The sequence below is a fragment of the Epinephelus fuscoguttatus genome, linkage group LG4 (genome assembly GCF_011397635.1).
Source record: "Epinephelus fuscoguttatus linkage group LG4, E.fuscoguttatus.final_Chr_v1".
Taxonomy (NCBI): Eukaryota; Metazoa; Chordata; class Actinopteri; order Perciformes; family Serranidae; genus Epinephelus; species Epinephelus fuscoguttatus.
The window spans coordinates 12,026,754-12,098,842 of NC_064755.1; the positions used below are offsets into that span (position 1 = coordinate 12,026,754).

General features: G+C 40.8%; 2 protein-coding genes across 2 annotated transcripts; both read right to left on the reverse strand.

Annotated features, from left to right (window-relative positions):
* Positions 1-468: 468 nt before the first annotated feature.
* On the reverse strand, positions 469-9,010 carry map1lc3b (microtubule-associated protein 1 light chain 3 beta). Its single transcript, XM_049575011.1, has 4 exons — positions 8,735-9,010; positions 4,878-4,933; positions 2,866-2,972; positions 469-2,338 (listed from the first exon to the last, which is right to left on the reverse strand). Exons 1-4 carry the CDS (start codon positions 8,772-8,774, stop codon positions 2,161-2,163), a joined length of 381 nt encoding a protein of 126 aa, XP_049430968.1. The 5' UTR covers positions 8,775-9,010; the 3' UTR covers positions 469-2,160.
* An 8,775-nt stretch (positions 9,011-17,785) lies between these two features.
* det1 (DET1 partner of COP1 E3 ubiquitin ligase) lies at positions 17,786-28,007 on the reverse strand. Its single transcript, XM_049575001.1, has 9 exons — positions 27,697-28,007; positions 26,307-26,662; positions 25,788-26,054; positions 25,442-25,654; positions 24,228-24,451; positions 22,588-22,717; positions 21,936-22,126; positions 20,152-20,343; positions 17,786-18,637 (listed from the first exon to the last, which is right to left on the reverse strand). The coding sequence occupies exons 2-9, from the start codon at positions 26,553-26,555 to the stop codon at positions 18,448-18,450; spliced, it is 1,656 nt and encodes a 551-aa protein (XP_049430958.1). The 5' UTR covers positions 26,556-26,662; positions 27,697-28,007; the 3' UTR covers positions 17,786-18,447.
* Positions 28,008-72,089: the final 44,082 nt, after the last annotated feature.

A 72,089-nucleotide genomic window follows, 5' to 3' on the forward strand; every position in this document is an offset into this window, starting at 1 on the left:
CTCTATGCCTACGTATAGTGCATACCTTTTATTTTTGTAAAAGTAATGCAAAATAAACAGTGAAAAAACAAGCATCTCAAGACAACATTCATTTAAACCAGGAGCCAAATTAGAAACGAAAAAAAAAACCCCACAAACCTCACTAGCAACAACACTGTCTATCAGGTCACAGCGTTTTTCATATTTGTCCTCATAACACACAAACATCTCTGCTGTGCTGACAAAACACACACAGGCAGTATATGTTCAACATGCCTTCTCTTCTGCATGAGAGGCCTCTGATATCTGTCTGCTCCATGTTCAGCGACTCAGTTTTCACCCTCTGGGGTGTAAATGTGTGTGTAAGAAGTGATAGCTGAGGAGGTGCCTCTGTAGACTACATTTGACAACATGTGATAAGGTTGTGCATTATGATGCCAGATTATTGTAACATTTTGAGTATTTAGGCAAAACACAGGAACCCCATAGTTGAGCTTTTTTTTCTTCTTTTATTGTTTACAAAATACCAACATAAATACATAAGAGGAGGCTGTGTGATATTGCTGTGTGTGGATACGTGTGTGTGAAACAGAGGGGCAGGCAGAGAAGACCACTAAAACAAACGCTCCACCCCTCTGTAACAAACACACAGTGGCTTTCACAAGTCAGAATATAAGTCACCTTTGTACTTCACATACTGTAGACAGCGAAGAGTAAAGACATGTCGTACAATGAAATAAAAGTCACGTAAAATAAAAAGAACCAAAATGATAAAATACTGCGATATAAAAGCAGCTAAACCTCGATCTGTTAAGAAGATGGTGAGGAGGAGGAGGAGCACAGCACAGACAGGATATTCAAAATGTTTTCTCTTCTTTTTGAGTGCAGCCCTTAGAAACCCACTGGACAGGTGTGTGTTCCCCACAGTGAAAGTGCTTGTTGAATTTCAGTGAACTGAAACTGAACAATAGTGACAGCTCTGGGAAATCAGCCCTGCAGGTCAAAGGCAGAGCACAGATGGACAGTCAGACATGATGCTCATCAACCTGCCTGTGTTTCACCCTCTTTCCTGACTTCCCTTCACTCCTTCATCACCTTTATAAATACAAGTGATAAAGGAGATAAAAAAGGAAAACGGACACCCCCTCCCCTCATCAGCATCTACAGACACACCATCCTCCATTCACACATGCAATCAGACCATGCTCCTTGTAGTGTGTCCAAAGTCAACTTGGTTACACTCTCATTGGAACCCCTTTTCATATTCAAAGCTGTAGAGTCAATATTATCTGTACACCAAGGCGCTTTTTTTTTTTTTTGCAAACTACAATCATCCATTTCAAGAGCAAAAGCAGTTCCCCAACATATCCTCGTTACAGTGAAGATGCTTTAGGCTACAAGGCAGGGAAGGGATCAAAACACCAAAGAAGGACCACTGAGGGAATGTGATGAGACACACAGCAGAGATGCATTCATTAACAAGGATCTTCTCTACTTCACTTTGCATTTTTATCTGCCAAAAGTATCGAGATAACAAATCCCCAAGTTTCACCTTTAAACTGCAATTTAAAAAAAAAATCCCCATTAAAAACAACCCAGAAACCCCTTAACTCTCTACAGTGCCTGCCTCTAAAATAAACCTTAAAATTAAGGTTGGCTTTGTTCATTGGCTAATGTATATATAGAGGAGTGGTGCAGCCTCACCACTTGTATGTATTATCACTACCTGAAATGTATATATACATTAACATACATACAGCCGAGGAGACACCACAACACTGAAAATAACTGCCATCAACAGGCAGTACGTTGCCATGATAGCGGACATGACTCACCAGAGAGGACAATAACGAGGCAGAGACACACACTAAAAGACTCCATTAGCCTGAGTCATAGTCAGATTTTGGGGATTTCTCTACTTAAACTCTGCTTTTCTGGACAACCCCTGTGGCTTTATGCTACTGGGTGAGTGTGGTGGGACACAAACAGTCTACGCTCTCATTGCACTCAGAATATAGAGATCAACACCTGGGAATTTATCGTACGCTGTGTTTAGATTTAGCAGTTTGTGTTTTAGTTCTTACAGTCGAGACTAAAGGTGTGTGTGGCGAGAAACATGGAGGGGGCTAGAAACTACAACTGTCCAATCGCCTGCCAGGTGGAATAGGGAGGGAAGTCTGTTCACTGAGCTGTCGTGGCGGCGCCAAAGGTCTCCTGGGAGGCGTACACCATGTAGAGGAAGCCATCTTGGTCCCGCTCCCGTTCATAGACCTCGGAGATGGCAGCCGACACGGAGACCATGCTGTGGCCGTTGACCAGCAGGAAGAAAGCCTGGTTGGAGTTTAGCTGGAGGCGCCTCCTGGTGGAGAGACAGAGACATGGCAAAATGAGGAGGAGAGAAGAGGAAAGATAGAAAGAGAGTACAAGAAAAGAAAGAAGGGGATGGGAAAGGAGAGGAAAGGAAAAGAAAATAGGATACAGGAAATGACAAGAAATTACAAAGATGACAAGGAAGGAAGACAAAAAGGAGAGGAAGAGAACAGAGGGGATAGGAAAGAAAAGGAAATGACAAGAGGGGAATAGGAAGGAAAGAAAAGGAAATGAAAGGAAAGGAAACAAGGGAATGGGAAAGGAGAGGAAATGAAAGAAGAAAAGACAAGAGCAGAGGAAATGAGAGGAAAATAAAATAAAGTAGGGGATAGGAAAGGCAGAGGCAAAAGTGGAAAAGGAATGGAAAGGAGAGTGAAAGAACAGAGAGAAGAGGACAAGAGAGGAAATTAGAGGACAGGCAGGAAAAGGAAGGATGGGAAAGGAGAGGCAATGACAAGAGAGGAAAAGGAAGAAAAGGAGAGGAGAGGAGAGGAGAGGAGAGGAGAGGAGGTGTACCTGATAATCTTGATGAGTTCACTCATGTTGACGTGGTCTGGCACCAGGAACTTGGTCTTGTCCAGGATGGGGAGCTGTTTTTCTCCTTTATACCTCTCAATGATCACCTACAGGAGACACACACACACACACATAATCAATCAATGACGTCTCTCCTTCTATTCTCATGCAGTTCTACAGTATGTGGGCAATATTTCTTGTGCTGTTTTTAGACCTGATACGCTGACAGTTTAAACCGGTCTGGGACCAGAGTCACTGATAGTCCAGCAGGGAGATATAAGAGGGGGATGAAGTCACACATATCAGATGATATCATTAAGAAAAAGAAAAAGAACACAGCCCTCTGCCTCACTGGATTATAACTGTGAAGCTTAAGTCCATGTTCACTGAACCCAGACTGATTATTTTAGCTATGAGACATTTAATCACGTTAAGATGTCTTATAACCAAAGCCTTTAAAAACAGCACTGTCAGACCACTTCATCACTGACAGTGTAAATTACTTGAATCAGCTGTAACAGTAATCTGCTGAGGCTGGCTGCCACAGAGCATCCTCTGCCTGCCCCGGAGTTAATACAATTAAAAACACTCTCAATAACTTATCTGAGCCATCCAATATCTTAACAATCAATGTGTTTGTTCATGTCACCTTAAATATGTACATCAATAGAGGAGGATGGCTTGTGGAGATTACTGTCGGAACTTTGAGCGTCAACTTGAAGAAAATTAGCAAAATAAATATGTTGTGAATGAGTCCCTCTTTATTCTATGGAGCTAGATCACTCATATAAGCTAAAAAAAAAAAAAAAAGTCATGTCATTCTAACATTGCCTTTAGCATGCTCTCAGGCAAGTTAGTGCTGCACTTCCAGAAATTAGTGAACTTGCGAGAGGCAGAAACACAATAGTCAAAATTGTAGCAGCAGAGTCAGAAAGACCTGAATTTAAGCCCCTAGCATGGGTCAAACTCCAGAAACACTGGATCCTACATTTCCCATAATACAACTAAATAGCACATTTTCCTAAACACCCGGTGCCTGGTAAATGCCCACATCTATCAACTCTACACCTCATGTTTGTAACACAGGTTTTGTGTTATACATTTGTCTTTCTTTAGCCCAAACTGAATTTCCTTTTTAAAAATAACATTAAGAATATAAAATAAATTAAATGGCTGATCTGAACTGAGCAAGAATTTAGAGGTGCATTGACCTCTAGCTTGAAAGCAGGTATATTGTTCAGTGAGGCAGGGCCTGCTCTGAAAGCTATAATCAATCTGTCATACTGTCTTCTGCTCCCCCACCCCCCGCAGGCTCCACTGTGGCCGTCTGGATGGAGTTGCATTACAGTGACACAGCGCATCTGCCTCTGGTGTCAACACTTACCATGACACGGCAGTTTATAACCCCAGGAGAGTATACAGGAAACACACTCACACACACACTGGGGTGCTTTTAAGATGAAAAGAGGCCTTACATGGAGCAGCAGATGGAAAGCTGTGGTGATACTCTATCTCAAATTGATAAGACACGCAGGTGAAACAAGAGGTGTGTGTTTGTTTATAGGTGGTTGCTAGGAGTCACTGGGCAACTGACATATTAGTCAGCCACACTCACTTCTCATTGGAAAAACTAGAAACAACCGCTGTGGTCACTGTAAGTTGAAAAAAGCCTGATCACAAAAATTAGACATTTAAAAAGTTTAGAATAGTGACCAGAAGTGCAGCAATAAAATCTCCAACCAGAGGCCAACAAGCAGAAAGCCAATATACAGAAATGTGTCTGATGCCAACAAATGACATTAAAAACCCTTTCACATGCATTTCAGAGTAACCAGGAAACATGTGGTAACGCTTTCCGGTGCAGTGCATTTGTTTCATTTTTACTTGTGTCTTCCTGCGTGCTGCTATGCACATCATGCTCATATATTTCTGCCCTTCAAGAGCTGTGAGAACAATGTTGCCTCAGTGGGTTTCACTGCTTTGGTGCTTAGCGCAGGTGCATATGAACTTACTGGTATCTTGTTGGGGTGCTGCTCTCGGATCAGTCTGACATCTTCTACTCTTTGCTCTGCAGGACAGAAAAACAGACTCAGGTTAATGGAAATGTACAACCAGACAAAGAGATCAGCAGGTCGGGAGAATACTGATAAAACACAAACGAGGTCAGAGGCTAAGCAGACACAGATACTAACTCATGAACAGAGAGAAAAAAAGATCTAAAAACACACACACACACACACACACACACACACACACACACACAAGCAGATTTTACCAGTACTTTACAGCCACCCCACCCATGCACACAGTCTTTAACATCCCCCTCTGGATATTAATGTATCTAATGATCACGTGAGGAGCAGCAGTATGTTATTATAACGGCTTCTTCAACCGCTTTGGATGTGTTATGAATCATAATATCATTCTACTGAGATCTTAAATAAAGAATATCAGCTGTAACTGGTCTCATGCTATGTCTTATCAGATATACTTTGAAACATTCTCATAAAAAAATCATAATATGATTACATTCTCCAAGCTTAATATCAAGCATAGAAACATCTGGGTACATTTATTTAACAGACAGCTTAGTGGACTAAGACGCTCTAGTGAAAACATAATGGGCTTTCCTAAAATCCACTCATGTTGTAACCACATTGTTCCACAGTGATTTGCAGATTATTATACAAAAAATATGATTCCATTTCCTATTTTAATACTCCAGTGAGTGTTCACAAGTGTGTATAATTTGCATCCCTTACAAAGAGACAGGCGTGTTGAGAATGATGTTAGAATGTGACATTTACAAAATGGAGATTTGGTTTATTTATATCAAGGGTGTTCCTTGAGCTCCTGATACAATGTTAACATTACATATTTACTAACTGCTCTCAGTATAGGCTGCAGAATTTAAAATCATGTTCAAGTGTGCCTGGATGTTTTCTTTGTCTTAGTTTCTAACAGAGGTGTGGACTCAAGTCACAAGACAAGGACTCAAGTCAGACTTGAGTCACAAATTTGATGACTTTAGACTCACTCGACTCAACAAAAATCAAAAATAATGTGCAATTTGACTTGGACTTTAACACCAGAGGCTCACTTCACTTTGACTTCAGCTGTTTGACTTGAAAATACTTAATGTCCTCCCCCAGGCCCAAAGATTAAACTGTGTTATTTAAAAAGCGTGTCCCGAATCAATTTATTTCCCTTCAATTCCTGAATTAACTAACACTGATGCTATTAATTTCCAGCAGGTCAACGCCTAGTTCCACAGATCCACTTTCTTTGAACCATCTGATTGTTCAATTATAATTAAAACCTACTTGATGGTCAACAAAAAAGGAGCTGCAGTGTGCATAACTTACAGATGTAGACACATAAACTTACATCAAACTTCAAATTTAAAAAGCATTTGTGATTTTTGAACTCAAAGTTTAGGACTTGGTACTCGACTTGCTTTGTCTTTGGTAACTTAGGACTTGAGTGCAAAGACTTGTGACTTGCTAAACAATGAACTGGTCCCACATTTGGTCAATAAGAATCTCAGCTGAAGATGCACCTTCTCAACACTAAGTGGTACGTCCACAAGGATAACTCAAAAGATCAGGTGACTAACACAGCTGCTGATTGGATGGATCATGTAGTCATTGATGATCTGTGGCAGAGCAGGCTCCTCCTTTCTGAGGTTTAACCCCATTTTAAGTGATTTGTAACTGGGCCAAAATAAAGGCCACAGATAACACCTTGGGCCTACTGCACTTTGTACTGACAACATTAACAACAGTGTGATGATGATCAAAACGGAATGATACCTCAACATCTTGTGATCAACTCCATCAGTGTCTGGACTTTGAACTACCTCTGATAGAAATGGCAAAAATGAAACTAGGCACTGATTTTCTAGTGCCAAGCTGTCAAAGGCAGCACACTGGGCCCTGGCAGCCGCCAGAGTCAGTTGATGCTTTGAGTTGCTGATATCCAGTCTTGTGACATGTCACAATAAATGTTTGCCCAGAAGACAATTTGTACGCCCACTGTTAAGATATCTAATTCAATCAACCGACCAGTGCTGATGTCCCTCTGAGGCTGCGACTTTCATGGTAAACTTGAGGAAATGTAGGACATTGTTCCATGATTACATTTCAATCAGGATGAGCTCACTGCCCAGGAACAGGGAAGCTCTGTATGTGCTTGTGTGTGTGTGTGTGTGTGTGTGTGTGTGTGTGTGTGTGTGTGTCACTGGTCTCTCTTGGCCTGACCACACCACAAACAGCCTTTGACTCATGAGTTTCCAATCAAATAAAAGAGGAAAAAACAAAACAAAATGGGAAGCAGACGGTCTAAAAGCCTGTTGGGTTTTTTTCATGTATTTCTGTTCTGTCATAATATGGGAGTTAGTCAGTGTGGCCCTGCCCGACTAGAAGATTCCCTGCTGATTCCTGAGTCATCTTATGACCTATTATACAAATATGCAACTTGAACTGTTTCGTGCTCTGAAATGGAGTGTCAGCGTTGTCTGTAGTAACAATGTGACACATTAAAAGTATATTTACTCAAACGTACGTGGGCCCAGATAAAACACAAGGCAGTGACTCAAGGTTGAAATAAAAACGTGAACACTAATTATTAATAGCCCACACACATGTCTGCTCCTACATAAATATACATATATATATAGTCATGTAGCAGCCATGACCAACGATTAGCTGTGTAAGTTTGTCGCAGTATTACAGTAAAAGAAGAAAATTAATTTAAAGCAGCACGTTCTCAGAGTTCAACGCACGTGACACATGTTTCTCTTTGCTGCCTGGCCCTCACGTGCTCTGGTTGTGCAAATTTGGACCAATAACGTGACGTCGGACAGGAAGTCGGTTACTTTTAGTCACGCTGGGAATTATATTTCCAGGGCTGAGGGCCACAGTTCCCATCTTTGTTCTTTAAAGATATGTAACACCTAGGAAAACCCAACCGTGGCCAACTCCACACCCAAGTTATTAAGTTTCATAGAATTACACTGAAGTGAGCTACTTTTTTATACCCTCTCACGTAAATTACTAAAAAGCCCCACAAAGTGTATAATGTCAGAGAAGGGCTGTTGGATAAACTCAGTTACAATGTGTCTGTAAAACCACTGCAGGCCTTGCCTTCAGCTCTGACGGCTGCGGAAGCATAACAGAAACTAAAATCCGCATCGAGGCTGTGGCCTACCCTTCACACAACAAGAAACCAAATGTAACTCCGCACTTTTAGGTCCCATTTGATTCTGTTCCCCCTTTAAAACTCCTCTCCTCCTCTCCACAGTGTCCCATCCCCCAATCCTGCAGCTCTCTTTCTCTGCCCTGCGTTTCGACACCACTTTGTTTTTCTCCTACAGCTCTGATGCAAACAAACACACACACACACACACACACACACACACACACACACACATAGGGGTGAGACAGGCCTGCAGCAAATAGCCCTATTCTCTGCTATATTTACACCTGTATGCACACATGTGAGAACATTAGCCTATTATTATCACTGTCTGGATATGTCTGCTGTGTTATTTTAGATAAGTTGACACGGCCACAGACATCCGTGTCTGGTTAGCTTTTCTAATTAGCTGTAGACTGAAGTCTAGTGTCTCCCCTGTGAGTTGAACATACATTTAAACTGTACGCTGAACTAGCTAGACAAGATGAACGCTAATACTCCACCGGGATAATAACTACCAACTACCTGGCCTGTCTCCATTACCGATGTAATTCACTCTGACACAGTCCAGAGAAACATTAGGACAACAGCTACAAACATGCAACTTTAGTTAAAAGACATAACGCAGGAGAGTTGTGTGTTAAATGTTAAAGCAGGCTGTGGTTAGACCTACCGAATGTCCTTCTTTGTTTGAAGGTTTTTTCTGAAGGCATATTGCGTCAAAGTCAACCAGTTGGCAGTGGATAAAAACGGAGGTAGCGGCTGTGTCGGAGCAAAAATAGAAAAGCTATAAACGATGTATAAAACTATCCGTGGTGTCGGTGCTGGTAGCTTATTGGTAAAATACAAAATAAGGAGCACTCGTTTAGAGATGGTTTGATGTCGCTGCTTCCTTCCTCTGGCTGTGTTTTTATCAGGACGAGCTCGAGCAAGCAAAACAAACCTGTCAGCTGACCTCTGACGTCATGCGCCTCCCTCTCATCTGCCCCCCTCCCTCTCTCTCTCTCTCTCTCTCTCTCTCTCTCTCTCTCTCTCTCTCTCTCATATTTAATTTAAGATAATAAAGCTAAGAATTAAATGATAGGAACATGACGTTTCCCTTGACAAAAAGGACACACTCTGCACCACAGTTTAAAGAATAAAAGTAAGAAAAGAGGTGATAATTGCATTTGATAGATAGATAGATAGATAGATAGATAGATAGATAGCAGGGGCGTAAATATATACAATATAGTGCAAGCAGTGCAGGTGCACTAAGGTTCATGGGGTGGGGGGCATGTAGAGAGAGGGGTTGGAGGGCCCGCTCTCTCTAGGGCAGAGAACGAGCCCTTGAGTGATCCAAAATTGCCACTTCAAAAATATGATTTTTCAAAAAGGAACACACATTAATATACAAATGCTGTTACCTGCTATAAATGCCCTTGAGAAGGCAAACCCATCTCTGTCAGTGTTTCTTTATTTCCTTGTGAAATAGTCAGTAGAAATCTGTAGCAAAGTTATATGTTCATTTTACATAAACTATTTTAAAATCCATTTAATGAATACATTCTTTGTGTGTGTGTGTGTGTGTGTGTGTGTGTGTTTGTCATATACAGATTTGCAGTGATGCTGTCCAACATCAAGTCTGTATTTGATCAAGTGACAACACTATAAAATATACGGTAGCTGTTTGTATGCAAAAATCATCCAAGCTACTGTATGCAACTGGTAGATGGATAGATAGATAGATAGATAGATAGATAGATAGATAGATAGATAGATAGATAGATCGCTCATTAATTTATTCATTTATTATATCATTTATGTAACATGTGGCTATTCATTGGAAATGACTATCCAACTTTTCTGCCATGTTTTCCCTGTTCTTTTGCTGCCTGTTTCCTTGGTTCCATATGTGAGCGTGCTTGTATGTGTATAACAATGACAGTTAATTCTGTATTATTGTAGCTGAAATGGACTCACTTCATCATTCTGAATACTTTTTAAAAGACAAAAATATTGTGAAAGTACACTTCCTGCCCATCTACCTGGTTGTACACCCACCTCATTAACTACCGCTACAGCATTGCTGCTAGCCCAAAAACATGCTGGTAAAAAGATCCCATTTTATCTGAATGCATTAACTACTCACTCAAAACCCTTTTCCATAAAATGTTGTGTATTGGGAAAATATTTGGATTTAAGTCAAACATTTATTAAAATGATAGAGCAAGCAAAACAAACCTGTCAGCTGACCTCTGACGTCATGCGCCTCACTCTCATCTGCCCCCTCCCTCTCTCTCTCTCTCTCTCTCTCTCTCTCTCTCTCTCTCTCTCTCTCTCTCATATTTAATTTAAGATAATAAAGCTAAGAATTAAATGATAGGAACATGACGTTTCCCTTGACAAAAAGGACACACTCTGCACCACAGTTTAAAGAATAAAAGTAAGAAAAGAGGTGATTATTGCATTTGATAGATAGATAGATAGATAGATAGATAGATAGATAGATAGATAGATAGATAGATAGACTTTTTTCAAGTTTCTCATGGTTCTATTTCAGTGAAAGTCAAAAAAATTTAGAAAATAAATGTCCTGGAGAAAATGATCTGAATGGCTTTATTAACCTGCACCATTCATTATTACTCCAAACCATTCAGCATCATTCTCAATGTCTAGCTCCAAGACCCATCTACAATCAGATCACCCTGTGTCAAGGTCTCAGAATTTGAAACACAAAAACGATGGGTAGCTATGAATTTAATAGCCTCATCCCAAGTGTAACCCTGAACAACAACAGTGACCTTTGATGAATAACTCAAATTGACTGAGAACACTCAGGCACAAAAATTATATATATATATATATATATATATATATATATATATATTCTGGTACAGAAAGGCCTGCATGTGGTGGAATAAAACATTCAGTATTTTACAGAGAGTAGCATCTGAGATGTGGTGGAGCAGAAGTAGCATAAAATATGTATTCAAAGAAAAGGATCTTTAAATTAAACCCAGAGGTTGGGTAAATATATCAAACATGATTACTTTTATTTTTGCTAATGGACACACAGGGCTGATGGTAGTTGTAGTTCAAAGAAAGTAGGCTAAGAAGAAGATGCAGTTTTATTTTTTGTCCAGCAGGTGGAGAACTCTGATCACCTGTTGCTGCTAATCTGTACTGTCAAAGGAAATGGAGCTGGTCTCAGGGACCAGAGCAGTGAGGGGAAAAGCCTTATGCGCTCCTCAGGGTGTACCTGATTGCTAATTGATAATCATAGGTGCGTGCAGAAATTGTAGAACTGGTTTAAAATCAGTTTGAGACTCACCCCAGTTTCTCTTTGACTGCAGCCTCTGCTGCAAGAGACACAGGCATGCTGACAATGCAAGTCAGACCTCTGTTAGTTTTCCAAATGTCAAGTGATAACATAGTCATGTCCTTGACTGACATGAACACACACGTAAGAGGTCTTTGCTATGGTCACTTCTTCACTGAACATATGACAGTGATAATATTTTCTGTGCAGCACTAATGCTTGTCTCCATACCTCTCTTCTCTCGTTCTTTCTGCAGGAGTAGCTAATGTAACAGTGTTTATTCACAAAGGGCATCTCAGTGTGTTATATTTTTAGGTCAGCCATGCTGTGAAGCCTTCCCTGTGGTTTTCCACCTGAAACCCCCCAAGTGATGCTCAGTCAGGTGTGTGTGTGTGTGTGTGTGTGTGTGTGTGTTTTATTGTGTGTTAAAGGGTTGCATAGAGATTAGTGTTTGTGCGTGTGCACGTGCTGGCTTCCAACTGGGTGTGTCTACGACAGATATGAAGTCAGTTAGAAAAAAATCACACACACACACACACACACACACACACACACACACACACACACACACACACAGAGTATGATCTACCACTGTGTATTTGTCTCAGCATGGTTCAGGTCCTGAGGACTGCATGTGTACAGTAGGTGCATACATGAAGCATCCACCACCCCCCTCTCTCCTCTTTTCAAGTCAAAGACAGCTGTAGACGCTGATAACACGAGAAATTGTTGGTTGGGGTTATGGAGTGTGTGTGCATTCTGTGTCTGAGCACACACACCTATGAGTTCGGGGACACCCCTACCCTTCGATCAAATATTTGCTGTCAATATTTAGACCTTCTCCTTCCCTCCTCAGTGGGATCCCGCCTGCTCCCTCTACTCATTAGGTGGTGGTGTTGTGATTTGACGGTTCTCACCAGGAGGCTCCACAAGTGCTGAACTGGTCTCAATCAGCTGTATAGATGGCTGAAGTGCTAATCCGCGTGATATGAAATGTTGACACTGTTACAATGTTAGATGTAACAGGGAGGAACAATACTAGTGTGATCGATAACAATAACACTTGACGGATATGAAGGGGGTAGAGGTGGAGGTTTGGTCTTGTGTGTGTGTGTGTATGTGTGTATCACACCTGTGTGTATTATTCTGATGTGTGAAATAGTTCCCACTGTGTATGCATCAATGCATGTAGGAGGAGCTCACCAATTTTAAACACATACTCTCTTCCACTAAGCCTCACTGATTTACTTTATTAAAGCAAAGAAGGAAACAGATATCTAGAAGCAGTTCATTTAGGGAACATGTGTAGGTTCACTTAAACCAGGCTTATGTTCTATTTGTAGTGCTCTCAGCACTGAAAATCTATGTTTTATAAAAAGGTGAAGACTAGGTGCTGTTGAGTTTGATTTTTTTCTGAGCTTTAAGGAGCACAAACATTATTTAATTTACCTTGGACCATTGGGGTCATTAAAAAATAGATGTTTTGTAATTTAATGAGTTTTTCTTTCTATGGGAATGTCTCTCATGTACAGGTTTCTTCTGTATATATATGTCAAACATTCACACCCATTTCTGATTGTGATTAAATAAAAGCTAGAAGGCTAATCTAGTCTTCATTTCATGGTTTGAAATCAACAACTCTATTTCTTCAAACTATTGTGTCTATGACTCAGTGGAATGTGTAATAATCATAGAGTGCAGCCATCCACCAAAAGAGGCAGGAGTTACTGTCCAACTGAAACAAAGAGGAGCAAAGACAAAGACAGCAAACCCAGAGAGAAGAAATATGGCAGCCATCTTCAGAGTAATAAAACAGTGGACCTTCAGTCATCAGTGGATATTCTGTCTGGCTGCTTTTTATATGTCAGGGGGATAATGAAATCCCACCCTGGTAAATCTTTTCTGACCTTTTTGCAGCCACTACCTTGTATCCATATGATTATCTGTTCTACCCTCACCATCTCGCCAGTATTTTTGAGTCGTAAACTTGAACCACGTGGCCCCCCCACCCCTACTGCTCAATGCTCTCTAGTGAAGGTCTTGCAAGCATTAGAGTTGAGTGGACTGTTGGTGATCCAGTGACTGCAGTCAAACAGTAGTCCTGTTGGAGGGAAACTTTTTGGAAACATTTTTGCTTGAAGTAAGGGCAGGACTGGTGAGTATCTGAGAGAAGAGTTTGTGTTATTACTGCCTCATTGTTTCTGTCTTGGTGTGATTGGGGTTTCTGCTGTAGATGTTGGGCCTCTAAGAGATCATGCACACACTGTGACAAAACTAAACTTAGCTGATGTGTCTACTTTCATCCCTGTCTCACATCATACAATCATGTCATATTCCGCATGTTGGACAGGGACTGCATTAAAGGAACTGGGATGGGGAGAGGGGCCGGATTTCTTATATTTCACTGGCAATATTAATATTTTTCTTTGGACCCTCCCTTTCATGTAAGAAAATCTGCAACATGCAACAGGAATGAATTGGTTCAACTTGTTTAATCAAGTACCCAAATTTAAATATTCTAGTACAACAGTAGTATACAGTAATCACCAAAGCACACATGCAATATTAAAGACATGTTCTTGTCACTCTACTTTTGAACAAAGAGCTACTGGTAAATAACTGGTAGCCTAACTGTTTTTTAGCATTCTTTTTTTAAATTGTTATCCATTACTTTTAGCAAACTATTTGAATTATTATTTTTAGCAAACTATTTCTTTAACTGTTATCTAATAGACTACTTTATAGCAAACTATTTGAGCTATTGTCCTTTTTTTTAGCAAACTATTTTAACTATTATTTTAGCAAACTTTTTTTTTACTGTTATGCAATACACTACTTTTAGCAAACTATTTGAACTGTTATCCATTACTTTTAGCAAACTATTTTAACTATTAGCAATTACTTTTATCAAACTTTAAAAAACAAAACAAAAAACAAACTGTTATCCTTTATTTTTTTGCAAAGTATTTGAACTATTATCTCTTACTTTTGTCAAACTTAACTGTTATCCTTTACTTTACTCAAACTGTTATCTATTACTTTTAGCTAACTGTTTGAACATTTATTAGGCTACTTTTCACACACTCTTTTTTAAAAACTGTTGTCCATTACTTTTAGCAGTGTATTTGAACTATCATTTTAGCAAACAATTTTTTTAACTGTTATCCAGTGAGCAACTTACTAGCAAAGTATTTAAACTATTATCCATTACTTTTAGCAAACCATATTAATTATTATCGGTTACTTTTTTCACACTTTTTAAAACTGTTATAATTTATTTTTTGCAAAGTATTTGAACTATTATTTTAGCAAACTTTTCAGAAATTATTATACAATAGACTACTTTTATTTAACTATTTGAACAATTATCCTTTTTTTTAGCAAACTATTTGAACTATTATTTTAGCAAACTTTTCTTTTTCTCTCTCAATACAATAGGGTACTTTTAGCACACTATTTGAAGCATTATCTATCACTTTTAGCAAACTATTTTAACTATTGGCGATTACTTTTATCAAACTTTTAAAAAAAAATCTGTTATCCTTTATTTTTTGCAAAGTATTTAAACTATTATCTATTACTTTTATCAGATGTGTTTAAAGTGTTATCCATTGCTTTTTGCCAACTATTTGAAGTTTAACCATTACTTTTATCAAACTTTTAAAAACTGATATCTGTCACTTTTAGTTGACTATTTGTATATTTATTTGGCTACTTTTAGCAAACTTTTTTATTAACTGTTATCCATTAGTAAAGTATTTGAACTATCATCCATTACTTTTAGCAAGTTTTTTGAAATTGTTATCCATTACATTTTGCTAACTATGTATTATTATATGTTTCTTTTAGCAAACTTTTTTTGAAAATAATATAGTTATATGGTATGGTATGGTATAATATAGTGTATCTGTTACTTTTAGCTATTTGAGCTGTTCACTTGTTTACTAGTTTTCACTCACTGATAACCTGTATTGTTCAGGTGTCACAATTTACTCAATATGTGGATATATATATTGAATCATTCCTGATTCCTTTTTACTCTACAATCCTCTCTTGGTAACTGCAGTAAGTGTACCTGTGGTTGGGAATAATTACACTCTGCTAAAAGACAATAAAACTGGAACTAATGTTAAAATAGAAGTTAGTCTTATTTTGTGATATTTTACGACAGAGTAGAAATCTCAATGTGTGTACAGTCATGCTTCTTCAATATGTGCGTGTTTTTAAGCGCTCTTTAAATCGCCTTCACAATGAGCTAACTAACAAACCCCCAGAATAGATAATCAAATCTTCCTTTTGAGACCACTGACAATCACGTTCATTATGTCACATACTAAAAAAAATTCAATGTACTTGTAAAAATAAAATAAAAGCGTTTTACTTTAGAGATCCATGAGCGTTGTTACTATGTGTGTGCATATCAGTGTCCACCCTGCCATCTGTGTCCCCTAAAAACAAAGCTGCAAAGCCAAAACCTCCCAGTGAGCCATAGTTGTTAGATTTTTGGTTGTGTCTGTTGTCTTTATGATTAAATGTGTCTGTGTGTATTCAGAGGCTGCTCTGAGAAGGCGAGTACTGCAACAGGAAACACTTAGGATTGTGGCCTTTTCTGGATTACATTGGTTGCACTGTTGCCAAGACAACAGCAATTAGAAAAGACTTGGTTACCAAGCAGAGAGTGGTTATGTTTCCGTAGCAACCAAGGTCAGGGAGAAGGCTCTGGGTTTACCTGATTCTTAAGAATAAGACAGATACAACATATTTGTTATTGTACCAAGTACTAGGAAGCATTGGGTTCATGTGGCTATATATTATCTGTTTTTGCACTGAAGACTCCAGCTGAAACTTCAGTGTCCTTCTTCCTTATTGGCTTTAAATCATCTGTGGTGAAACTGTAGGATAAAGCCATAGCTTACATTCACTGCAGGAAACATAAAGATATCAACCCTCGTAGCATTTGATTGGGTAAACTCAGATGTGTCTTGAAACAAATACAGAGCCATGGAAATATGAGAGGAAGAAATGTTAACTCACCTCCTCACCAGCACTCAAACGTATACAATCCTGCACATTTTCTATAGGCAGTGTGTTAGCTGAAAGGAGGACAACAGACACTGTGTCTTGCTGTGTACACTTCCTGTAATTAGTTTATTATCACAGCATGTTGTCACACACCAGCTTACACAAACACACTATAATGACCATGACATAACATGGCCTCCTTAAGCCTTGGTATACAAGGTAGAATTTAGTGTGCTTATGCAAAACTTAGCAGCCACATAATACAGTCACCGCACTCGCACCACATCGATCCTCACATCTCTACCTCCCTTCATCTTGTTTTGTCAAACCCCCCCTCCATCTCTCACCAATTCTCCAATTGTTTCATCTCCCCATCATCCCTTCTTCTCTCCACCTTAAACCCCTGTTAGTCTGTCTCTCAGACACACACGCACACACCTCCCAGGTCCACTTTAGTGTGTAACCAGAGGCTACGAGAACACTTAATCCCTCAGCACCTGCTTTCCGTGACCTCTTGCAGCTGCTTGGGTGTGTGTGTGTGTTTTGCCTTTATGCCTGTTTATTAGAGATGTGTGCCAGTTCATATATTGCCAACTTTGCATTCATGTTAGGAGTGGGGGTGTTAGCTCATTTGCATATTTGTTTATATTTGTGTGTTTGCTTGTTTTTAATAACACATTTGAGCTTAACAGATGTCCTGCGTTTTAGTCTGCAACACAGATGGACCTGATATAACATGGCAACGTTAGGATCCTCTACAGTGCAGGAGAATAGACTGCAGGGATCAGTGTTCAAATTAAATATGATGACACTGACACTGTGTCTTGTCTGCCCTCTGTATGTGTTACAGCTTTGTGCCAACATCATTTCAGGTTCATTGTAAGGCTCCATTAGGATATGTAGTGAGAGGTTTGTGAGAACTACTGCCTGCACAGCTAGTTAAGAAAGTGATTATTAGATAGGGTTACAGGCAAGGTATCATGGGAGAAGCGCTCAATCTGCTGCACGACAAAACGCCATTTCACCCAGATGAAACAATGCTTGCAATTGTTTTTCTGCTCCACTGCTTTCCCACTCACAGGTGCGTAAAAAAAACCCCCCAAAAAACACCCATGCCTGCTCATGCATAAGCTCACACACACAGTATATGAAGAGAGAAAATACACAGGTCAGTATTTATAAATGGGAAGCAGAAACAATATCAATTCTGCTGCAGGTTTCTTTCTACACTGAGCTTTTCCTTGGCTGATATTAAAGTACTTTTGTATATGGATAAGAGCTTTAAATAATATTGAACCACAACTACTGTATACAACTACTTAAAATAAAATGCAAAATAGCTTCCTGTCCCTTTGCAACCCTCTACTTTTTTGTAAAGCTTAGAAAAAAATCAACAAAGAGCAAAATTTAGACAATTTTATTGACAGAAAATATGTACAAACGGTAATATGTAAAAATGTGTAAAAACAATATCATATAAAATTACCTCTTTTCCCGTTCTTGTGAGAAAAAAAGAAAGTTTGTTGGACAGCTGGATAACAATTCTGATATGAATGTGCACCTCTCAGTGCATGGTAGGAAAAAGAAAACACCTTTGGTTCCTTCTAAGAGGTCCGGCTACCTACAGCTCCCACCTCTGTTGCACATCAATCACTCCCTCTACATCTCCATTTACACTTATTCCAGCCTCTCCTCCCTACAGGTCCCCCTTTGTTCTGTGGAGGAAGGGGGAAAGAGGAGGCAAAGCGGTGCAGACGAAAGGAAAAAGCAGAATTGCTGCCTTCTCGCGAAGGGGGAGGAGTGGAGGAAGTGGAGTGACCACTGTGTGATGGAGGGGGAAAAGAGGCGAGGAACAGCGGTTTCCATCAGGGGGAGAATGCAGGAAGGGGACTGCTGATTTCTCTGGAGGAGGGAAGGGGCGACTAACAGAACAAGCTGTTTTGTGCCTCCTGACAGCGGATGTGTTTGTTGTGTTGTCACCAGGAGCTGCTAACAAAAGCCCAACGATCCTGCAATCTGATTCCGAGTGTGGGTTGAGTTTGATGCACGCGTGCACAAGCTCCTCACGCACAGACATGCCTCATGTGGAAGTTGACCACGTACTCTGCGTTGGTGCGTTGGACAGAGATGGCAAAGGGCTCGAAGGGGTGGAAAGTGAAGGCAACCAGGCGTCGCACGGCGTGATTCACCGGCCGTCCCAGCAGGCCTGCCTGGATTTTAAACTTGAGCAGGCCGGAGTCTCGTGCATAAAACCTGGTGGGTGAGAGAGGCAGACATAGACACAACGTGGTACCATTAAATCATTACTTTAGTCCAGTCCTTTGGCTTCTGACAGCCTCTGCTCCAATATGATATAGACCCATGTTGCTACATAATCCTTCCAGAAACAGGAGAGGAAAATGTTCCCACAAAACTGTGCATGTTGGAACTGTCTGCTGTTACATGAATGAAATAATAAGCCGACACATAATACTGTGTCAAACACTGTATGTCAGACACAAATTTAAAAAATCAGACATAAAATGCTCTCAGATTTGTCTGGGTCCAGACCTTTGAATCCGCCCACTCCAACAAGTGGACTGATTCATTTGGCAATGTGACATGAAACAGTAGTTTATGGTTTAAGGAAAAATAAATAAATAAATAAAAAAATCCAATGAGCAACTGGCCAATCAGGGCCACGAGCAGGACTAATGCCGATGTCAAGCCGTAACGTAAATCAACAAGTTTTCTCAGTATCACCTGACACTGTAGTTGGTTTTTTGTCTTTATTCTAAAAATGTGTGTCATCTCTGTCATATCAAACAGACTGGGATGCCTGGCAGACATTTTCACGAAAAGCTTGACACAAAGATCATGATAAAAAGGACAGAAGAATATAAAATGCATTTCACTCCGACCATCGTCCAAATCACACAGGTGACACTGTCTGTCCTCTGGGACTGAATGGAGTATCCAGTTCCCACAGCCAGTGGCAGGATGCCAGATCTCAACTGAGCACAAACAGACCTCTGAGCTCTGATCACGTTAAGTGTGACATATTGCAATTAGGGCTGCAACAAATTATTGCATACATAACAGATTACTGTGTAAAGTACTTTGGATTATTCACGTATTCAGTTATACAAAAACTGTAAAAAAAACAATTTTCCCAGGCTCCTCAAATTGATTTTTTTTTTGTCAGACTAAAAGTCCAAATCCAAAAGATATTCTACCAAAATTACAATAAACACATAGTAAAAAAGCAAATGACCGAGTGAATGGCTGCCATTTTTGCTTGAGAAATGACACAGTTGATTATCAGAATTACTGTTCACTGATTTTCAGTCAATTGTTTATTTGATTAGCAAACTAATCATTTCAGGCTATGAATCTTTTTCAGGATGTGCGTATTGTTAGTGACATTACTCATAGAGTTTTTTTCCTGATGGTTAAGGGTGTAAGAAAATATTGATAGACTTGAGCATTAAAATATTATGTTTTGTGATACTGTATCAACTCTCTAAAACCCTGTAACAATTTTCAGTTAATAGTTTACATACAGAGATTCGTGGTAGTGGTTCATTTTGTTGTGTTTAAACCCCCAGCTGCTACATAGCAATGTTGTTATGTGTCTTCAGCCATTTGACTCCCTGTGTTCTTTACACAATAAAAGTTTACCTAAAATTAGATATATAAAATCGCAATATATCTACTTGCTTAATAAATTGCAATACATTGCACCATAACCCCTGAATTGTGATACGTATCGTATCACCAGTCTGTACCTGATGGGGTGATCTCCGCAGGTCTTGGGCCTCTCCATTACCGACACCCACTTGTCATCATAACTGAAGAGGGAGAGGTCGAGGTAAGGACTGCTGCTGTAGGACTGAGCGCTGATAGGGAGCTGGCCCAGCAGCCGACGTACCGCCTCAGTGTGCCCGCCGTATTTGGCGTTTACTATGGTGTCCTTGAACCTGAGGCACAGACAAACAAGGATATTAGCATGATAACATTAAACAGCGACAAGAATCTTCAATAGCAGGTTCTTTTGGCACTGTAGCCTTAAAGTCAAACTCAACGACTTCCCAAAAAAGGTGCTTCAATGATCCTTGTGCCTGGTTCACAATACACAATATCAGCCCAATTCTAGCACAGCACGACGACGTGTGGTGTTAGCATGGATCGTGAACGACAATGAGCGTTGTACGCAATAATCCATCGTTTCATCTTGTGTAGTGTGTCAGTGTGTTCAAACTCAACACTTCCTGTATCTGTTTGAAATTAAAAGCCCATTATAACTTCGGTTGAGAGAAACCCTTTATTTTCTAAACAGGGTTTTATTGTGAAACATTTGCAGGAAGTTCTTGTGGAGGACTCAGTGACTGTCATAGTTTGCGTACGGTACTTCAAATGTAGCTCCTGCCATCTGGTGGCACTTTTTATGTTACTACAACAGCATTTCGGTTGGCACATGAACAGATACAGTGACTGAAATAATAGTAAAAGTAATTAATATAGGACAAGAATAACCCGATGACATCACACACATCATGAAATATGACCAGGGATGATTGGTGTGTACCATCGTCTAGTGTGTCATGTCTGTCGGCCAAGTCACGGCACGATTTTATGACTCCACAGTCGTGTAATGTGACATAGTGACTGTCTGATGGACAGATATGTCATGTAGTGTGAACCAGGCATTAAGTGTTAGTCCTCTTACTTACGTTTCAACTTCACAGAGGAGTGAACAGTCTAGTTTCCACTACAATTGTTTTGCTTTGGCGAGAACATTTCTGTTTTTGCTAAGAATCTTTCAAACATACCTGGCAAAATTATAGTCCCATGTCTCACTCCACACTACTACCACTCAGCAGTGACTCTGTGGTGTCACTTTTAATCCTTGATCCAAATGCTCAGCCTTTCCTCTCACCTCGTTTTGTGCTCCATTCTTGCAGGTGTCTATATTTGGTTTGTGACCATCTAAAACCCTGTGAACTGGGCTTATGCTATCCAGTTGTGAGTCGTACAAATCGGGTTTGCTGAATGTGCTCGCCAGCTTTCAATTTCTCCTCTCTTTCTCCCTGACATCAATTTTCACCACTCTAAAATCCAATTCTAAGCCCTTTGCCTCGCTCAAACTATCTTTTATCTTCTCCTCCTTCCGCAAACCCCCCCTCCATCCGGTCCTCCCTCTTGGCCTTCCACAGAGGATTTTGTCACCTACACTGGCGAGTCAAACCGCCAAATTCAATCACAGCTCCTCCAGCCAGTCGTAATGTCTATCTTCTATATCCAGATTAAGTCCTAAAACTCCCTCCTCCTCTAGGCGATTGCTGCTGATCTGCTTCTCTTCCACCTTCTTCATAATCCTCCCTGACATTTGGCTGCACACCATCAGGTATAGTTTTTTTTTTCTTTCATTCAGAAAAGACCCTGGACACTGCTGTTTGCCAGCACAATTATGTTCAAATTGAAATACATTCAATTTTAGCAGAAATATATTCGGCATTTAAATTCAATAATTTAGTTTTCTGCAGCACACAGGACATTGTCTCCTGAATACCTTCTCTGGACCTGACGGGCGTAGTTGTTGGACGAAGCGGAGCAGGGGAACTGGACGGCCTGGCTGTGCAGCGTGGCGTTTCTGAACAGGTCACAGAAATTCTCAAACAGCTCCAGCAGCTGGTCGGAAGTGTTCTCGAAGACAGCCAGCACCTCCGTAGACACCATGTTGTACACAACGAAAAACGACGGCTGCCAGAGAAAGGGATGGGGTGACGATCAGGAGAAAAGAAACGCAGGCTAAAGATTTTGTAGCATTTTTTTCTTGTATAGTAGGTATGTGTTTTCAAACCACAACACAATCAACTGGTCTTCAGGAGTGAAACGACAGTCAGGAATGATGAGATATTTTAACGAGGCATTTCAAGCTCTGCCTTCTACGTACGTTCATAATGAATATGAAATCATTTATATTTTCTTCATGAGACTATATACCTACAGAACAAGGAGGTCTGAGAGCTAAGATTTCATGTAAACAAAACATATATTAATTAGATCTACAGGACTGCAGAGAATCTGCAAGAGAAACGTGTCCTTGGAGACCCGAGAAAGGAATCCCTGTTATGCAGCACAAACAACAAAAGACATGAGAGAAGCAGGGGAGAGTAACAAAGAGAGCACAGACAGGAATTCAGATATGTGTGTGTTTCTACCTGTGAGGGGTCAGTGACTCTGAGTGTGACCACGTCTTCGCTGGTGTATTTAATGAAGAGGTGATGCTCATCCAACAGCTGCATCTTCCACATCCTCAACCTCCTCAGCTGATCAAAAAACTGGAAGAATCTGACGAGAAAAACAAGAGCTGGGTGAACTGAACAGATCGCTAAATGAGTATCTGACACAAATGTATTCAGCACAATATGGAAATGGTACAGCAGTGTGCCAAGCTATAAACACCTTTATATCATTGTAAACTGAATATTTTTTGAATTTGGGACTGCTGGCCAGACACACGCAGTAGATCATTATTTTTTTTTCTTTAGACAGAGAAGCAATTAACCAGAAATAAATACGCATTACAAACATACTGTCTGTCATAGTGCCACTTCAGTTGTAACAACCAACTTCTGTCACTTACAATGATACAACTGTTTTAGGTGCCGAGCCGTCACAACAAACTCACTCTGACAGAAAAAAAAAGCTTGACTCAGTTGTTAAACCTGTAAATATCCATTGAGTAATGTCAGCCATGTGACGCTAACAGTTAGCCCTGTCACTGTGTGTGTGTGTGTGAGTGTGCTTGTGCAGGCAGACTCTCACAAACACAAACTGCAGGTTGATCGAACACAGACAGAGCTCCAACTACATTTTTGGAACTCTAGTACTAGATCAGCATTAGGGGTCTGACATTTCTTAATATTTATTTGCACGAAAAATAAAAGTAAGGATTTGTTGCTGGATTCCTGACATGTATGAAAAAGATGGAGACAAAAAGAAAAAGACAAGTTGACAGAGACGGTTGATGAGAGAGGAAGCCGTGGTCTAGATAGTTAGGGAGTGAATAAATGAGGGAGAAGGAATGAGACAGCAGCGGGAGTGAATTTAATTTACTTTTTTCATGGCATTTAGTGTTCTAATGCAGAAACAAATAACCATCAAACAGAGTTTTGAGTCTCTTTGTCCTGCTCTGCATTTATCCTTTTTATTTATTTATTTATTTACCGTATTGCATCAGTCTCTGTGATAAAACATCTGTCACACAACAACAACGACAAACAACAACCCAATGACTCTGTGCTATTGTTTACTTCTGTGTGAAAATTAAATTTCAATTTTTGTCATAATTTTTAAATTCATTATTAGACTACACAGACTGATCTTCATGGTTCTTGAGACACAACAGAAACACAAAATGCAATGCACAACAGGGACTTTTAGTTTCTAGTTTAAGGTTTAATTCCTTTGGTTCAACAGTTCCTGGAACTTTTTCGTTGAAAAGGGTTAAACCGAGCACAGATTAAAAAAAAAGACTTTCTAGCCTTTTCCCTGGTTTAACTGAATAGTGGATAAATAAATACAGTAATTTAAAAAGTAGCTTAAGTAAAAGGTTGCTTTGCATGGCTGCTGCAGCTCTGCTCTTGTGTTCAGACATACAGACACTAGGATTACTAAATGAAATCTCAATAATACAGCCATGGCCTCCACTGTGGTGTAATGTGGAACACTGAACAAGATCAACAACAAAGACACACGACATGATTTGGGCCTTGGTAGGTGGCAGACAAATTAACTGATTAAAGTAAGTGACGGATTAAAAAATAATCTACTGAGAGATGAGAGAAATGTTGTGTACCTCCTCTTGGCAGTGGCGCTGCCGTCCTGCTCGGCCCTCCTCCAGAGGTAGACCAGCAGCCTGTGCTTGAGGGAGTTGATGGTTTTGTCAGTGTAAAGGCGAGGGAAGCCCGGCTGACTCTCAGCCTGAGCTTCAGTGTAAACTGCTGAAAGAGTCAGGAGGTCGTCCTCATAACAGAACCGCCCAATAGTCCTTACATCTAGAAATGTTCCCTCCGGAGTGACCTGGGAGGGGGAGAGAAAAACAGAGATGAAGGAAGATAAAAAACAAAGATGATACTTGGGGGGTTTATTTGTTCTTTCAGCAGCAGTAGGTCCCTAATCAACACAGAATTTAATAGAAAATTAAGTAAATTGTTTGAAAACTATTCTGTGCATTTATCAAAATCAGAACAATTTTTAAACCATTTACATCTGATCATGAATCTGCTTCTTAAAAAGTAAAACTAAACTGACTTTACAGGGCAGGAAAACTGCTACTTCATTATCAAAGGGTTAACAGCTTTAAGTATGTTAATGTCTGTCCATGTACAAATCATTAATGTCTCTGGATGACGGGAATACCCCTCTGATAACTTCACTCACTGGCGTGTCACAAAGAGCATGCTTTAAAGTCACTCAAAGTGAATTGCATATTAAATGATAAATCTGTAGCCTGACATCACCAGACCAAATCACAAATGTGTGGTCTGGAACTTCTCGGTTCATTTTTAATTTCCAACGGGGATTGTCCACGGGTTATCAACATGTGATGTAGTGCTGAGCGACCACTGACCAGGTCTGCCTCAAATGCCTGATCTCGATGGCCCATCATGACATATTAGCAGAGATGAGCTGGTATTTTATGAGGAGGTACATTGAACTTTTGTCAAATCCTTTTGAAAGCACGACAAACACATCTTTCTTCTCAAGAAAGCTTTAAATGCAGCTGATCGTTCTTATTCTAGCGAAAATATACCATCCCGTTCATTCAATACTTACAAGATGCCGGCTTCTGCAAAAAGTTGCACATCAGCTACATTCATCTCGGGGTTTTTCAAAAATGCCTGAGGAGTGCTTTTCAATCTTCATCTCAAACACATTATGATTGGCCTGGCACATCTCAGGCTTCAGTATATCTTGCTCCCAAGCAGAAGAGATCAGACACATCTGCCAGAGCAAATATAACATGACCTTTCAGATTTCTGTGGTTCCCAGGCAAGTACATCTACCAACCTGAAATACATGTATGGTCTGCTGCTGAACTGACAGCACAGCCAGGATGTTCCTGTAGAGGTAGAGGCCCTGGTTGTGGGACAGGATGATCTTGTCACACTTAAAGGACCTGGTGTCACACAGCCTGCCGGTGTGGAGGTCGATAATGTGGAGGGAGTAGTCCTCCAGAGGAGACCGAGGGTTGGGAGTCACAGATTCGTTGTTCCGATAAACCTGACGGGAGATGACATATTGATGAAATGGGCATTCTGAGCCAAACTACGGAAGTAAATCTGTATTCAATTTGTAATTTAAATTATCTATGAGATTCCTTGCACATTTGTTCTAAGTGTGATGATGATGTTACCTCAAAGAAGTAAGGTGGTGGCTCCTCTGGGACGTACACAGCCGACCCAACAATGACGTACCGGCAGTCGTCTGTGAAAAGGCTGCACTCCCGGTTGAGGTGTTCTCCGTTTGAGGCCACGTTAGTGACATGGAGCAAGGAGAAAAAGCGCTCAAAGAGACGGCCTCGGATGTTGAGAGAACGCTGGTCATTGGCCGTTAGAAGAGTCTCACCCTCTTGGCCTCTCAGCAGGTCCTGGGCTGCCTGGCAGCCTTGATATTCATATATCTGTAGGAAGAACATTAGGATTATTATTTATTCCTTCACATATTTGTCTTGGGTAAACTGTGTAGTTAGTCAGAACAAATCTGTCCCGGTCTGGACTAGTTGCTTTTGAGGAAAAAAACAAAAAAAAACAAACAAACAAAAAAAAAAAATCAGACAATATGTGATATTTAAGGAGTCTAGCTCTAATGTTTAGATGATGGAAATATGGGGGGGAAAAGACCCTACGTTAACGTTAGGTTTCTCTCTTCTTACCTCCAGAGAAGTCTGGTCAGAAGAGAAGGCGATGAAACAGCGTCCATCTGGTGAGAACTTCCTGAGGAAGCAGGGAGGCTTCTCCACATTGACCACAGTAAAGTTGGGGAAAAGGTTCTGGTGGAAGCACCGTACTCTGTACCAGTGAGCTCCGGGGCGGCCTGAACAGATCCTGCGCCTCTCAAGACGATGGACCACATTTTGATTCTGGATCCGTCTGGGCTTCAGGGTTGGGGTGTCCTCATCCATCGCTGTGACTGGAGAGTGATCTCAAACCCCTCCTCAGAAGGTAGTTGGACAAGCGGCCAGCCAGTGAAATTACTACATCACAAGTGCAGTTCTGTTACCTGTGTTTTCTACAGAAAGTGAGACAGATGAAAAATAACAGACACATTTTCAAATTAAACAGGTTTTAGTGCTAAAATTATCAGTTGATAAATCAGCTGTGTTTTAACTAGGTTATTGCATTTTAATGATCAAAAGCAACTGATCAAGGTACAAATTCCCAAATATTAAGAGATGCCTGTTTTTTTCATGTCAGTGAAAACGTGTGAGTTTCTTGGCTGCTGGTCAGACAAAGTTTAAAGACAGATGTCTGGCCTAAAATTAATTACCATGTGGGCAATGATTTAATTTAACGATTTAAACAGGAAAGCGCCTTATTCCATAAGCACTAAGGCCACTTTGTCCTGGTCCCAAAAGATGTCCAGCTGGTCTGGTCTGTCCCCTCCTCCTAATATCCTTTTTTTCTGAATGTATGACTTTAATGATATTTGTGTGTGTTCATTGTGACTTTGTGATAAAATGCCTTTATGATTATACTGCTATCTATCTATCTATCTATCTATCTATCTATCTAGCATTACACCTCCATAGCGGTGGGGACTTGTAAGAGATGAAGGATCATCAAAACTGAAGCACTAGAGAGTAACAAATCCTGACTTTTGGTACCTGGCGTGGGCCAAGCTCCAACATTCGACCCTACATTTCCCATAATGCAACATAATATCACTCCTCATCCCCAGCTTACAACTGCAGACTGGCACAACCTTGATAACATATCAGGGTTATTTCTAGTAATAGTCCACATGAAGAGCAAACTGATTTTCATCTATAAAGCATTAGGAGTACCATTTTAAGGAGCTAACTTACGTGTTGATATAAAGGGACACAGACACAAAATAGGTATGTAAATCGTCACAGCAGAGCAGGAGCATGAGGACTGTCTTCTTCTCTGAAATATCTGAGTGTGGTTTTGGTCTTAGCTTACTGTTGGGCTCAAACCCTGGTCTATGAAGTGTTGCCACTATACCTCAGCCAACTCCACAGTAACGAGCAGCTACCGTTAATTTCAGCTACAAGACATTTCACACAGTGCACAGTTACTCACACGTTGCTTTTAAAACCCAGTCAGCACCTCCAGTCAGATCCTCCAAGTTCAGCTGGTTGTGTTAGCATGAGCAGTTAAGTTTGGCTCACGAGCTCGACAAGTTACAGTTAGCTACCGGCCGCTAATTCCTTACGTCACCTCGCGTTATGGGGAAATGTTAAGCTTCATTTATTTCCACATACTGCAAAACTAACTGTGACCTATCGGGTTTCTCCAAATATCCGACTGTCTGAAGCGTTTATGTATTTGAGAGCCGCTATGTTTGTTGTGAGTAAGCCGTAAAGGAAACGCAGAAGAAGAAGATGATGATGGCAGTGCTGGACTGAGGTGGATTTCAGAGCTGTTTTAAACAGCGCCACCACATCCTCCTCAGGTGAAAAATGGTATTGCAGTCTGTATCAAATCAAAGGGGGACCAGGCCACTGGCAGCTGAGAAGCAGGGTCAAAAAATAAACTAAAAACTGGGTGTTTCTGGGTGTGATTTTTTTTTTGTGAACTAAAAAGAAAATATACCAAAAAACAAACAAACAAAAAACTAACTGAAACAATATTGTGTACTTACAAAACTACTAAAATAAAAAATATACAGCAAATGTCTCTAGTTTTAGTCTTTGCTACTTTGATCAAAATTTGTCAAACCGACAAGCATGAGGAGGCATTGGTGCATATGTTCATTGAGACTAGAATATCTACATGACTGTGAGTCAACTGCCTTTGTTTTTGTTGTAATATTCTGAACTTCTTAAATCTTGCCCCTGACAAATCCCCCCCACATTATACTAAATAAAAACTAAACTTAATACTGAAATTACTACAAACTGAACTAAAACCAAACATTTTTTAACAAAAATAAAAATAAAAAGGCTACCAAAATTACATAATGTGTGATGATAGTCATGATTGAGCCGACATATCATAAAAGTAACACAGTACAGTTATACATGGTTACTGTAGTATAACACATCATTAATCTTAGATGGATATAGAGGTAAAATTAAATATTATATTTACATTGTTGAGGATGATACTGAAATAAACCTATTTATAATACCGTTCTATAAATTGTTTTCTAACCACAGTTCTCTATCATACATAGTAACCCAAATGTAACTGAAACTAATAGGCTATAAATATATTTCTGAGCATCCCGGTGTAACATTTTACTGAGTATAATTTTAACTGTGGTGAACTGCATTTGGCAAGGACCTTACAGTAGCGCCATGAGTCAGACACACACCTGCTGATTTTACTCAAGTGCCAATTTACTGATCAGTAGGTGGGTGTGCAGGTGAGGAGCACAAGTGTTTCAGCAAACTTTGAACATGACTGTCATTGCTTCAGATAAATTGGCAGAGAAAAACAACAGACCTTAAGCCACCGTACCTACAGTGTATATAACTCTCTTGTTTGTTGAGCTTATTTTATTTAATTTATTTGTTTATAACAGCATGTAGCATAGGTTAACCCAAGGCGACCTGCGTTTTGCTTCTCGCACTGATGAATAATTAAATTATGATTACCCTCTTTCTTATGAAGCATGTTCTTACGGATTGAGCGTAGCATTATGAAAAGAAAAAGAGAAATGCTCACACTGCATCGGTCTTGGAAGACTGCTAATGGTTCTTTGTGCAATTATCCCTGACCAAAGAGTTTCATTTGAATGTTGCAATTTTCCATAAAAGCACATGAAGTGGGCATAAAAGGCCAGTCTGAAAAGAAAAATGAAGAAATGAATGGAGGGAAGGATGTAAAATTATCCACTTTAAAATCTAATGGCATTTTCCTTTTCAACTATATCTGATTAAACCTGCGCTTCAAGGTGTGTGTGTGTGTGTGTGTGTGTGTGTGTGTGTGTGCGTGCATATGCATATGTGTGTGCATGCATGCCTATGTCTGCCTTTGTGTAATGCTTGTGTGCATGAGTGCACACTTTGAGGGGTGCCTGCATTCGTGTGTTGAGCCTGTGCCTCAGAATCTTGTGTGCAAAAATGTGTGTGCATATACAGGTGTTTGTTTGCTATGACAATAATCCACACAGGAGTAATTCAGAACAGAAACTTTGTACTATCTTCTGGTTGTTCTTCTGTTATTTTCTAAGAAATGGCTAATAATGCGCTCCCTGCACAGGAGCCTCGTCTCAGCTTTTAGCATCAGCCCATGGAGTAGAGAGGGAATGGAGAGTCTACATCTACTTGTTTTTATACACTTTTTTAAGCCTATCTAACAGAGGACACAGTGCTTATTAAAGATCATTTTTTTCATCCGTCTGTGCTTTTTACAGCCCAAAGTGGACAGTGCCTATTCTTCCCACTCTTGTTTACATCTCTTTCTACAGGTGAAGTGGCACAGAAATTTTGCTCTTAACTGCATGCTTTTGGCACTATCACTCTACGCCAGAGTGGAGTTATTTGAAAACTTCAAATTGTTCCCCTTTCAGCAGGCAGTAAAGAGATACCACATGTGCAAGCAGGGACTTTCTATGACAACGGGTCTTACGTGCAAAATTTAAAACATGTATGAAATAAAAGACAGGGAAAGAAAAGACTGTGTAATTCCCTGTTTTGGAAGAGTAAATAATGGAGCTGAACAGAGTGCAAAGTCTACAATTGGTGTTATTAACATCATTATAACCAACAGAAATATCTAAAAGAGCATTTGCATTAAAGGACATGTGGATGAAAAGTATAGAGCGAATTCACTGACTTGATCAAACTTCTAAAGGCATTTTAAAAAGGTTATTCAAAGCACTGGGAGCAAGTAGAAACACATTGTTTCACCGTTTCCTCCATCTTTTTCTACCCAGACAGTTGTCTTTGGCATTTAACAAAAGCTTTTAACTTTTCGATCCAGCCTAATTTCAGAGCACAATAGGACATTTTAGCACTGTAACTTTCCAATCCGTATGCAGCTGAACTTTTCGTGTCTTCACTGACAGTGAATGATTTCTGCCTCTTTTTTTTCTGAGAAATTACAGTGATCACAAATGCATTATGGCAGGCCAGTTTGCTGCAGTCTTCTCAGCTCAACAAAGTGTGAGCAGCCCGACTGTGAGAGAGGTGAGCGGGGAGAGAGACGGGTGAGAGTAAGAAGCAGCTACAGGCTGCACTTTTCTCTGCCTCCTGCATGGATGGATTAATGACCTGGCCTGTGGAGTACAAGTCACCGGGCCCGGAACCAGACCCTCTGATGCCAGTATTTCTCAAAGGTGTTAGTAGTTGTGCGGACAAAATAAAAAATCCTTTTAAGTCCTTCTTACGAGTCTCTCTGAAGTGTTAAAATATTGAAGTATTTGATACATTCTACACAGAAGTATTCATATTCTTTACTTAAGTAAAAGTAACACTACTGCAGTATAGAGATACCCAATCACAGTGATACACTGAAAATACAGTTAAAGTAAAATATTAGCAAAGTGTACTTGCATTTTTTTTTTCGATTGCTAACATATATTGGTCAAAATTAAAGTCACATTGTCAAAACTCATAACAGTCAATAAAATGGAAGTCCTCATGAACCGAACTATGAATCATTTTTCATTGCTTTCACACACAATGCATTCAGTGAGCACTTTCCCCCAAATCCATAAACTCTTTTTCCATTCATATTTCACCACCTGCAAACCTGCAAACCACTATATATTTGCATTTTCAAATGCTAACACTCTGTTTTCAAAACTGTCAAAACAGAATGATGGCTAATGTTGTGAATTTCTGCAGTAGCCATAAAACTAAATATGGTTCAGGTCGGTAGACGTATGTCGCAATGATTTTTTAATTGTACAGCGCTTGAACAGTTGTTTGGATTGGACTGGACATAAAATTCCTTACATGGCAAATACATATTGTGAGTTGGACCCACTCCTCAGTAAAGGGGAAACCAAGTCAAACCAAATGGTATCAAATCAAATAGAATCCCATCCATTGTCACGTATCACTTTACATGAGTGTAGGTGTGACTGAAAGACAATTGGATGTACAGTCCTTCAATAGTGCAGCATTACTGTAAAATAAAAAAAAACCAGATTCACGTTAAAATACATGCAGTATATAAAATTAAGTCAGACATAAAACCTACAGCACATAGAAAACTGAATACACACACTGTCCCTTTACACCTATGAAAAGACTTCGTCCCAGAATCCTCCAATTGGCTCTCCACCAAAGGTGCATGCGTGTTTATGAAAACATATTTAAGTGAATTTGATAACAGAAACATTAACTGACATCTCACAGTAAATCTAAACCAGCAGCATTTAAAATGTATGTGTTTCCTGCCCAGACCTTTGATACCACTCTGAATATATTTACCCTCACACAGTGTGTGAAGTGGGGAGGCAGGGGCCAAGTGTGACAAGAGCACGCATAAGAGACAACTGCTGTTATTTGGATATTTTATGGAAATTTGTTTTTTTTTTTCTTTTCAGTGAGCCCACCCACACAAAACACATTTCATTTAGACATGCACAAGAAAGGTTCATAGGTTAATATATACACAGGACACCAAACACGCACTGACACACTGGGCTGTTTTTCTCCATCCTTTCAACATGAATCATTTGGTCAAGAAATCAAGCCTTAAAAGTCACAAGAAAATGCTAAATTCTACTGCCCACTGGATAAATAAAACAGCCAAAAGTGCCTGCTTAATTTTTTTCCCATAAAGCCTTATTAATTTTCACATTAAAAAAACCCAGACTCACAATTAATCATATGCATTTTCTCCAACCTCCTGTTATTTGTTTTAGCAGACAATAACTCCTCAGCCTCGGGAAGCTGCATTCTGGTTCTTGTGTAATGTGTAATTGGTTATAAGGGAACCCTCCTGCTAAATGTTCCACATTTTCAATTTCAATTTTCTTCAAGTGAGGCATAATTTTAGATGCGAGTTACCAGGAGGAAAGGAAGGGTAGTGAAAATGCAACATCCAATACACTGAGGGGGGTTAATGTGTGTTTGTGTGCATGTGTTTCTGCATGTGTGTGCAGTTATGTAATGCAAAACATTTCAATTATCCATTCCTTTCTTTTGATCATTGCAAACGACAGAAAATTGCTATTTCACAATTACAGTATGACTTAGTATTTTCCTCAAACACACAAACATCCCAGTTTTTTTTGCTCTGTTTTTTTTCTGCCATTGACTTCCTCTTGTACTTCCCATTCACCAGGCTTTAACATAATGAAAATAAGCAGTGGCTGTAGTGTTTCTGAGTGGATTTGTGTGTATGTGTGTGTGTGTGTGTGTGTGTGTGTGTGTGTGTGTGTGTGCAACAGTTATTGGGTGCAGAACAGAGAACAAGCATCAGACATTAGGAGAGTATTGATCATGAACAGGACATGGACAATTCTTTCCATAGGGTCAAACTTTCTCCTCACTCAGGTTGCCAGCACAAGCTGAGAAGTCAGGGACACAATTATTTTGCCATTTTCCCCAAAGAAAAAGAGACCATGCTCAAAGGAAGAGCTTAAAAAGAGGTCACCTGAACTCACCTTGCGACCCTCTCGCGTTCCCAATTCAGTCGGAGGAGAATGGCCTTGGTGGGGGACTGAGCGGCTGTACACATTACAGCCGAGTCTCAACAGCTCGAGCTGAAGCAGGCCTGTAATTTCTGCCATTTGAGAGTGTGAGCTGAAAAGCAGAGTGATGGCCACTTTTCTGTTATTATTCCTTTGGCAGAGTGCTGGCTGAAGGAAACAGCTGTGCTTTAAGAACATGTCCATCAGTCGCTGGCAGTATTTGGAGATGGTATTTGTAAAAGTAACTCTGACATGTTGTATCGTTAACTTTGCACATGTTACAGTATATAACATGTCACCCTGCACCTGTCCTCCTTGCCCCCAGCATTATATGGCAGGAGCTTCTGTAGCCTAGCCCGCTGCTTAAAGGCTTCACAGCAGAACTTCAATACTTAGATCTGTGACTGGCAAACAGCAGGTTGCTAAAACTTTCCATGTGGCTGAAAAGCACAATGTCCTAGCACCAGTGTTCAATAAGGTACATATTTGCACATAATTAAAACCTTTAAAGAGAAAATTCTGCATATTTGCCTTGAGGGGAAAACTGTTCATGCCTGCTTCCTATTCATAGTCAGAGTCGTGATATCAGGAGTTTCAGACAGCTATGCAACTCGATGACTCACAAAAACTATTTTCCTTAGTGTAACACCTGAAATCTAATGTCTAAATCTAATGAAAATCACCTGAAACTAAGAATCACTGTGTTCTCATTACCTTAGAATGAGCTATTATCTATACATTAGGAGGAGGTCCTCTCCAACGGATTCCACCTTGGTGTTTCTACAGTAGCCCAGAAGAGACAAACCAACAGATTGGGCCATTCACGTTTTTGCACCGGCCACTATTTCAATTGGTTGTAATCTGCAACCTCATTGCAAGATACCACTAAATCCTAAACACCCTTAGTAGATAGTTTAATTTCCCTCTAATTTAATTCACCATTCATTCATTTTCTGTAACTGCTTATCCTCTTGAGGGTCACGGGTATGCTGCAGCCTATCCCAGCTGACACTGGGCGAAAGGCGGGATACAACCTGGACAGGTCGCGAGACTATCGCAGGGCTGACACATAGAGACAGACAACCATTCACACCTACTGACAAGCTAGAGTCACCAATTAACCTGCATGTCTTTGGACTGTGCGTATTACTGTAAACAAACAGTACTCAAACAGCCAACAGGGGCGGAGTGGTGTATTTTAAGCTTTGAATTAATATAGATCCAGTGCATCAGTGAGTATGAACAGGAGCAGAGCAATGCTTGTCGGATTCATGTAAACTACAGTGCCCACGTTCAAGGGGAAGGAACATGTCACCCAGTGCAACAGTGTGGCTCACTGAGGACAGAGGTATAAGATATATGAAATAGGATGAATAATTGTTCACTTAAGTCTTTTAATGATTTGTTGACAATAAGGAAAATATAGAATATAACAATATTTATCTGATAATCAAAAATCAAGTGGCTCCCTTTACAGATGTTTGTTTTGTGTTGTCTCATTAAGCTGTTTATATGAATTGCGTAATTTAAAAGTCTCTAGCTTTATTACCTTTTATTCCTGGTTCCTACACAAAACCACAGGTGGAAATTTCTGGCCGCCAATTTGTGAAATTACTGTCACATCAGCAGAACCGCTCCTTTTAAGTTGACTTGCCAAGTTTCTGGTGTTATCATCCATGCTTATGAATAAAGAAATACAATACAAGCTGATGTTTGTGTCGAGAGGAATAGCCTCTGCTTGTCATTATTATAATGGCGCTCGCTGTCGTGGCGTGAAATTGTTTACAGACTGAGACGACAAAATATGAAAGGGAGGTGTGATTGTACAAGAGTTTGTTCAATAAAGCCGTTAAGTGATAGACAACATAATTTGACTAAACCATTAGCGTAAAAATGTAAATCCAGCATTTGCACTTTTTACTTGTAAGTTTTGGACCTCCTGTTGAGCTGCAGCTGCATGTCGTCTCCCCCCTCCTTTTTCGACATCATCTCCGTTTCCCTCTATCTCTCTCGTCTGTTGTCAGACCTGCCTTCATGTTAGCAGGTAAATGAGTTCTTAGTGAGTATTAACTAAGATCAGTGGTGGTTATCTGATCGCAGCAGGTCACATGGAACAAAGACCTCTCCTTTTCCTCCAGCCACCTGCACTGCCCACTACAAATGAGCTTGAAAGCCCCGTGTGTGTGTGTGCGTACCTGCATTTGTGCATGTGACCGAATGCTCATGTAAGTATGTTTATCCATGCATCTATGCATAACTGCGTGTGTTTGTATGTGTGCGTCTCCAGGACCAAGAGGTCGACAGATGCTCCTTCTCAGTGAACACAATGAATTACTTATAGGCCGTTAAGCCAAACACGGCCGCGCTGGCCGCTGGTTTACCCAACACTGATAGGGCCATCTGCCGAGGTGACTCTGCCTTCCTCACTGCTCTTTACAGACACGTAACCAGATGCTTATCTGCCAGGGTGGGGCCCCACTGCTGATTAAAAACATCAGGACTTGAACGATTGTCTACGTGGATTTGGTACCTGTGTGTACACGTGCGTCTGCGTATGCAGTCGTGAGCCTCCATGATTGTAAAAAACAATAAGAGGGGTTAATGCGTGGGCTGAGGCATGAATTAGAGCTAAGTTTAGGTCTGGCTAAGGAGTAAGGTTAAACGAGGTTGACTCAAAACACAATTTGACTTGCATTGTGTGCCTGCACAGGTTTGACTGTTCTCAGATTATCCACTTTAGAGGAGAAAAAGGAGGAACCTCCACCCACACAGACCCAGAGTCAATGGAGAATAGAAAAAAGAGAAGGTACATTTAAGAGCATAGGAGGGTACAACATATAATATTATTCATTGTGTCATATACATGTAAGAGCCATTATTTCTGGTCAATAAATGTCAGGTTTCCATAGAACAACATACATCTTTGACTGCAATACCAGAGGGTATCTACATTAATGACTTGGCTAAACCCCTCCCCCACATTTTCACCACTCCTGCACCAAGCAAAGAAGCTAAAGTATCTTGGGGTCAGTAGTGTAGTGGTAGTTGATAAGGTGGGTGTACTATAGGTAGAGGGGTAGGTGACTGAGGAGTAAGTGGGTATACTCTCATATGTTTCAATGGCTTTTTGGCTAATAGGTGAGTTTACTGTCAGAAAAAGAGGTGGGTGCCTGCATATACCCTCTAATCCTCTACTACTTGTTCATGAGCGAGGGTAAAATGGAGTATAACATTGACAGGCAGATTGGTGTGGTATCAACAGCACTGTGGGTGTTACATTGACTGGTTGTGTTGAAGACGGAGCTGAGCCACAAGGCAAAGCTCTCAGTTTACTAGTCCTTCTATGTTACAGCCCTCATCTATGGTCACTAGTGACCAAAAAGAATTCGTAGTGACCAAAAGAATGAAATCAAGGATACAAGCTGCCAAAATAAGTTACCTCTGAAGGACAGGTGGGCTTGGCGACATGCTGTTTTCACATTAGAGAGACACAACAAGAGGCTCATTTTCAATGGAAGCCAGTGACATGAGGCAGGAAACAGATGCCCGATGGGCATGACACACTACAAATCAAAGCTGAGCTGGCCTCAACTTTTTCAGCTCTCCAGTGAAGTGGTGAAGCAACAAACAATCATATGATTTTGTTTCTAGTCGTGGTGCTGTGTTATTTTGCTTAGTTAGCTGTTGCTATGCTAGATGACATTACTACATTAACAAGCATTTGAACAAACCTTCACAGTGACTTGGCCATAATGAGGCTGGTCTTGCTGTTGTGTTGTTGATTGTAGTGTGAGCACAGCATTATGCTACACTCAGACTGTAGGCAAAAAGTGGCTAAGCTCTGATTTTTTGTTTTTTTCCATAAAAGTGTCAACAGCACAAATCACAGGGCTTCTGAGCTTTTTGATTGTGGCCACTTTCACATGTGGTCCTAAATCAGATAACAGGTCTGTTTTTTCACAGTACAACCTCGTTCTGAACAGTCATGTTGGAAGTCATATGACTTTTGTGTCGAGCACAATTCTGTGCTGGTGGGAGTCACTTGGTGAATACAAACATGGAGGACAGCTGCGATGAAGATAGTCGGTGGAGGGACAGTGATGTGTTAGACAAGTGAAGCCGTTTACGTCATGATCCCACCACTCCTAACTCCGACTCTACGTACACACACACCTCCGTACAGAAGAAGCAGACATTGCCTCACAAAAAGTCATAATTAAAAATCTGGCTCTCTTTCCCTCATCCTCATCCTCGTTATCTATTCCTAAATTCATTAGCTTCCACTGCATTTGAACTCATTAATAAAATCATAAATGCCTTCAGCGGCCTGTTGTTTACTTCTGCATGACAACATGCTCTGTGTGTGATGTCTTTGTTGTTGTTTTGCACATGTGGGTCAGTTCAGGACCGTGAACAGTTCACATTGGAATCTGATACTGGCCACATTTGAAAAATAATGTGAACAGCCAAGAAAAAAGAAGATCAGAGCAATAAATCCAATATCAAATAAGACTGGGAGTGTTGACGCAGCCTTTGAGATAAGTTGAGGAATTCAAACACGCAGAGGGAAGCACTGAGTAGAGCCACTGCTCCTTCGTATCTAAAAGATCCAATAGAGGTTGTTTGGGTATCTAATCAGGACGCCTTCTGGGTTGTCCGCATAAATCTAACAGGATAACAAAAACATTTTTTTTTTTACTATTTTCAGGTGTTTTTCAATGTTGTAGGCTAGAGGTGACATTTTAGCTGAAGTCTACAACAGGTGTTTATTGTCTAGGTTTTACATAAATAAAATAGATATCTGTTACACTGAGTCATAAACTGATAAAACCAAGAAGTTACCTGCAAAGGGATAATTAACATCCCATTCTAAAGTTTACACTTCCTGAAGGATTTTATAATGTTGAGTTTTGTATGTGTGCAGGTGTTTATGTCTGGGAGCGTAGGAGTATGATACGTACCTGATGGTGTCTGTGTGTGTGTGTGTGTGTGTGTGTGTGTGTGTGTGTGTGTGTGTGTGATATTTAGAGTGGTTGCCATGCTTACAGGACCTTCTGTGGAAACAGAATTATAGATTTGGAAGGTCCCTCTCTGTAATAATGTTTGGACATACTTCAGTCAAACTGTACTATAAGTGCAGTCCCTGTCATATTCAACTCTATGAATATATAGCAGTCTATCAAACATGATTAAAGTGTGTGTATTCAATATGCCAGTGTCTGCAGTTGAGACATTTCAAGATGTTTCTCATGTGTTGTGATTTTACATTCCGTGTGCTATTCATGGTTTTACAGATGTTGGACTGACAGACTCCAAAACACATTTGCCTTAAAGATGAAAAAATGCATTATGTTCAATTGTTCAGAAGCACACCTACTTATAAAGGGGAGATCAGGGTTGGTTGGCCACAGGGGTTTGTTGGCACACAGATATTTTCTGGTCCTTAGAAGGTCTCATATAAAAATAAATGTAAGATCAAAATGTTTGCTTTCTTCACCTGCCCTCATCTACTGTGTTAAAACATCTGAAAGTCATTAACTTTCTTGGTGATGGTGACATTTCATTTTTATAGTATCAAATATAACTAGAATTATCGCCTTGCGGTTGTATGCCTCCATGTACCACTCAAGTTTCTCTTACAGTTTACATCCATGTCTATGAAAACATGGTTGCTTCACACACATCTTCCCCACAGCAGCACAGAAGATCTATATAATCAGCACAGTTTCAAGGTGGATACCCAAAATTAGTGTCATCAATTCAGTATCTGACCAAATGTCTCCCCTTCTGTTCCTGAAATATAATGTCGAGTAATGGCCAGAAAAGTATTTTATGCAGAATATTATGATGTCAGAGTGAAGCTGACCTTTTGGGTATAAAATGTCATCACTTCATCATTATATCCTATTAGACATTTGTGTGAAGTTTTGTCATAAGTAGTTATTACTAATTCTTAGTGATAGCCAAGTTATAGCCAAACACATGTTTTGTGAGGTCACTGTGACCTTAACCTTTGACCCTCAACCACCAAATTCAACTTAGTTTATTCTTAAGTCCAAGTGGACGTTTGTTGCCTAATTTGAAGAAATTTCCTTAAGGTGTTTTAGAGAGAGACAACAAGGGAAAGACCATGTGACCGCTTGGAAAGACAGCTGACAGGAGGGAAAAGACCCCAATGGTGCTGGCATGGGTTAGCAACCCATGGTAGCAGTGGTGAGGCCTAGCAGCCTTACTACAACCAAAAATTAGCTACAGCCAACATAGGAAAAATACCCCAAGAGTCAGCGAGAGCAGGGGTGGAAGATGACTCACAGGTGGATTACACGGTAACAGACATTGGAACGGACACGACTATGACTTGGATCTGTGACTCAGTGAAGGATAGGGGCACGGACCTATCCACCAGTGCTAGAATTAGCAGCACTCAGGGCAAGGTGAGCGCATCTGTAGAGGATAAAAGTAGCACAGTTGAGAACAAGATGCTTCAGGTTTGTCCTTGCGGCTGGCAGAAAGTAACATCAGTGAAAGGCCTCAGAACTCATCAGGGAAAGAAAAAGTGTGTGGCAAAGAAAGGGCAGAGTAGCCGCATTGATCAGTACTTCCTAAGAAGTCAGTCGAGTCAGTCGGATGAAGTCCAGCGGCAGGTAGAAAACCACAGTTCGCAGGATATCAGTAACGCTGCCACTGAGGAGGAGGGGGTAGTAAGAGAGGATGCAGGTGACACTGAGGCCAGTATGCTAGCCAGAGAGAGAACCATGGAGCACAAGGTTAGAGTTAGATGGCCTAGAGCAAATGACAGTAAAGAATGGGAGATAGTTAATAGAGATTTGTCAGTAATCTTGAGTGGGCTTAGAGGAAATGCAATAGAAAGGTTAGAAAAGATGGGAGATATAATGTATTCATATGGTGTAGAGAGGTTTGGGGTGCATGAGAGAAAGAGGAGTGAGAGGGTACAGTCAGGTAAGTCTAGGCGGTAGAGAGAAATAGAGAAGTTAGTCAAGGAAAGGAGACAGTTAAGAAAGCAGTGGAAAAAGGCTACAGAAGAAGAAAGGGAGGGAATTAAGGTGTTGCAAGAGGAGTTGAGAAGCAGGCTAGCAGTTCTTAGAAGGGCAGAGCATCTCAGGAAAAGAGGAGGAAGAAGGAATATGCTAGGACAGGTTTTTTCAGGGACCCTTTTAAGTTTGTTAAAGGATTGTTCAGCCAGGAAAAGGGCAGCTTAAAGCAGAAAGGTTAGAGGTTGAAGAATATTTGAGAAACACATATTCAGATTTGAAGAAGAATAGGATAGTAGGTTTCCCACTTGATATCCCTCCATTAGGAGGGATAGAGCATGAGATGGATGTCAGACCACCCAGGTGGAAGGAAGTTCAGGAGGTGGTCAGGCGTGCAAAGGCTTCTTCGGCCCCAGGGCCTAATGGAGTCCCCTACCGGGTTTATAAAAGTGCGCCTGATACCCTTAAATTTTTGTGGAAACAGCTAAGAATAGTTTGGGAAAAACAAATTATACCAAGAGCATGGCGTAGGGCAGGGTGTCCTCATTCCTAAGGAGAAGGAGTCTGTGGACCTTAGCCAGTTCCGGATGATTTCTCTCTTGAATGTGGAGGAAGATTTTCTTTAGTGTAGTAGCGCAGAGACTAGCTAGTTACTTAGAAAGGAATAGCTTAATAGATACCATGGTGCAGAAGGCAGGGATACCAGGTTTTTCAGGGTGTTTAGAGCATACTAGCATGATCTGGCACCAGATTCAGGCAGCGAAGATTAACAAAAGGGACCTACATGTAGTATTTTTAGATCTTGCAAATGCGTTTGGTTCAGTTCCGCACAGCCTCATTTGGAGTGCGTTTGACTACTTCAGAGTGCCACAGGTAGTTGTTAACTTAGTGAAAGCATATTTTCAGGATATTAGGTTGTGTCTAAGTACAGCAGATTTCACAACAGGTTGGCAGAGGCTAGAAATAGGCATCATGGCAGGGTGTACAATTTCTCCGTTAGCATTTACTATGGCAATGGAAGTAATCATCAGGGCTTCTAAGTGGGTGGTAGGTGGGGAGAGACGGCAGAATGGGTTGCATCTTCCACCAGTTAGGGCTTACATGGATGACATGACACTGGTGACCACAACAATGCCACGTACAAAGAGGCTTCTAGAGAAGGTAAATAAGAACCTCAAGTGGGCCAGCATGAAAATCAAGCCTAGTAAATCTAGAAGCATCTCGATATGTAGAGAAATTAAGTGATAGGAAGTTTGTCATAGATGATGAGGACATCCCAACAATTAGGGAAAAGTCAGTAAAGAGCTTAGGTAGGTTGTACAATGTAGAGTTGAATGATAAGGAACAGGTGGTGAAATTTAGAAAGATGTGACTGAGGGATTGGATAGAATAGATAAATCAGAACTTCCAGGAAAGTTGAAGTTGTGGTGTTTGCAATTTGGGCTATATCCTAGGTTAATGTGGCCACTGTCAATTTATGAAATTCCAATATCTGTTGTGGAGAGAATTGAAAGGTCGGTTAGCTCCTACATTAGGAAGTGGTTGGGTGCTCCTAGGTGCCTAAGTAGTGTTGCATTGTATGGAAAAGGGATACTTCAGCTGCCAGTATCTAGTTTAACAGAGGAATTTAAATGTACCAAGGTCAGGACAGAGCTCTTGTTATCTGGGAGTAAGGATGTGGTAGTTAGGAGTGTGGTTCCAAATCCAACCAAGGGAGGAAGTGGAACCCAAGATCGGCAGTTCAGGAGGCAGAGGCAGCTCTTAGACATGCAGAGATTGTAGGTAATGTTCAGTTTGGCCGGGGAGGCCTGGGGCCTGGCTCAGGTAAACCGGTATGGAATACAGCAGGCCTCAAAGATAAAAGAAAGCTGGTTGTAGAACAGATACGCGGACAGGAAGAGATAGTAAGGGGTGCAAAGGTAGTGGCCCAGGCTAAACAGGGACAGTGGTTGAATTGGGAAAGTGTAGAGAAGAGGAAGCTTAGTTGGAGGGACCTGTGGAGTATGGAGGAGAATCGTATTAGATTCCTGATAGGGGCTACATACGATGTCTTACCAACCCCCCAGAACCTAAAACTGTGGGCAAATGAGGACCCGTCATGCCCATTGTGTTCACATACTGCAACTTTAAAGCATATTTTGTCAGGCTGCAAAGTTAGCTTGTCACAAGGTCGATATACATGGCGACATAATCAGGTGTTGAAATGTTTAGCTGCAGGCATCGAAGGGAAACGAAGACAGGTGAATTCAGAAGGTGTTAAGGATAGGAGTTTAGCAATTCAGTTTGTCCGTGAGGGAGAGAAATACAGAAGGGATAAGTTAGTGAGGAGGCAAGGGTGTGGCCGCCTAGAAGGTGCTTGTGATTGGGAAATGCAAGTAGATTTAGGGGGAAAGCTTGTTGTTCCTCAGGAAATAGTCTGTACCAGGCAGAGGCCTGACTTAGTGTTGTGGTCAGTGAGTCAACAGACAGTTTATTTCATTGAGCTGACAGTTCCTTGGGAAGACTCAGTGGAAGAAGCATATGAAAGAAAAAAGCTTAGATATGCAGACTTAGGAGCAGAAGCTGAGCAGCGAGGATGGAAGACTAGGATTTGTCCAGTGGAAGTGGGGTGTAGGGGATTCATAGCAAGATCAACTGTCTCACTCCTGGGGGAACTCAGAGTGCAGGGACAGAGTTTGAGGAAGACAGTGAGGGAAATGTCAGATGAAGCAATTAAATGCAGCCAGTTTATCTATTACAGAAGAAATAATGTCAGCTGGGGGCCAGCAGGGGGAACTACTAAGCAGGGCACATAACTCCTTGAGATCAGGTGGAGAGATCCACTTCCTGTCAGGAGAAATCCAGGAAGAGGAAGTATTTAAGTGTGGGAGTGGCCTATTGGAATCCATTTTGTTTGAGGCCATGCGGCAAGGTGAGTGTGCTTGCTGATCCTGTAAGTCCAGTTAGCTCCTTTAACTTTAGCTTATATTGTAGTTATGCTATGTAGTGTGTGAAATAGAGTGTGGTGAATGTGACAGGAACGCTAGTATCAGCATTGCTTCTGCCTGGAGCTCGCATGTATGGAGCCTGGGTTTGGTTGAAGATGGCAGTGCTGTTTGGGCTGAGAAAGCCATGCGTAAGTAAGGAGGAAATCCAGGAAGAGGAAGTATAATTAAGTCTGCGAGTGGCATATCTGAATCCATTTTGTTTGAGACCATGCTGCAAAGTGAGTGTGTTTGCTGATCCTGTGAGTTCATTTATCTCCTTTAACTTTAGCTTACATTGTAGTTATGGTATGTAGCGTGTGAAATAGAGTATGGTGAATGTGCTAGTAAAGGTAGTATCAGCATTGCTTCTGCCTGGAGCTCGCATAAACGGAGCCTGGGTTTGATTGAAGGTGGCAGTGCTGTTTGGGCTGAGATCACTGTCTAGCCTCCTGGAGGTGTCATTGTTGTGAGGGCTCGTCTTGGGGAGGTAGACTGTACAGCCTAACCCGGCGGGGGAGTGTGATAGCCCAACAAGGCTTTCTTCCCTGGGTCTACCTCCTCTGTGGTAGTATAGGTAAGGTAAAGGAGGTTGTTCGGTTAGTGTGGGGAGCAGTGAGACCTGGGATTATGGGAGTGTCTCTGGGACGCCAGAGATCACTGTCTAGCCTCCTGGAGGTGTCGTGGGACCAACTAGACGAAACACCGGTGAAAGGAGGTTCCCACCCGATGACCCCAAAGACATGTTAGTTATCACTGCTCACTGGTCTGTATAGTTAAGCCTTGCCATAATAGCTTGTCGTAGGGCTTAGGAGGTTATTCACTGAGTGCTGATCCCTTTTTTTTATTTATTTATTTATTTATTTATTTTTAGAGCACAAACTTCTTGTGTTTATTTGAAAAGAGTTATTACATTAACAAGAATGAGATGGATGCAAGGTCACAGTGACCTTGACCTTTGATTACAACAATCAAATGAGTTCATCATTTCGTCTAAGTGAACGTTTGTGCCTAATTTGAAGAAATTCCCTCACGGTGTTCTTGAGATATTGTCTTTACCAGAATGAGACAGACAAGGCCACAGTGACCTTGACCTTTGACCACCAAAATCTTATCTTAAAGTCTTACCGTCTCCTCGTGCTGCAGCTGTCGGTTGTTGTAGTAGTGAGGCATTGTTTTGGTGCTATGGCACAGAAGAGCTGCACTGCTGCACACTGGCCAAAGTGCATCAAAGTAAGGACAGACATGTAGCCGAGGTCCACTGTTTGAAATGGAGTTATGGGATGCTTTGGAGGCGCACTGTCCACCTCGCCTTAGCTCCCAGCATTGTCACCGCACTGGGCAGCATTATGATTCTTTTAATTGTTTATTTTTGTTTTTGTTATTCCAACTGAACTTTGGACTGAAAGTTGTGCGCCTCCCAAAGTCTGGACCTGTTTGAGGCCAGTGCTGGTTGACGGTGCAAACTTTCAACACATCCTGAAACTGCATTTCAGACGATGGACCTCAGTAACATGTCCAAGCTGCAGTGCACTGTGGCCAGGAGATAATAAAGAGAGCGAGTGGGACTGACAGCCTGTGTGTTGTGCTATTTCTACCAGTGGAACTTTGTGTAATTCACTGCGCTGATTGCAGCTGTCCACCGCACATACAAATGCCATTATAATAATAAAAAACAAACTAAATTAGGTGGAGAAAAAAAATAAATAAATAAATGAAGATCCCCAGTTAGCTAATGCAATACATTAGACTAGCAAACTAACTACACAGACAAACTGACAGACAGACCGACCGACCGACCGACCGACCGACAGACATATAAATAGACACAGCTACACAGAAAGATATAACTAAGGCTATAAGCTACAAGTGTGTTAAAATACAAGAAAAGCCAACTAGCTAGCTTACAATGATGTTTCTTACAGGTTGATAGATGATGTATGACTTCCAGGTTTTACCGTAGCCACACATCAATCCACTCTAGAAACAACCTTCTATTTTTAACTCTAAGTGCAAAATTATTTGTCAAAAAATATTTGGCAAAACGTGGCTAATCAACATTGTCGGGACATGACTCAGAAAAATAAAAAATGTTACAAAATGCCAAAATACACTGGAGAGGGGGCCTTAATAAAGATACCTGAGACTGTAACCTTTCATTTGCTGCTGGTTAGAATATTTTGACATAAATTATGCCAGAGAAATATGTAAAAGAGTGAAAAGTGTGCCAACCGACCCTGGTCTCCCCTACTGTAAAAAAGTTTTTTAATTTAAAGCTGCATACTGCATTGTCATGGTAACCCCTTCTAATTTTGCTGCACGTGAAATTTTCACATGACTTCCCTGGGTTGCCCCAATGGGCTCTAGTAACCTGACCCATTAAAAGCAAACTGCACATCGTCATCCAGCCAAAAACGAGCATGTTTTTTTTTGGCTTCTGTCAGCTCCACATTGTGATTAGATATTTAATTTTCTACTACAATGATGAGCTGTACTGTTTTGTGCAACACAAAAGAGGGCTTCCTCACACAGCTGCAGGGCCAAACCTTTCATTTCTAATCAAGATAAAAATGGTTACAGTATATCTGCCAACTATTTTTTATCCCAGTACAGTCAGATAAAAATGTTGGCAATGTCAGACGTAGAGGTGGAGCTGACAAGGACAGCAGAAGATCTGCCAGCTATTACTGAAAGCTCTGCAGAGTGTCTGTATCTACCCATGAAACCACTGAATGACAGTTTTGATTATATTCCATGTTGCCTGCAATGCACTGCATTGTTTGTCAAAATTGAATATGACATAACAGCAGGTCGTGCAAAACATCTGAAAAAAACAATCACACTAAACTGAAACATTATCCAAATTTCCCCATGGGAGACCATTAATCTATTATTTCATTCAGCAAATGTCACCTCATTTTTAAATTCCTCAGATGAGTGTGCTGTAGGTATTTGGTGCATGCAATAATCATGTGCTGTTGTGGAGTGTTGATTTATGAGGATGATCTATTACAATTTAGCTTCCAAGTGTTTGTTTGTACAGGTGGCATTTGGGACTGTTTGCTTATAATACATCCCATGATGAGTGAGACTTAGACATTCATTAGTATATAAGGGTGTTCACATTGTACAGAATGTAAACTGGTTTTACAGATTTAAATTTCCATTTTGACTGGAATTATTTCTTAACAAATACACATTAGTTAGTATAAACTGAGTCTTATGGTGCATTTTTTCACTTATTAAAGGAATAGTTGGACCACAATGTGAAATACACTCATAAGCTTTCTTGCAGAGAGTTAGATGAGAGGACTGATACCACTCTCATATTTGTACGTCTAAATAAAAAGCTTGTTAGCTTAGCTTAGCACAAAGGCTGGAAACCGGGGAAACAGCTAGCCTGGCTCTGTCCAATGGTAAGAAAATTTGCAAACCACCACATCTAAAGCTCATGAATTAACATGTCTTGTTTGTTCGTTGTGAATACAAATGGAAGTGTAAAAACAAGATTTGGTTTTGCAAAGTATCTGCCAGACTATAGCTTGGCTTGGAGCAGTGACCTCCTGGAGCCTCTGCTGGTTGCTGGGTAACCTCATTACTCTCAGCTAAGAAAAAGTTAAGTAAACAATATGACAGAGATATGACATGTTAGTCACTGAGGGACTGGTAGGTGGATTTTCTAACCTATTTCCGAGTGGAACCGCTGCCAGCTACATGACTCGCCCACCATACCTACACCATCAGCCCAAGGATGTATAAGGAGAACTGGATACAGCATTAGCGGCGGGGCCCAATTAATTCCTATGAAAGTTGCTCAGTGGCACATGATGCCAAAATAGTTCACCTGCTGCATATAAAATCCAAGGATGACTGGTACTACTTCCGCACTGTGTAGCCCATACAGCAGGCACACTAGAGACTTTCGGCGACCGAGTGCAGCTGAGCGCCCTACTTCTACCGGCCCCACAGCTAACTTCCGGTCTCTCTTCTAACTTGAATAGGGTTAAAATGATTTTATCGTGCAGCGCTTCTGGACTTCAGAAAACGTTTATTATTTAGTGTTTATTCAAGGATCCCCAGTAGAAGCACATGAATATTCCTCATCCTGGGGTCTTACACACTGAAATACAGTACAGACATAAAAAGAGTACAGACAAATTTAGACACATAAAAACAATCAAAATACCAAACTGGTACCCAAATGAAAGACATCAAAGTTTCTGTAATCATCAACAGTACTTCAACATAGCAACAGCAAGAGAAGGCACTTACAAAGTAAAAAATAGCGCTATGTGCTTATTTGGCAACGTATTTCTTTTTAAGCCACTTAAAGGTAATTTTGTCATTGACAGTAGATATAATGTCGTTACGCAGAGAATTCCAGAGTGCTACTGACCTGTTAATCTCTCAAGACAGATTCTGCAATTTACATTGTAGAATCTGTCAGCAGCCCTGTTTGAAAGACGACTAGAGAGGGGGGGGAGGGCGTGGCTTTGAGTTTGAACGATGCTGCGCTTTAGCCAATCACAATGGAAAGGGCGTGGCCGAGACGTGCAGGTATCCACAGGAAATGTGTACCTACAGAAACAGCAAGCTCCGTGTTCATAGCGTCCGCTCCACCCAAAACGCTGTCTTGTCAACGTGAAAAAATTTTTTTTTTTTCCAGCGGATGTCTTAGTTACAACATGGTTGAGCTAACTGGAGTAGTTTCATGTCGTATCCAACAATGGGAGGCTTTTAGCAGATGACGTCCTGATGTTAGCTTTGCTGCTGCTGTTAGCTGTCCCTGTCAGCTGCAGTCTGATGCTTTCTAGACATTGTGATTTCCCATAACTGAATAAATACCACACATAGCAACACAATACTGCTTTGCTAGCTCAATCATGATGTAACTAAGATATCCGCTGGAAAAGATATTTTATTCACGGACCATTTATTGAGTTATTACCTTATTTTTATACAGTCTATGGTTATTACAGACACCGCTAACAGCTAACGTTAACAGCTAACGGTTAGCCCAGCTAATCTACAATAACCATGTTATTTACAAAACGTGCACACAGAAATAGTAACGTTTGTTCAGTCATTGTGTTTATAGACAACAAACATCAGATTAGTCTACACGGTGATATAGTGACGTGAAAAATGTGATATATAGCTAAACTCTGCTGGTTTTCTACCCAAAGTATTTGTAAACAACACGGCGATTCCCTGGGGGCATCGCCGGAAGTGAAGGGCGTGAGCGATCACCGAGGCCCCTGCACTTCCGTTCGTCGAAAAACTCCAGGCTGTGCCTCCAGAGGTAAAGGAAGAAAAAAAAAGTTTTTGTTTTTTTTTAACCAATTGATTTCCAGATTGCTGACCTGTATATAACCAGAGATGTGACCAGAGGCTGCAACCATGTCCATGTGTATCTGATGAGCCAAGCTGGATGGGTTGTTGGTGCTAATGACACTCTGCAGCAACATCAGGAGACTTAAGCACATTGTCTCTTCAACTATTGGCCAAGCCAGGTGTGCATGCATATAGTTGACACTACTTCTGAATGAACAGCTGAGTGCCAGACGAGCAGCGTTATTTGGGGAAATCTGCAACTTTTTCAGATTGGATTTTGATGCCGATGACCAGATTACAGGTCAGTAATCTTGGTGAGACAAGACCAAGGAATGAATAACTGATTTAATTATTAAGGGAGTGATGAAAGCAGAACACTTTCTAGTCAAACTGACTCCTCATGAAGTGTAATCTCACCAAATGGATCGAATCCTCATTGAGAAACGTGTCAGTTGGGGGGGTTGCGACTCTCAAAAAATGTATCCACTGATTTACAGATGTCTCTTTTCACCATGTAACTTTAAGTCTTTCTGACCTGCATGACTGACCCAGGAAATTGCAGTACCACTGTTTGGCCACTACCAAAATTGGCTTCAAAACCTGGTGCACTTCCAGAGGGCCTGGATCAGCCCCCTTCGCTCCTGAGTCAGGAAGGTGAAGCCCTGAAACAAAAGCTGAGGTAGTGTTTAGCTAGCTATGAAGTGTTAAGTTAAAAGAGATGTGATTAAGGTTAAGGTTAGTGTAAGGGTTACATCTCTTTTCCTATAGTACTTAGTAAAAGTATTTTACTCCAGTTTTACCTCAGTTTCATTGGAGGCCTATTTCTACGGCCTAAGCTTTTCTTTACTTTGTTACTACAAATTAAAATCGGAAAGTTTGGTGAATCAGAGGTTCTAGCTTGCAGGTTTGATCACTGGTCAATCATGTTAGGTGTTAAGTGCTCTCAAAGCTGCAGTTAAGGTTTGATTTCCAATCAAGCCCAGGCTGCGTGTCAGATGAAATGCTACATGCTAGTCAACAGTGAGACCTACTTCATGATGGAAACAGAAAGTGGCGTCCCACAGCAGAGAGGGTGAGTAATGATTCAAGAAGTTAAAGATTTGTGACAGGTAACTGTGTAATGTGTAAGCCCTAAAGGTCAAAGGTTTTCTTCAAATCATTTAAGTTGTGAGTTATTAAGTCGTGTAATGTGTGCTCCATTTTTATTGTGGTGTGCATGTTAAGAAGAAATAAACTAATAATCATCAGAATTCTGACTGCTTGCTTCTTTATTACCAGCATTTACTTGTGCTTTTACTTTCAATACTTAATTACATTTAATAGAATAAAATTAATTTTGGTGTTAAAGTGCAGTAAATATCAGATACTTTAAGACTTATCTATAGGTGATTCAATGTCTATGAAAATCATTTTCTGGTAAGATATCTGTACTTTTGCTTAAGTATAACTCTCAGGTACTTCACCTGCCACTGCTACAGTGTCACATTGTAGCAGGGTTCAGATAACTGTCGCGTTAGCTATACATGTCTTCCTTCCAGTCTTCATGTTAAGCTAACCTTAGGGAATAGTATGCTGTGCTCACTCTAAGCTTCAGCGGTACAGTCGACCTCGTCTCCCCCACTGCTTACTGTCGTTACTGCCTTTGTCAAACTGCTACAGTCTTGTATGAAAGCGTTCACACTTGACCTACGTACATGTATGTGAATAGGAGCACAGACAAACACAGGTTACATTCAGATTCCCCAAAAGATTGGAAAATAGATCTGAATGTGTGTGTGTATATATGTGTGTGTGTATGCAGACCAATTTCAAAAGCTGTACAGCAAAAAAAACAAACAAACAAACACAAAACCCACAGAAAACAACAAAAAAAACCAAGCACTCGACAAAACAATTGCATTTCCCACAATGGTTTTTGAGTCTGGGAAATTAGAAAGTACAATGATGCACACAGCATACAATGGCCTTACAAATTGCTCATTTGTGTCAGAAAATACGCCTCTTTTCTAGTGTTGTTGCCATCACTCTGCCACGGAAACACACGGTGACAGATTATGCGTAGCTGTCATCCGCTGAGCGAGTAGAGTTCATATGACACGTGACATCATTTTTTCAATTTCTTTACTGGCTGTAAATACTGTTCTAGTGCTGCTGCTCCAGGCTGGAGAGCAACAAGGGGACAGTCAGGAGTGAGGGGAGTCTGTATCGTACGCATATTGTACAAAGCGCTTTAATTTACTGGCATGCATTCCCATATCAAAACATCACAGTGTTTATACAGGTTTATGGAAACCTTGACATTTAGATGAATGCAATTTGGATTCAATGCACATAAATTTCTTGGATATTTAATATAAAATTTCCTTCTTTCTAAGTTTGCTGTTCTGTCTGTAATAAAGAAAAAAGGTTCAAAAGGGCCCCCTGCTGAAAAAAATCCAATTTACAGCACTGATTTTATTAAACATAGCCAGCATTCAATAACAATAATCAACAAGTGTAGAAGATATGCCAGATGTTAATTTAGATATTCATGGTTATCTCACACACATGTTGATGGGTGCATTAATAAATTCATAATTGACACTCAAGGCTGTGACACTATGATGCAGCCTTGGGTGTTAATGATACCTGGTAAAGCTGGAGGAATCATCTGTGTGCTGCTTACCTTGTTGTTGATTATGTTTTGTGGCTGCTGTGGGTGCTCAGGACAGACAGATGTGTCCCCGGTAGTTCAGTGACTGCAGCAGTCCATGCTAAAATGCTGGCATTTCACTGGTGTTATAAAGAAACATGTGAATCCAGTCTTGATTTGATGCTGTAGCCACAGTTGCAGGTTTACAGGCTTCTCTGTGGGTTGTGTTACATTAATGTGACCAATATTTGTCTTATGAAGCCCTTTTAAAGATATGCATACACACATAAAAAACATGGTTAAGCTTAGCATTTTTCCTATTCTAAAATAAATATCTTTATCTAAATATATGTCATGTTGTTGCAATAGGCTCACCTTTTTTGATTTTCTGCAAAGTGATACTTAAAGCTTTGTTTTGCATTTTTATCACACTGTGGGCTCTTTGTTTATTGTGATTTCAAGAAATTAGTTTTTCTTTTTTTAATACATACAGGAATGGGATTAAAATTACCATTGTGTGTTACAGTTCAGCTTGACTCATTTAGAAACTGGTTTTCAGCAGGTTTCTCTTATGCAACACAAAACACATTACAATACAAAATAAGAACAGAAACAACAACAGAGGCAAAACAACAAAACATAGACAGCTACAAAGACATTGCAGAGTAGAGGACTTTAGTGGATGGTTGCAGGTATGTCTTTCCATCAAATAGTGTTTATATGTATGTTTAAAATGTGTAATACAGGTTATTGCTCTAATGTATTATTGGATTTAATTCCAGATCTTAGTTAGTGTGAAAAAAATTATCTCTGACCATTACTGTTTGTGTAAGGCCGTGCAGGAGTAACTGCATATGAAACTGATGTAGTGATGCGTTCCTGTCTTGTGTTGTGACTTGGAGGTTTCTGGTTGAGCTTTATTTGTTAGGTTCTGAATGCAGTGTTGATAGGTGAGATGTGAGTCAAGGAATATTCCAAGATATTTGTAGGTTTCTGTCGTGGTTGGTGTTTGATTTGCAAAATAGATAGGGTCAGACATAGATGTGGGTTTTTTAGGGGAATGAAAATACATGCATTCTGTTTTGTTGACATTGATAGTTAGATGAGTTATTGACACTACCAATAACCATGATAGAAGAGGTATAAACTAAAGTGTGTACATGTATATTCTTAAGTCTGGTAAAAAGAAGAAGAATGACTTCTTTTTTTTTTTTTAACTGAAGTAAATGTCGCAGTATAAAAATACTCAATTACAAGTTAAAGTCCTGTATTTGAAATTTGGCTTAAGTTAAAGCACATTAGCATCAAAACATACTTTAAGTGTCAAACGTAAAGGTACTCATCATGCAAAAGGTGAGATAGGTTATTTATTATTTATATATTCGAATACTTACTTTTGAACAATGTATTGTAGGCACTGCTACATGCATTGGTGTACTATTAGTGGATGTACTACTCGGTAGATGGATATTACACAGGAAGAAGTGGACATACTCTCCTATATATTCCAATTGCTTTTTGCCCGATGGTGGGTATGCTATTAACGGCCAGAAAAAGGGGTGGATATACAGTACCACGTTTACCCTCCACTACACCACTGATTACATGGTTTAATCTAACAATCACATGTGCTTTACATGTGAAATCTTTATCTGAGAAGTGACTCATGATGAGCTGTTTGATAAATGTTGTGGAGTACAATATACGTCACTGTACATCATTGTAATATTCCCTCTAAAAAGTATAGTGTAGTGTAAGGAAGCATAAAATGGAAATATTGAAGAACAAGTTATCTCCAGTGCAAAGGACAAAGGGCATGTTCAGATGTTGAGCTGCAGCCTGTTGCACAGTTCACATCTCTTTATCACATCCCTCATATGTGGAACTTACCTGCCTCTCTCTGTCTGCATGTCTTCCGTTGTGACTAATATTGATAGTAGTGGAAATCAAGATGTGTTGTTTTTTTCACCTGGATTCACCTCGTCAGTCTGTGGACATCATGACGGTTTGAAGGGTTCATGAGTTTGGCACGTTCTGACAGAGCTTGAGTCGACACACACAGCAGTCTGTGTTTTCCAATCTTGCCTCCTCTCTTTTGCAGTATTTTCATGTGGAAAAATTCACATCTCTCTAAAATGAAAATTCAAATAAAAAGCACGAAATAAAAATGAACAGCTTCACCGAGGAGCACAGCACAACTGAGCACTAAGACAAAAAAAAAAATCTCCACCAAATGTCCTAATGTTGTTATTCTTCTATGCCGTGGAAATAATGCTGATATAATTTCTCCTATAGTTCAAATCGAATGGGGGTCGGGGGGTGACGTCAGGTCCCATCAGGCTGACAGACCTCCTATTGGACCAGTGGAGGCTTTTTAAAGGAGCAGGTAACAGCGCACCGGAGGCTCTCTTCTCCGCTTCAGACGCGCCGCACTTCTCCATCTCTCAATCCAACACGGCGGCGGCAGCAGCAGCAGCGGAGCGCAGCGGCGGAGCCGGACACACAGCAGCCAGGTGAGCGCGGAGACTCGCAGCATCTCGCATTATAGGGAAGAGATAGAGCTAGAAGGAGTGATGGTGGGGAGGACAGGGGCTGCGGGCTGTTATAGTAGCCTATTTGGTAATCATAAAAGGTAAGCAGGGAAAAAAAAGACACAAAGCGATTACAACCCAACCACTTTGTATCAGTGAGATTTCAACAGAATTTACGCACGAGATGAATAGATGGCGCTCATCTCTTCCTGCCTGAACCTGTTTTCTTCCTCACGCTTTAGATGTGATGAAGAGGAGGACGCATCATGCACGGTGCCGACTGACCTGCAAAATATCAACAGGTATGTGAACCCACCGATCTTTACGCAACAGAGACTTCAAGTGTCACAGTCTACACTTTAGAGTAAGGAACAGGTGACCGCCCTCTCCAAACATCTCTGAAAAAGTGAGTCTGGGCCTCGGTGTCTGATCCCAGCGCAGTCTGACAGCCCGGTGTTAGGTGCCTGTATTGATCTCAAGGCGACGGTGGCCCTATTAACAATAATGGCAGCTTAATTAGATTGAAAAAACGACTTGTTTTTCTTGGGTCCCCTGCAGACAGACCAGCGTGGTCCCTGCGTCGTTACCTCCCGATGGATTATCAGCATCCCGCGCCTCACAGCCTGTTTGGGCTTCCTGGGGTCAAATGACAACAGCTCAATGTTGAAACCCTCCGACTGAATCAATAGCTGGCTTGTCTCCTGTAGGTTGGAGACATGACAGAAACAGACAGACAGAGAAGCTTCTTTGGACTCTATTTAAAAGGTGTTCAGAGTGTGAAGTGATGGTGAAAATAAAGTGCAGTTAAAAAAGCTCAGGGGCTTCCTTACAAGACTGTAAGTGCAAATTATTTCACTGTTAATGGTTTATATCTCACATGGAGCTGTGATCTTGAAATCGTTATCATATTTAAAGCTGTGGTGAAGTTACAATAGAGAGAGAAGTGTGCTAAACCCAGGCAGACAGGAGATTTCAGCACCAGAGCCAGCGGACAGCTCCACGCATCTGGCCAGATGCCCCCCAGCAAGGACATGAGAGGGAGAGGAAGTGGCGTCTTTAGTTACACTGGCTGAATCTCAAATACACTCTCAGGCAGTGGTGCCTTCACTAATTTTTCATAGGGGTGTCTTAATGGGGCCACTGAAAATCTTGCTATTGAAAATTTCTATGATGCTATTGAAGTGTGCAGGCTAGTTGAAAACTAAAGCTCCTTTTACACATGCAAATCTGAAATTATCTAGACATTACCCAGGCGAGGTGTATGTGAGAACCCAGACGTCCAAATAAGTTGGATTGGACATTAAATGCACTTCACCTTACCAGCTCCCCAGTTCAAAGTGAAGGAGAATATGCACACGAAGACAGCAACGAAAACTTCTGTCGGTAAGAGCTGAGGCAGAAACTGTCAGATAAATCAGAGGAACGGCAAGAGACTTGGTTGTTTATGACCAAATTTGGAACTGGCTATGTATCCACAGTGTAACCCGTGTCATGTCCTGCCTCAGTCACGCTCTACCCAGGCGCCACCCCTTGCTAAAACTAAACAGAGTATTTCCAGTAGGTGAGAACACTTCTGACAAAGACAATCTCCTGTTGTGAGAAACTCTGGACAATGTCTGGACCTGATTCTCCAGACATTGTCCAGAGTTCATGTAAGAAAACAGCAGCCAATATGGAGAGTTAAGGAATCGCATGATGATATACTTTATCTTATTTTACAATTATTACTAATTATCTGACATGCATAGACTAATACTTTTACAGCTAACGTTTTGAGTTGTGTGTGTTATGTATCTGTATACTGTTGATGTGTTAGGCGATTCATTGTTCTTCAAATAGGCTGGTTATCCTTTTCCTTAAAAATACAAATATACAGCAAACAAGCCTTCTCAAGTTAAAAATATCACACAGAGGCCTACAATTATTTTTTGATTATTTTCATGTAGGGGGACAGTGATTGTATCAGAGTGGCCGTCACCCCCTCTGGCCACCCCTTGGTGGCACCACTGTTTGTAGGACCGAAAGGAACACACACATAGGCTGGCATTCACCTTACAGCGTTGACTTTGTATGAGATATTTTTAAAACAGTTGTCCCGCTTCGTCTAATCCCCTCAAACAAACTAAACCGTAGATATGTTATTCCAGTACCTTACAGCTGATAAAATGATTTGAAACTGGCTCCAACAAAACTAAAGACAAGTGATGACAGCATGAGAAGTGTGAGGGCCAAGATGTATCATGCATATTATTCATTTTTGTCAAAGTCCCAAATTATTCCGGGTGAATTGCCTTGGGATGTGTCAGTGACAGGCAGCCTCCTTCTGGCAGGGTCTGAGGTGTCAAAATGGAAACTGGAGCGCAGCCAGGATTTCCTATTTACATAACCCCCTCCTTACATGTGCCTGAACAGGGAGGAGAGGGGTGGGTAACGCAATCTGAAACTCGTACACGGATACATACATACACCCACATGTACACGCACACACATGCGCGCACCAAATGGTGTGACACAGCACATACAATCTGTAGCCATGAGAGAAATTCAGTGCTAACAGGTGTTCAAACAGGCCGCTCGGTACATTCTTCCAATTATTGCAATTAGATGCTGCCTGGCTACCACTCCATAATGTACAACTGCTGTGGAGGGGAGAGAGAGAGAGTGTGTGTGTGTGTGTGTGTGTGTGTGAGAGAGAGAGAGAGAGAGAGGATGACAGAAATAGAGGGGAAACAGCAGGAAAGCAGAAGAGAGAGGGAGAGACAGAGAGCCCTCGGTGCATTTGTGATGATGCCGACGATTGTTGCTATCTGTGGAGGCTGGAAAAAAAACCCAGTGTGAATTATATACTATTGAGTGAACGCGCTGTGAATGCATAACTAATCCCTTTTTGCCCAGAGTCATTATCAGCTTTAGCAGATTGTCTCGAAACTGCAGGCTTTTTGCCTCTGGTGCAGACAACAGTGTTTGATTTCAAATATAAAAAGTAGGCTCCCCCCGGTACAGTAGAGTGATCGGTGCGTTTTAGTTAAACTGGTGGTTATTACCGGTTTTCTGTTGTGTGTGCAGATGCACAGCAAACAGATTGGAGCGGGCCTCTGCTGGAAAGTGAGGCTGTTTTTGTGGAGGTGGATGTCGCCTAAATAAAATGTGAATTTTACTGAAGATTATTTTTTAATCATTGATTAATCTGCTGATTGGTCCCAGAGCCCAAGGTGACTGACAAGCAAACCAAAGATCTTCAGTTTCCAGTGATATGAAATGAAAAGCACCAAATTTTCATATTTCAGAAGATGGAAACATCAATCTTTTGCATTTTGCTTTAAGAAAAAAAAAGAAAGAAAAAAAGACCAGATTAGTTGCAAATTGATTTCCTGTCTCTCGACTCATGGATGTAGCTCTGTTAGGAACAGAGGTGTCCGTTGCCGTATATTGAAGCCATACTGTTTGGGTGACAGTATCCTTTCCTCTTTGGAGGAATAGAAGAAGAAGAAGTCCGGATTTTAATGTGCAGTTTTGATAAAAGGTCACAGAGGTATACCATTAAACTAGATATCGTGGTATATAAACTTACAGATATCATCCTGTGTACATTCACTTATCTACAGTATTGAAAAAAAAAATATGAAGAATCTTGCCTGTATCTCCATTCCTCCTTCATGCCTGTCAGAATTTTTACACATACTTCCATTAAAAAATTGTTTCAATTATAAGAAAGAAACTAAAAAAAATCTGTTTAAATTTCTTTAAGCATCATTGGAACTGATAATAATAATTATAGATGTAAACTACCGTGTGATGAGATACCGTGTAATCATGATATTTTCCGAGGCACTTATTGCACCGTGTAAATCTCATCTCATACATTTAAAGTTTTGGTTTTTTAACGGTATTATTATGTTATTCTGTAGTTGAAGGAAAAACATGAAAATCTGAGAAACTAAATGGCAATTCAAGAAAGCAGAGAGTGACATGGGTGGAAAGTGTGTGATGGAGGACTCAGGTATTCCATCATGACGGGGGAACATCTTGATTTGATGAGTGATTGAGCTGTCATACTTTACAGAGAGCAGAGGGCAATCACAGCGGCTGCGGTCTTATCACAGAGCAAGAACAAGAAAGACAGATAACAGGGTGCCATAAAGAGTGACATCTGAGCAATATCAGTGTGTTTGTGTGTGTGTGTGTGTGTGTGTGTGTGTGTGTGTGTGTGTGTGTGTGTCCATAGGTGAGCATACATGTGTGTCATATTAAGCATGAGATGTTTGTTGCAGCTGTCGGCCTTGTTTGAACAGCAATCACAATCAGCGGCGGCAGCAGCCGAGCGTGTGGTTGTGACAGCGCTGGTGGGAGACTCTCTGCCTTCGCTCCCCCGCTCTCCACCCTGCACCTTCTGCTCCTCCACTCCTCCTCCTCCTCCCGCACCCTCTGCTTCTCTCCAACCTCCCCTCGCTGCCTGTCTACCCTCCTGCACTTCCTGTCTTGCCTCTTCTCCTCCCGTTGCTTCTTCACCTCCCATCAGCAGAAGTCAGTGACGTTGCATCAGTTTCCACCACAGTTGAGGCCGGATCTGGGCTGATTCTGCTCTCTCCCGGTAAACTTATTATAGATCTCTTTCAATCCAACTTTAAAAAGCCTCTTTGTAAAGCCGTGAAAACAAGTTGTCCCTGTTCCTCTGGTGTGGCCTTGTATAGCTCTTCTTCAATACTGCCTGGAATAAAAAAAACCTCTGCATTACTACTGCTTGCCTACCTGTGATGGCAGCGACACATCTGACTTGATTACATTCCAGTGATTCTTTGTGGGGAAATTGGGCGGTTTCAGCAACAAAACAGAATACGGAAAAGAAAATTTGAGAATGAATAAAAATGGGAGAAACATGTTTTTAAAAAAAAAAAAAAAAAAAAAAAGATCTTTTATGTATCACATCACAAAATTTTGGCTGTGGCTTTAGTTTAGCTGAAAGCTTTCTTGTATGTTTTTGTCATTCCTATTCTTTTTTCTTTCTATCTCTCTATCTGTCCTTAAACTGTTTCATAGTGAGATATGTCGCTGCACTTTTGAAAATATTTTTCCCCTTCATAACATCATTCGTCTAACATAGTGAGAAAAAGATAGAAAGACAAGAAATCAATTAAAACGTGACAAAAAAATGAGACCCAACAGTATCCATGTTATTAGTTCAAAACAGCTATTTAGCTGATTCCAGTTACGCACATTTTGAGAGGGACAAGTTAGTGTTACATGTGCAAAATCAACACTAATGAAACACACACTTAAATATATTAATTCATACAAAGTAAAAATGAAAATGTAAAGCTGCATACATATACATATATATATATATATATATATATGAAGTGAAAAGTCATGTAATGAAAGTAATGTCATGAAATACGAGATCTGCATGTGTCTAATGTAATATTTTATCCAAGTAGTTTTGTGTGTAAAAGATCTGAAGGTTTATGTCAGATTTTCTACATACCCAGTACAATGCTTTCCATCTCCTGCCACCCTGTCTTTTTACATCTGGTCCTCACGTCCCCCTCCTCCACTTTTCCACCTTCTTCTCCACTCTGCACCCCCCACCTCCACCCCCATACCCTCTCCTCACCCTCTTGTATCCCTGCTTCTTTTCTCCATCTCCCACCGTTGTTTCCCTTCCCCTCATGTACTTAGGGAGCAGGCTAAATCCATTGTTTGATGTGGCCTTTTCATTCGCTGGAGGAAAGCAGAGAAGGGGAGAGGGGGCAGGGATGTAGAGGTGAGGGTGGAGGTGGTGGTGGTGGTGGGGTGTTCGTTTGAGGATGGGAGGGGGTGGGGGGAGTCCTGGATCAACAGGCTTGTCAGTGTTTGTGGAGCTACCTTAGCGATTAACTGACGTGAGGTCCATTTCTTTCAAATAATTACGTTGGAGTCCGTAGTGTTAGAGATCTGAAATTACATTTATTGACAAAACGGGATGTCGCTTCCTGTTTGCTGTGGGGTTTGAACACTGGGACGTTTCTGGACTTCCTGTTAATTGGTTCAATGTCCAACAAAAATCAAATTGCATGTTTTACTGCCATGCCATACCTACGATACTCTGTGACTCCCATGTCCTGTGCTCTACTTCCAGCACCCAAAATAGAGAAATTTATAGTTTACATTTTTTTGGTTTCTGTCTCTGCATTTGCCAGTCGGAGTGCTGTTCTTTGTCCACAGAGACTAAGAACTGTTTTTTTGTAAAAGCTATTAAAAGGTATCTGAGAAAAATCAATGCAGATATACCCATGACATGGATCACTCATCCACTACATCCTAAATTATAGACAGTCAGTAGATTATTTTACACTGAGAAGTAAACTGAAATTTTGGACATGTATAAATTCTGATCATTTTTCATCATCATTTACAGGTATAGTCGCATAACAATAATTTTCTCATCCATCAAACGCGAAGCATTGCATTGCAGGATTTTTGGCAAAAAGCAGTAGGCTATGTCATACTCTTACACTCTTTCATTACATTGTGGGTATTTGGTACCCTCAAATAAAATAGCAGAGGGTAATCCTGCATTCACCTGTTCCAAATTCCCTGAGTTGAGAAGTCGTTCGTCCGACTTTGGTGTGTTCGTGAGCTTTTAAGTTGTAATGTATAGACAGCATGGATGGTACAAAGAAGATGTAATTATTGCTCAGGGCGCTTTAACAACACATTTATACAGTGGTGTAGTGGAGGTGATAAGCTGGTTTATCTACCTTGTTTTCTGGCCATTCAGCCAGAAAGCCTCTGGAATACATAGGAAATTATACCTGCTTCCTTCTCTGTAAATTAAACCATCTACCTAGCAGCACACCCATCTTATCAACTGTTAATACACCACTGCATGGTACGGTCTGTTTCTACATTGGTACGGTCACTAAAACCACAAAAACATTACTTTATCTGACTTGTTATCAGGGTTAATGCTCATAAATAACTTTTCTAATTAATCTAGGTCACTTCACATGAACAGCAACGGTCACAATGTAATACCATGTATGAGCACAACATTTTCATACAATATGTGAATTAATAAAAAGTTTGTCACCATCAACCAAACATTTATGATATGATATATATGTATATTTCTGAGTTATTGTTCCGACTTGAGAGGGCAGTCACATAAATTTTACCAGCTGAGAAGTTAGTTTTCCGATTATTCTGACACCACACGGATGTGATATAAGTGTAGCTGCAGCTATATAGTGAATAGGGAGAGATTTCGGGCACAGTTACCTGCTAACAGACTTTAAAGAACAACCCACTTTACCTTTCCCAATATTGTTTCCCTTTTTCTTACTTTAAGTTCTTCTCCTTCTTATCTAACTTACAGACATGAAAACATGTCTCGTCCGGCATGTTAGCTTGTTGAATGAGCGACTGACTAAACATTCACCAAGGAAAACTGATGCTAATGTAACTTAACAGTTAGCTAGCTTGCTACAGCACATTAAAGACCTTAGAAACTTACCTGTAAACATAGTTTCAGTCCAATTTGATGTCGGTGTAGTCTTTATTTCTTATGACCAACACTAACAAAACACTATTAACCCATGGCGTGAGAGCTACAGTGCAGGTTTGTCTATTAGGGGTCAACTGTCAATAAAACATTGACACTAACATTCTCCTCCAGTGGCTAATATTGCAGTATTTCCCCAAAGAGATTTTTCTAACATTTAATGAAAAAAATCACATATTTTTGACTACAAAAAGTCAATTTTAGGGGGGATTTTAATTTTTTTCTCATTGACGGTGGCTATCATTGCTAACGCGTGCTTCCTTTGGCTACTTCTGTTGAATCTGTTTGAAAATAAAAGCTCGGATTTTACAAGAAACAAATGCATAAGCTTTAATAAAGTGGCCACGGGTCAAATTATTGTGCCAGTGAGAAATACAGATATTTTGTTTCATAGATGACATATTAAAAAGATATTTTGGCAAAAAATATGAATTTTACCTTGTGAAATAAGCCGAAAGGATTTTTTTTAATAAGAAATCTTAACTTTACAACAATCTGACTAAAAAAGTATTCACTGAACTCATCTGAAAGGTGAGAAATGAAACACATCCTTGACTAACAGATGGTACGACATCCTAATTATGACTGGTTGGAGAAAAAACAACAGCGCACACAGGACAGACTGCAAAATTAAGACTGCAGTATGAAAACCGACTAATGAGCAGTAAACTGATAAAACCATTTTGGGTCTATTTCGAGTGAGTGTATGATTAAATCCAACCGTGGCTGCTTGATAAGTCAGACTGCGCAGATCAGCCGGGCTGGTAGGTGCATGGAAGAATCTGACATTTGATCCCCAGCCGTGGCACTTTTGCTTTCCACAAGATACACACAGCGCAGTGAGCGTTAATGGAAATGTATCTTATAAAAGGCAAGTTGTTTAAAACGGAGCAGAAAAAGGCTCGAGCTGCTCGTTCCTCATGACACACAGGTTGTGAATCACGACTGGCTTGCGGGATAAAGGATGTGGCCGTCTGTCTGTCTGTCTGTTCTCTGACAGACTATAACATCTGAGCTGTCAGGCTCGCCCCTCCGCACAATGATAAGAAAGGATTTATTTCAATAGCACTGACAAAGGACTGTCAGCATAAAGGAAAATACAGATTAATGCAAATAAAGGATCATGCTTGAACACTGGAAGGTCAGAGACAAGATCTGCATCACACACGAGTGCTTCTGTGCATTACTGCGTTGCTATGGCACAAACAACTGACAGCCTCTATGTGCCTCAACTGCTAAAAGGCAAGACTCCTAATCTTAAAACCTTGCTTGTCACTGATTTATTTTGTTAAACGATTTAATTTCTAATCTCTACACTCTATTATGTATTTAGGGAACAAAATATAGGCAGATCAGTAACATCACACACATCTATCTGCTTAAAAATTCTGCTTAATTTAAAATAGTGGTCCAGCATGATAGCAGGTGCTTTCAGGATAACGACGTGAGGGGAACTATAATTAAAGATCTGCTGATAAAAAGACTAAGAAACATTTATGTGCTAATTATCATGCATTGTAAATACAATACCACTGTAAAATGTCTTTTAATTGGTTTATATCCATCTTTAACACAAGGATTATTCAGGACAGCATGGGTTCAATCGTGCAGAGGGCTGTACAGATGTATTGTATCTCTGTATGTGAAATGATTTGAATACAAACAACACAGATTGTTGCTTCATTTACATTTCAATGCATCAGACCTGGCACGCTGCACGAGTACATACAGAACTATAGAGCAGAACAGCACTTGCAGTTTCACACATCTTAATTGGTAACTATTCACATTCCCACGTATCAGACAGGGATGTAGAAGAGAAACTCACAGAGCAGCACGCAGCATTGTTCACGTTTGACTGCGTTTAAATACTCACATTTCTATCAGGCCTTTCAGTCTATACAAAATGCAACAGCACCGACAATTATGTATTTCTGCGTGCAGATTTGTGTGTCTATTTTTGTGTGAATGACGGCTGCAGTTAACGATTCACATTTTTCACTCCAAGGTCGACGCAGAGTTCTTTAGCGAGAGGCAAAGCGCTTCCTCGTCCACCTGCGCACTGTGAGTAACTGTCAGCATGTCGGCCGTCTGCCGCCTCGTTTTTTTCCCTTCTCTACACACTTCATTGTGTTGTTTCTCTGATTGGAATGTTTACAGATGGCCTGCGTGTATGTATTGCTGTTTATTTTTTCCCTGAATGTTAGACCTTTCTTTGCACGTTCCTCCATGTGTGAAGTCTGTTACGATTCTGCATGCAGGTGTGAAAGCGGGCACGTACCACGTTGATCCACTGCCTCGTTATGTGTACAACTTCACTTGGTTTGTGTGATTTTTGTGGCCCTTGTATGCAGTTTCTCACAGTGCATGTGCGTGTGATTTGTAGGCGTGTGTGACATACTTCTTCAAGCATGATGTGTGTCTTCTAAGTTTGTTTGTGTGTCCTTCTGTGTCTCCATATGTACGTGTGTGTGTGTGTGTGTGTGTGTGTTTATAATCCAAGGCCATTCAATAGCACCACATGGATCCATCCCATATCCTGGTCACCATGGTTACCGGGGCCACTTATCACAGAGGGTCCCGGCAGATCAAACAGGTGTGCATCCTGACAATGTCTCTCCTCGACGACTGTTGCTAGGAACCTTTGTTGCACACAACGCACAGGTGTTTGTTGCCGCTGGTGAAAAACCAGCAGGAGTGCAAAAAACATTTTCTTGATGTCCCAGTCTGAACTGGTGTGTGTGTGTGTGTGTGTGTGTGTATGTGTGTTTTCTTGTACTTGTTGTCCTTGTGTGAAACAGTGTAATTTCGTTCGTCTGAAAGAGGATGTTCTTAGTAGAAAAGAGGTCATTTTGTGGGTCATCACTTTATCAAGTTGCTACTTCGGGACCTGGAGCTGGGTTTAGGGTTCAGAACAGAATAGAGGTTGAAATTTAAAGCCCCTGAAAATCCAATTTTAAATCTTTAGGTTTTCTCTGTATTATTAAAGGAGCACTCCAACAAATAAATGCAGCAGAGGCCGAAATATAATAATATCTTTTAGTCCTTAATACAAGTTAAGCTTCAAAGACACCAGATCCTATGATTTCAACCCGTTCTCATTTCGAAATTGTCAAATACCACTGCTTGGTTATTGACTTTCAGACGGGCATCCTTTCATGTTAGTATGATACACTGTCGGATGGCATCAGTTAATAATGCCAGCGGGTGGCATCAGATGGAAACACAACTGGCAACATAATTTAAGGACCTGAAAAGTCCCTCTCGGACAGGAGGGGTGGTGGATGAGTCCAACAACATAACCCTAACCCTTTCACCCAGGAGGCCCGTGTTCATTTCTTGAGTGAATGTAGATCCAAACCATGATGTTTTTTTCTAAACCTAACCACACGCATTTGTTGCACAATGAAAGAAATGTAAATACGCAGTGTTTTACTGACATCATACGTTTATTTCAAAAAGGCTCAATGCATTTAACAGGCATAAATTGACAAGATATCCCAGAACAGAAATACCCTCTTATGTTTTTTAGATTATGGAACTCTGCCTCACTGGTCACATAACAACTTTGAATAGTTGTCAATACTAAGATTTTACTACTCAAATACTCTGCTAATCATCTCTGTCAGAATTGTATAGGTTTGGTTTAATCAAATCTGGAAACAAAAGCAACCAACCCCATAACTGTTATCACTGATTCAGATATTGCTAAATCCTTATTGGTGCAAAGAAATGCATGACGGCACCTTTTTCCAAGACCCAGTTACTTTAATACAGGGCCCCCATGGATCCTTAAAAGAAAATGAATTCATTAATCTAAAATAAGGCCTTAATTGGTACTAAGATGTCTCAAATTAATCGTTCAGAAGTCTTAAAAATGCTCAGATATGGGAGGTAGGAATTTCTGAATCTTTATTTTTTTTTTTTTTTGCATTGTAAAATCTCAAAGAAATTGAGAGGATTTATAAAGCTGAGCAAACAATACTCATATTTTGTTTCCAGCCAGGATGCTCAGAGCAGAGGATCCACTGTCTAGTAGGTACCAAATTTGAACCAAAATTTTGCGGCGTGGCTGTAACCGGTACAGGCCAGTGCATACAAGACTGCAACTCTTCTGGGCAAAAAGTTTTTTAAACTCATGCTGAGTGGGAAACAAAAAATTACCAAGACTACACACCATAAACACGAGATATTTCCTAGATCTGTCTCTGCCCAACATATCATACAATGGCTCGTACAATGGTTCCTATGATAGCAAACAAATTATCGCCCCATGAATAACATTACGTACTTAATGTAATGTTGGTCAGGTTTAAGCAAGTAAAGTTACACAAGTTAGGTTTAGGAAAAGAAACATGGTGACTATGTACCTTAAAAAAAAGCCCAAAGTACACACAGTTCTGAACACCAGTCTCCTGGGGAAAGTCCTGTGTTATGTGACCCATCCATCACCCCAACCGGCCTCCTTACATAATCCTCCTCACATGTTATTGTGTAACTGGTCTTAAATTTCATTCTTAGCGGCATTAAAAATGTGTTTAAAAGTCTTAAAACTAACTTACCTTTAGCTGTAGGAACCCTGAGAGTAACAAAGTCATCAGTTAATGTTATTTTGTTTATTTTTGAGACTTGGGTTAAGGGTTAATGGTGATGCACAACTTTTAAAAATGGATAAACTTCTTGTGTCAGGAATTGAAAATCCAAATTTAGAAGTGAAACTCCAACTGTCTCCTACCCAGCAAAAGCTTCTGGTCCGATGAAGGATGGACTCGCCTACGCGGAGCTCTTTATCACCTCTGCCTCTACTTGATACTCCTCAAATTTCAAATTCCTCCTGAAGCTGCAGATGTGTAAATTCCCTAGTGCAGCTTTAAGATGTTGGGTTGAAGGTTATGGAGGGGATGTAGTCAATAGGAAGAGAAAAAAAGGAAAGGTAATAAATTGAAATGAAAGGACGGGGGACATTTGAGAGCCGGAGGAAAGTGCTTGAGGCCTGGCCAGAGAGCCAGGGAAGAAAGGATTGTATGAAATTGTGAACCTAGCGAGGGTTCTTTGACTTGCAGACCCTGCGGAGAGCGCTGCTCCTCTCGCCCTTCCTCCATCCATTTCACCCACCGCACTCTCCCCCTGCAACTGTGTCCACCGCGCTGCCACCGTCACCCTTTCACCTCGCTCCCCGCTGTTCCACACAGCTCCTTCCGTCTCCACCACCCTTCCCCCGGCCTCCACACGCAGCACCTGTTCTCCTATTCATCCTCCTGCCCATCTCTCCATCCTCCAGTGCCCACTTTAACCACGGCCCTCGTGAGGCATCCTGCTGTCGATAAAGCTACACCTCCCCCACCTCTCCTCCACTACATCCTATCTAATAAACCTGAAAGGACAAACATAAGCTCCCCCCACAAATTGCCCTTACCTCTTAAACCCTCTCTCCACCTGGCATTATCGTACGTCTCAGATGATTCAGGGTAGAGCTACATGTGACATTAAAATACGTCTCCTGGATGTATGTGCAGTTCCCCCCGGCTGGGCGTCTCTCCCACAGTTTGTTTTGCACATCACTTCCACTAATAATATTCACAGGATAATTAATATTGACAGGAAGCGCTTGGTCTTGTTCAGTCAGCTGTTCAGCCTAAAAGTATCCTCATAAATCCATATTGAGCAGTGGGTTGCAGACTGAGCTGCCTTCCACCTGTTGGTGAGTTTATTCTTGTGTACACAATTACTGCATGTAGCCTGAAGTTCACTGTGCTCCGGGTGCATTTACACCTGCAGTTGATCTGATTTTGTTCTATCTGATTAGGACCTAATTAGGTTGTACTCTGGTGCCAGGTGCACAGGGGGTCTTAAGGGAAGTGAGGAACAAAATGCAATTTTTTTAATAAAAGATTTCTGTCATTCCGCTTTCCCTGCGCTGCTCCCTTCCTCCACGTTCTCCACCCCGCCTCGTCTCACTTTCACCTTTTCCATATGTCGCTCATTTCAGAATTAATCCCTACATAGCACCTTTTCCTTTCTCTCACTATCACTCCCCCATTTCTCTCCTCTACCTCGCACCTCGCTTACACCACTTCCCTCACCTTGCTTCTCTCAACAAGGCAACCCCCCTCCCCCCTCTCCTCTTCTTCTATGTCCCTGCTTCTCCTCTGTTCTTTCCACTCGCGCTCCTTCCCCTAACCCAATAACCTCGGCCCTTGAGAGCTCCCCTCGCTTCTCCACCTCACCTCCCCTGCTGCTCTTCCAGCAACAGCCTCCCCCCTCCCACTCCACCTCCTCCACCCACCCGCCTACCCGCCTGCCACGTCTCTGGCTACTTCTCCCCCTGCGGCGAGCCCTCATCTCAGGCCGCCGTGTACAGGATGCTCCCTCTGTGAGAGGTCAGCGGTCTGGCTGTTTTCTCTGTTCTTCCCCTCAGCAGTTCTCCAACCACGTTTGGAGATCACAGACGCTTTCATTCACTCTTGAATAGGCTGCCAAAGGGTTAAATATTTATTTATAAGTCCAATATTGTTTTACAGATACGTTTTAACCCCTTAGATCATTTTAGACTGCTACGCTTTGTGCTCTGTGTTTGATCCCTTTAGAGGGAGTTTACAGCCAGCTTGGTATGGATTTATAGCATTTTAAAACATGAATACAGGCTTTTCACATTAACTGTGAACCACTGTAATTACCACAAAACAAAGCTACATGATAATAGCGCACCAGTGGCAGTGTTAGTGCTATTATTTCCCAAAATTAAGAGCTTATTCCAACTGAATGTGGCACAGTCACGAAAAGGATGTCCCTCTCTTTTTGTCTCTGAAGAGAATAAACAAAATGCATGTGAGATTTTTAAATGATTTTCAGAGTACGACTAACTGTACTATTTATAATAGTATCAAATTAAAAAAAGCAAGCAGTTGTTGCATTTGTGACTGCTGCAATTTTGGTGTGCCCTTTAGATTTGGATGTTTTTCAGGTTTTAATGATTGGAAGTCAGCTTTAAAAGGCATCAAAATTAAGATCATACAGCTTATATATCTGTTACACAGTTTGGCTGAGGGTCTTAAAAACTTCAACCCCTTTTTTGGTAGATTTTTCAGGATGCAGAGGACACAGTCCTTTCGATATTTCAAACATGTGCATTTGTCTCCCCTAATAAAAACATAGAAGAACCTTTAATTGTGACAAAATATACAACATTTCCACCATAAAGGGATCACAAATTTGTGCATAAAAATTCATCAGAATGCAGGAAATTTGGCGTTTAACGTGCAAAATTTTCTGAGAGAGGACCCCCAACTTCCTCTTTTTATGTGTCACCCTCATTGTTGAAACCTACACCCTCACTTTTTTCCCCACAACCTCAGTGTTTCTGTAGTTACTGCTCCTTTGTGAGGCACTAAAATAGCCATGTAATCTATTACGAAAGTAAGAATTTCAGCCCTGCATGTTGCATTATAGGGCCGCGACAAAGCAGGTAATTGCACACTTGTTCACATTGTTGCAACACTGTATGTTTTGCATTAGAAACTAGCATAAGAAAAATAAGAGTTGTATGTGTTTTTAAAATACAGCTTATAAATGATGATTATGAATATCGCCACCATGCTATTGGATTTAAAAATGGATTTAATGTAAAAGGCAAAAGGTGACATGAGTTGATGATACTTGAGGAAGACATGTGTTTCCTTTTCAGTTCACTCTATAGGGCTAATTAATTTGCAAACCAATTTGAACACTGTTTACAGTTATATAGAGATGTTTTCATTTATTATTTTCATCCCGGCTCAGACCTGTAGCAAAAAAAACAAAATGACTTAATTGCTGAACCTTTTAATTTAACATCCATTTGTTTTAATGTACTTTTGCGAAATTAATCACAATAGAAATTATCTCCGGAATTGCAAATCATAATGTATGCCTGTGGCCAGAGGACAGAGAAATCTGTTCTGTCACTGAGCGAATAATGAAAATGTGTCATCTTGGATGGGGAAGGCAGACGCACACTGCTCTTCAGAGAATTCCATTTTCTAATTCTCTGACAGACGCAGAGGGGGAGCAGAACACATGTACCTCCCCCTCACATACACCAATTACCGCAATGAGCAAATGAAAGGTTGTGTCCCATCAGGGCCACCGTAGGGGGTAGAGAGAGAGGAGAATGTAGCGAGGGAGTCAGACATAATTGTGCCCCCCCCCCCCATATACACACACCCATACATTACCAACAATCATCATCTGCTGTCACGGTTGTTCATAATCCCAGAGTTGTCTGTTCAGTTTTACAGCAGATTGGCTAGCCCCGCTTGCTTTTACGCTCCTTGTTTTTTTTTTTTTTTGTTGGTTTTTTTTTTAGTTTTCTGTCTCGCCCTCGATTTCTTGTCTCCATTTCTCCATCATGCCATTTTACCCACTCCACAGATTTTCCCTCCTCCCTCTCCTCCTCCTCCTCCTCCTCCTCATCAACTGTCACCATGCTCAGTGACATTTTCACTGACTTCGTTTTTACAATAATAGCAGTCAAAATATGTAGAAAGAGTCTGTCGGGTCAATCAGGATTATTTGCAGCTTCACAACATCCAAATGAAAGACAATGACTGACTGACTGCTTCTTAAAAACTGAATCACGTAACTATTACGTGCTTATATTAATGCAGCGATTATGTTGTTGTTATGATTGTTGTCATATTTGGGTACTTGTATCATTCTGTAAAGCCTCATGAAGCAAATCTTTCAAATCCCAATGAAGAGCCTCTATAGAGTCACAAACTGAAGGCAACAAAATCGAAGTTAAAGATCTTCCAGTCTAATTTACAGCCACTCTGGGTGTGCATCTCCAGTGTGCCAGAGCTTAAATCTAACAGTAAATCTGAGAGCCCACCTGACTGCGTGTTCTCGCCGCGCTCAGCCGCAGCACAGTGTCTCTGTGGGCTAATTGAAGTCAACCACAGGGCACTACTAATGATCAGCCTTCAGTGACCCTTGATGGTCTGTCATCTCTCTGTCTGCAGCCCTGCGTGGTATTTAGAGTGAAGGCTGAGAGAAAATGAGAGAAAGGCAAAAAGCAAGGTTAAAAAAAAAAGAGAGACAAAGAGGCAGGGGAGGAGGAGGAGAGGAGAAGACCATGGGGTGGAAGTGGTGGTGGTGGGTGGGTGGTGAGGGTGTGGGTGTTAGACAAATGACCCAGGTGATGAAATGACCACCATGCTGTGCAGGAAGTAGTCACGTCCGGCTCTGCTCACTTCCGCTCAGTGGTCACTATCCCTCCCCTGAGCTCTCCGTGGCTCCAAATTCACTAACACAGAATCGATACGAGCAGGTGGAGCAAAAGGTGGGAGGACAGGAACTGTGGATCGAGTGAGAGAAGAGGAGGAGGGGGTGGAGGGGTGAAGAAGGACAGGGGGAGGGAGGAGAGAAGAGAAAAGGAGAGGCAAAGCAGAGGAAAGGAAAGGACAGAGGAGGAGAGGAAAAGAAAGAAAAGTGAAAAAAGGAAAGGATAAGGGAAAAGAGGAGAAAAGTAGAGAAAAGCAGAGGATGTTGGCAACAGATTGTCATTGTAGCAAAAAATTAGGGACCCTTCTTACGTCCACACACGGTCTGGGTAAAATCTGCAAGAGTCCTGAGAACAACGAGGAAGCTAATTATCAGCCACTGATGTTTTTTGTCCCCTTAATCGTTTAGCCCAAAAAATAAAATATAATACAGCTGAATCTTTGTATCGTAGCTCAGTTAGAATAATTGTCAATGAGTCACCAACTGTTCACACCAAATGCTGCAATATAAAAAAGAACAAAATTACATCCTTTCCTCTTTTTCTGTAAAAAAATCCTTGTAAGGTGACATAGGCAGCTGCCTAGGGCGCCACCTAGAGGTGGAACACGACCCCCCCGCCACATAAAACACAGTTTATGACATTAAAAAAAGACATAAGGGAAAAAGTAGTGTGGAGTGTATGTGGAGAGCATTAGAGTGGGAGAGGATGAAAAGGTAAAAGCCATTTGGGGCACAGTACAAAAACAAGCGGATAAAAGATTTACAAATTTGCATGTACTGTATCGTCTTATTGTTCTTGATTTATGCTGTTTATTTGTATTGAGTTCTTATTCGCTCTCAGTCTTGTCAATAATAATAATTAACCTAGTCGCAAATGAAGATTCTGGTGTTCAAGCCAGCATAGACCTTTAAAACGTGACAGCTGGGTAGGATTGAGACATCTGACAGTTTACGACACCAACGTCAAAGATAACCAACAGGTTTTATGACAGTCAGTCAATGCTTCAGTGGCTTTGTTAAAAAATATCCACAGAGTTTGGTGATTTTTGTACAAACTGTCATTGATTTAGAGCCAAATTTTTGCAAAAGGCCGATACAATTATCTGGTATTGGTGGTGCCCCCTGTCAAATATAATTCTCCTCATGTGGTTCAGCATTATTATTTAGCATACCCTGCAAGTGTTTGTAATGATTGGACAATCAATTTCTGATTCATAGTCTGATTTATGTCATGCCACATCCATTTACACATTTGTAGCACCCCCGACTGGTTGATTTGAATGAAACTTTAAGGTTTAATGTTTCAGGCACTTACGTGGACATATCCTACGATGATTGGACCAGTGGTTATGGAGGTAGGTCTATTGATGTTCATTCATCAATTTATTCAAAATCCAATGAGATAACAACAAGCTTTTTATAGCTTTTGGTAAGCTTCATCCAATAATGATCCACACAAAATGTGGTGCAAATTGGATGTACAGTTTAGGAGATGTAAAATGTGTTTTTCATAAAAGTTCATCATTATATGAAACATATTCTGCAAGTTTTGTAATGACTGGACAATTTCTGATTTATAATCTGCTTTGCACTGTGCTGCGTCCATTTTTAAAAAAAATTTTTTT

What these genes read in the sequence shown, in the direction of transcription:
- map1lc3b (XM_049575011.1), bottom strand. Translation starts at nt 8,774, where the DNA reads ATGCCTTCAGAAAAAACCTTCAAACAAAGAAGGACATTCG. An exon ending in CAAACAAAGAAGGACATTCG is followed by an intron (nt 4,934 to 8,734) that starts GTAGGTCTAACC and finishes TCTGTCCTGCAG; the next exon opens with AGCAAAGAGTAGAAGATGTC. An exon ending in GAACTCATCAAGATTATCAG is followed by an intron (nt 2,339 to 2,865) that starts GTACACCTCCTC and finishes TCTCTCCACCAG; the next exon opens with GAGGCGCCTCCAGCTAAACT.
- det1 (XM_049575001.1), bottom strand. Translation starts at nt 26,555, where the DNA reads ATGGATGAGGACACCCCAACCCTGAAGCCCAGACGGATCCAGAATCAA. An exon ending in CACCACCTTACTTCTTTGAG is followed by an intron (nt 25,655 to 25,787) that starts GTAACATCATCA and finishes ATCTCCCGTCAG; the next exon opens with GTTTATCGGAACAACGAATC. An exon ending in AGACCATACATGTATTTCAG is followed by an intron (nt 24,452 to 25,441) that starts GTTGGTAGATGT and finishes TCCCCCTCCCAG; the next exon opens with GTCACTCCGGAGGGAACATT.